The 72,089-nt window shown below is 34.3% G+C and overlaps 2 protein-coding genes across 2 annotated transcripts; both read right to left on the bottom strand.

The window, feature by feature from the left end:
- Positions 1 to 19,888: 19,888 nt before the first annotated feature.
- LOC128988394 (CLIP domain-containing serine protease B4-like) lies at positions 19,889 to 21,266 on the bottom strand. The gene is made up of 2 exons (XM_054409645.1): positions 21,083 to 21,266; positions 19,889 to 20,299 (listed from the first exon to the last, which is right to left on the bottom strand). The coding sequence occupies exons 1-2, from the start codon at positions 21,229 to 21,231 to the stop codon at positions 20,179 to 20,181; spliced, it is 270 nt and encodes an 89-aa protein (XP_054265620.1). The 5' UTR covers positions 21,232 to 21,266; the 3' UTR covers positions 19,889 to 20,178.
- Positions 21,267 to 23,688: 2,422 nt separating this feature from the next.
- LOC128989113 (phenoloxidase-activating factor 3-like) lies at positions 23,689 to 29,573 on the bottom strand. Its single transcript, XM_054410978.1, has 4 exons — positions 29,493 to 29,573; positions 27,099 to 27,227; positions 25,293 to 25,398; positions 23,689 to 23,746 (listed from the first exon to the last, which is right to left on the bottom strand). The coding sequence occupies exons 1-4, from the start codon at positions 29,560 to 29,562 to the stop codon at positions 23,689 to 23,691; spliced, it is 363 nt and encodes a 120-aa protein (XP_054266953.1). The 5' UTR covers positions 29,563 to 29,573.
- Between the last annotated feature and the right edge of the window lie 42,516 nt (positions 29,574 to 72,089).

Genomic DNA, 72,089 nt, shown 5'->3' with positions numbered 1-72,089 from the left:
TATACATGCAATCCCTAAATAACACGCTGCAAAGTGAAGGTTCTAATAAGCTGTCCCTAGACCTGCTTAATATCAGATTATAGTTCAATATAATTGCGAAGCAATAGTAGTCAGAAAAATAAGAATTTACAAAAATAAAAGTATTTGTTTGAAACATAGCCACCATAACTATTGTGCAATTGTACACAGTCGTCCTGATGGAATAACCAACAGAATAAATACTACTACAGAGATATAAAACTATTTAAACAGCAATTACGGAGGTGATTTTAATAATGTTTTGATTTTCCCTAGTCACTAGAACTATTTAATGTTAATTAATTGCATTTCAATAAAGTTTGAAAATAACGTAGTAAAATAAACCTTCTATAAGTCTAACTATGCATTCAGTATGAAAACATAGTCACCATCCACTATATGGCATTGTACCAAGTAATGTGATCGAGTAACCACTAGCATTATAAATACTACTACGCAGATATCAGATAATTTCATTCCCCCGTTAAACCAGCAATTACAGAAATGATTAGCATTATGTTTCCATTTCGGAAGATATATTATGGCATAGTTTTGCATGGAAATCATTTGTTTCTAATTGGATATTCGTTTGGTAATAAATGTAGGATTATCTACCCCTAATAAATTAAATATTCATTTAACAATAATGCAAATGAAACTTAAGTAGGGTAATTAGCTTAATCAAAGCTACTTTAATATTGCTGCCATAGTCGGTTAGGTATTAAATAATATAAATAATATTCTAAAGCTTCCAACAAAATAATATAATTTATACACACAAAATACCCATGTTGAATTTATAAAATACTTTGAAAGCTTTACGAAGTAATAAAATGTATTTAAATTTTTCTAGGTCGACAAAGACAGTGTCGAAAACCTCAATTGAAGATTGATTCGTAATAAAGAAATTGGCTAAATTCCATAAATACATAATATTATAAATGTTACAATGCTATTATTATTATAATCTTGAAGTTTTTAAATTGACACGGAAAAACGATAATGACTAATTAAAACCATAGCATTGAACATATAAACAAGTTTAAACTTTATATTATGATTAAATACTCTTTCTTTAAATAACTCTTTGATAAAGAACTTCTCTAAAAATATAAAATAATCCAAGTTAACTAACAATGTTGTATAGCTTAATGATTCAACATTATATTTAAACCAACCTGTTTAAAAATAATAATATTGTTATAATATTTGAACAGTAAAAAAAATAAATCTATTTAATATAGCCTTAAAAGATAATTGATATCATAAGCACGGCAACTAAAAATTAATCAGACTACCAAATTAATGATCAATGTTGAAAATGTAGTAATTCAAAGTACCATGCATACAAATAAATGGTGTAAATGAATTATAATTAAACCTCAACTAATTTATTATAGGGATGAAACAATAGAATGCACATCCCTCAGTTGCCTTTATAAAAAAAAACTTCCTTAGAAAATATTTACTTACGTTTAAAATAATGATCAATATGAAAAGATAACAAAACATGAAGTATACTTATTTAATAAATGAAAATGAAACAGTGTTTAAAAGTTGCATCTTTACTAATAAGTAAGTTCGTATTCAACCCGTTCTCTTAATGCTCAAGAAGTACAAGGAATTTCACACCTCCTTTGTTTCAGAGAAAATGTTTGAACTTTATCAGACAATTAAGTTTCTAATTGAAAATTTAATTTACATAGGCAGTGGTATTTTCCCCATTGTTTTGTTTTAACCGTATCGTATACACAAACCAATAGATCATTTTCAAATCCACTATAAATAATACATTTCTACTATGAATGTTAAAACATTATTAAAGTTCCTGTAGATCACTTAAAATTGGAAACGTTTTTTGCATTTGTGTCTCCAGATTTATCAAGTAAACGGGGAAGGCTACCATGACCTCTATCCCCTAACTGACAGGCTAGAAATTTGGATTTTCAAAGCAAGTAAATGTCAATCAAAATGTTCATTATTATATTAGTAAAACTGTGTACATCTGTGCTTAAGAATATATATACAAACTATTTTTACTCTGGTTAGTACCATTACACGGTTTCACTGACTTAGTTTTTTAATAACAAAGTACCTGGGGACCGAGCTATGGCTCGGTGTAGTTTATTTCGATGGTAAAAGCAAATAAAGGAAACTCACGTTTCATTAACAACTAATTTTGGCTAATTTTATTATTTAAGTTTCAGTGGAATTTCAATTTATTATAATGGAAATTTTAACCTGGCAATCCTCAAGACATTAAAACAGACATTAAATTAAAACGGCTGATTACTTTGGGGATTAAGTTTTGGTAGGAGAGAGCCAAGTTAAATAAACAGTATTGGATTAAACCTGGGAACTATTTTCACCTATATCGAGTTATCTTCAGTGTAATCTTTACTCAATACAACAGATATTTTTCCTTTTGTACTGTATTTTGTAATTATGTGGGTGGATGGCTTATTATGAACACATGTTACAACTTACATGTCTTTTGTTTACCTTTTCCATGTTACTGTATTTTGTTCAACCAAAATGGTTACTTAGCAACCCATAAGGCCAATGTTAAAAAGTTTTGACTTTCAATTTAATTTTTTTACGTAATTAGATTTTCGTAGGCAGTTTTAACTGCATTAAACACGTTTTTAGGCCAGAAATTAATTATTTACAACATTTGAAGGAAATCGTCGTAACCGTTTTCAAGATCTTTGTGCAAGCAAGCATACGTACAAGCAATCATTGCTCATATAAGAGTAAAGGATGTAAATAAAAATCCTTACAAAATAAGAAATTCTTAAAAAAAAATGTTTTGAAAAACACAAACTAGTTGCATAACCTGGTAAGTTTTGATGTTGCAGATTTTAAATTTTTGGAAACACAGAAAATACAGTTATAAGGAACCCTAATGGGCAAATTGTTTATTATACTCTTTTAGAGGAAATAAAAGAATATTTTATTTGTTTTACTATAAGGCACGCTTGAAAAATTTACAGAGAAGTTGGTCTTCTTAATTTAGGTTTTACCATAAAAATTTTAAAAACTATACAACAGAGCGACAAAGTAACTGTTCTAGCTACGTAATAAATATAAAACTTGTATTACTTTATAATATAAAAAATACTTGTTTATCTAAACTAAGAGATACTTCAAAGAAGTAAAATGAGAACTCAATATGAGAATGTTGTCAATAAGTATGGAAAGAAGATATTTTATGGACGAGGGTATCCAAAATAAACGGGGTTGTCGGAGTGTGTAGAGTTTGTAAATTTCTTATCTTCTCCTGCAGCTCAACCTTTCAGGTCTATGTCGATACCCATTCGTGTATATAACATTCTAAAAGTGTGGCTCGTGTTATTATACCTTGTATTCAATGAAACGTGTCACTGTTTGCAGAAGATTTTACCAAAGGAAAGTTCAGTAAGAAGTAATTTAAAAAAATATTCTCTTATGTCAATCGAGTTTTATTTATCTATGCACAGTTTTCATATTGTAGATTTTGGCCTTACACTATGAATGTTTAGTTTGGTAAAACTGATATGTTATATTTTACTTAGTTTGAAGCTGAAATATAGCGTAATAAAGAAACTACCACAGCTAAAAATGTTTTATTTTACTCAAAAATAAAATGTGATTAACTCTACCACAAATGACAGGGGCTGTACGAAATAAAATAGGACAGTGCGTTCTCAATACTGTTGTCCTAGCTTATCGATATGCTTAACGTATGATAATGGTGAATAGGGTTAATCTTCCAGTCGCGCATGTGCTCTAAAGTTTAAACAAAAAGTGAAAAACTTATATTTTATAATAGATTTTAAAAATTTTAGATTTTTAATATGTAATAGTTGAAAATTTTATCTAGAAGACACTAAGCAATTGCTATTTAAATCTTTTATAAGCCCATAAAAGTTGCAGGAATATAATTGAGGCTTTTAAGCGTTATTCCAGAACTCTTACTTAATGGATACGTAAAGCTATATATCGTCTGGTTTTATGACGTCATAAATCAAAGACGTGATGTTTTGGTCTCACATGATTCCTTAGACCAAACACAACTTAAGTCTGTGCTTGTATTTTAAAATAATTCTGTGTTGCACACAGAAAATAAATAACGGAAATCCTATACGATCAATACACTTTTTATTTGTTCATAGAAATTAAAAATACTCAGCAAAAGCTAAATAACTTAAATCAATAAATGTGTTTCATGAGTTTCGCTATTCTTGGAGATCGTGCTTTCCTTTTTGAGCAATTTGATCCTTTTATTATTGAAGGCTACTTAATCTAATTCCATTGCGTCTACTTACATTTGAATTTAGTTACACATTTTGTTAGAGCCATTCAAATTGTTTATTAAAAAAAGGTTAAAATATGATTGTGTCTTACTACAGACTATTATTACTTCTGCTCGCAAGTTTGTGTTATATCTCCATCAATCTATTACAAACATGGGTAGCAAAAGCTGTAAAAACTAATTATACCTATAGAAGTGGATAAAAACGAAAACTTTTGCTAAACATACAATTGTACTAAATGAATTTTCTTTAAGTTCCTCGAAATCCATAAGGAACAGTAAGATATTTACAAACTTCTTAGATAAAGGTCCGTGTACTTCTACAAAGGACCCAAAGGATCGATTTACCCAAACTGTAAAAGTTTTTACAGCTTGCTAACACAAGTCGTTTTAAAACATTCGCTGAAGAATATAGCAATACAATTTCATTCATTTTATGTTTAAAAAAAATGATAAAATATTATACAACGCAATATATTTTTATTGATGCCTCTTTTTCCTAATATCACCTTAAAAAATAATAATTATAAAGCAAAATATACGATTTATAACTGTAGTTTGCAATGCAAACATTATATCCCAGTAAATTGGATACTAAGTCGTTCAAGATGATTTGAAATATCTTTTACAAAGTGGAACATTAGTGTAGTATATTTCAAATTATATTTTGTTTCTACCTCAAATATTTAAGATGTTTGTTAAATTTAGTTGTTACTACGTACTCCTTTATCATGAAAATAAACATGTACTTAATAAAAGCTGGTAACACAAAATATTTAGGTACTGAAGAATATAGAAGAACATTTTACTTTTAAGATTCAATAAATTAGTATATAGCTTCTTTATTAGAACCATGCGTGTTGACTGTTGATACTTCTATACGTTTATCAACACATAGAAGTATCAACAAATTGTTCAATAAACAATAGACCCCTATCTATAAATGAATTAGGCCTGTGAAGTAATCCGGAGGGCAATGCACAAAATGAACTGAGACTTGACCTTAATTCAGTAATTTTACATATAGCTACACCTTTATATCCTAGGATGTTAGTTCTATCCATTGGCGATTGGCGGTATTTGAACCCAGGACCTCGGGCACTGAAGCCCACCGCTCTGCCACTATACCAGCTCGCAGTACAATCGTTGACAGTACGATCAATATCATATATTTTACGGATTCATTCTTTAAAGCTAAAAGCTTTTAAGCTTTAAAGTTCTCAAAATGCTTTACTATAGAGTGTTTTAAACATAGATGCATTGCACGACGTTGAAGTGCCACGACGTCCAATAATAAAAGTCAGTGCAACGACGTCCAAAATATAAATTTTGAGCTGTTTCACGACGTCCAATATAAAATATTTGACTGTTGTATGACGTCCAAATCTAACAATGTCCAAAAGTACAGTAACTACAATAAACATAGTCTTTCTACAAGCTTTGGACGTCATGGGATTGGTCGTCGTGAAACAGCGCACTTTACAATCTTAAAAAAGTAGCAGTTGCACCACGTCCAAAGCCGCTTCAAGTTGCACGACGTACAATAGCTCAGCGCTGTTGCACGAAATTCAGAGCGCATGCTCACTGTGAGTAATGTTATTTATACAATGGTTAACATCAAACGATTACTTGAAATTGAGACGAAAAAAAATAATAAGCTTGTTTAAAAGTTAAACTGGGTGTTTCTAGACTCTTAACTACCAGACAAGTTACGATACACGAGTGCTTGAGTTTGTTGCTGGTTTAGACGAAGTGATCTACATAATTGCCAGAGACAAGAAACGTGAAGTGTCCGTAAGTGCTGTAGATTAGTTATAATGTCATTAAAACCGTATTAGGGTAATTTGGTTGGATAATTTCGTCAACGCAGTTTTTCAGTTTTCCTTTCATTATATTTACGGCTACTTAACACACCCATAGAGAAATTATAAGTCTACTTAATTTTTAACTTAGACTCCAAAGCGGTTTAGACCTTTTGTTCATATATCAATCACGACCACGAATAAAGGAAAAATGTAACTAAAATTAAACAATTTTTATCAACACACACTTGGTTAAGTATTGCGCAACCCACAGAATAAATTCTTTCTCTATAAACTCATAAGAAAACTAGTTGTTCAATACACAACAACTCTGTTAGTTTAATGATAATAAGTTAACTTATCCTTATATTAACACAAATACTTGTTTATACATGAAAAAATATTTTATTTGAAATTAAGATAATATGATGCTTAATGAACTTCTTATGACATAAGGATTCTTCAATGTAAAAACTAAATCGGAGTATATATTTTGTAGGAGAAAATACAAAATTAAATTATGGTAGCAATAAAAAGTACAACATCTAAAACTAGCATTGATATTCCATTAGGACGACGACATTGGAAAACGATTAGGCAAATAAAATTCGTTTTTATTTCGGCGAAATCTGATATTGACAGCAGGCAAAAATATTTGATGGTGCAGGATTCTTTTGTATTTCACTGATGACAGAACTGATTAAATTTCAATCCAAGATTATTATTAGAAGAGTATAAATCAGTATATGGCAGTAAAGTCACAAACAAGAAATCCTCAATATTATTATCATTTATCAACATATTACCAATAAATGATAATTTTAGAAATATCAAATTACAATAAACAATATGAACACTTGGATCTTTTACAATACCCCCTAGTTCGTGTGTGACATGGAAGATTTTCAGTATGCGCATATTTAACGAAGGCCTATAGCTCGCATATGCTGCAGTGTTCTTGTGTTTCTATTGAATATATGACACAAGCTGGCTTTGTTTTGTATTTCTGTCTTCTAACCATTCTAACTTTAACGAAAATTAGCAAATGTAGTATACATATCTTAGTTCCTATAATTCATATATTTATATAATCATTCATGTAATTATTTTTTTTATCAACGTGATAATAACCAGACAGTCATGCATATAGATGCTTTTGCTTTTAATTTGATTATTTCCCCAGCAAAAGCATTTTTTGTTCTAAAATGAATTTCTTAGTTTACTACATTTTAAAATTTTTACTTGTAAAAGATTTTAGTATTAAATCTTTTGGCCATATATTTTACCGTAAAATAATACAAAAAGTATTTGCATTTATAACTTGAAAATATATTTAAATACATGAGTCTGCATAGTTTATGTTTAGATGGCAACAACAACTTTAAATATCAAATGGTAAAGCCACATTTATACGGAGAGAAAAGCGAGGTTACTTTTAAAATTGTAGCAATTCAACAATAAGCATTATACTATTGAAAATGTAATATTTAAAATTTAGTTTCCTTTTCTGTACTTAATGACACACAACAGTTTGCAGTACGTTCTGAGATAACTGATTATGGAAAAAGCTAGAATTAATATTTTGAGTATGATGAAACATATCAAATATAGAATTAATATAGGTTAGAAGAAAATTTACACACAAAATTACATTAACGTAACATTAGACCAATACATTTATTCAACAGTAATACTATGATAATACTGTCCACGATGGTTCAAACACTTGTATTATGGATGATTTAATAAACCTATTTAATATTGAACGTATTTTAGAGTAAAAAAGTGTTTGCACTAATTTATGAAACGCTGAGTTAAGAGGTAATTTAAGTAAATCGCTGGCGTAATTGTCTGACCTTTGTTTTAAGAAATATTTCTTATTATAGCACACTGTATACATAAAGTAACACAAGATTTATCGTTGGTTTGCTGAATTAAAAAGTTGTCAATAATATGTCATATCTTCTAATAGCCAATTTAATCCAGGTTTTGATTTGGGTTTTGAGCTAATGACTGTATAAAAAATATGAAGGGAACTTTCAAGTTTTTATAACTCAGAATGTAGCTGTTCGTATCACTTAAAGATGTGAAACTACGACTTGACTCACAATTTGTTTATAAGCAATTGATATAGCAAATAACATGTAATCTCAGTGGAATGAATTATTACTGTACTACTTTTACAGTTTAGCCACTTTATTGAAATTGTAAGTATGACATGATACTTTACTATACCCTAAAAAAATGAAGGGTATTCTAAAGTCTTTGAAACAATACAATACAATTCGTATCAAAGGCTTTATGTAGTTTATACCTTGTAACACACAAACCTAGATAACAATTATTTACTACTAGCAGAGTACCCGTCCTTCGTACGGGGTTGGAATATAAGTATAAAATGCTTATTGCAGTTATACTCAAGCTTTGCGTTTGCAATAAGGGAGGACACAGTTTGATAAAATTAGTTTTTTAAAATTTACAGTATTCTATAGGATTACACATCTACCATAGCCATAATGTTCTACCACTTCACCTAAACAATAGAGAAAAAAATATCAACAATTCGCAAAATATCACAAATTATTCATGAAATGAAAAACATAAACATAACTGTAAACAATCCTAATTTGACAGTTCTCATTGCGAATCACAGTTTTTTGTTGCTGCTTGGTTCAAATTAGCTGTTTTCATAAATACAAAAAAATATAGTGCTGTACCCTGTTGGTAAATCTTATAACTTTTTAATGCTTTTCCATATCATAGAACCAACTTTTTAGTTGAAACAGCTGACTAAATTCTTTAATTCCCTTTAAATATGAATACTCATAAGGTTAACATGGGGAATTACAGAGCCACTGGGGCGGAGCCCGAAAGGATTTTTGAGATAAGAATATGCCTATATGTTAATCGGGAATGTAAGCTATTATCATGCCAAATTTCAGCCCAATCCCTCCAGTAGTTTATGCGTGATTGAACTTCAAACACACAAACAAACAAACAAACAAACTCACAAACTTTCACATTTATAATATTAGTAAGATAAGATTAAGGAAAACACCCTTTAATAACGTATATTTGATTTAAAAACAGAATAGATTAATCTATTTATTAATGGAAATGTACTCTTATATAAATAATTATAATGTATTACTTTCATGTACTACAATTTACAGTACGCAAATTGCAGTTAATTACCAATTAATCTTCGCCCTCACTTTTGGTGTTGGGGAAAACCGAAAATAATATTAGAATTCAATCTTATGGACTACGGGAATTAAGGGAATGTAGTTTATAGATAATCTATTAGTGGAATACTATAAAGTTAATTACCAATATGTCCACTCTCACAATTAGTGTAGGGACTGTAGGGAAATGACATTAGGATTGAGTAGTCTCATGGACTATGGGAATTTACAGGCATATAGATCATGTAGTAGGGGAGAACTATAGAGTTGATTACCAATTAATGTCCACTCCCACTACTGGTATAGGGGGGAAACGGAAATGAGATTTGGACTGAGTAATATTATAGAATATGGGAATTTACTAGAATATATATAATGTATAAATGGCTGACCCTAGAATTGATAACGAATTGTTGTATATCCTTACTTTTAGTGTAGGGAAAATAGAAATTTATTTGAATAAAGTAACCTTTTGGGACGCGGGAAAGTAAGCCAATAAATTTAAAACAAATTAATAAGAATATAGCATTACATTTGCAATTATATGAAATTTCAGTATTTATTTATATAGATTTGGATATTCAATAAACTGAAACTATCTTTAATTTTTCTGTCAAAGCAAATAGTATTTGCTCGTTATGAGGAAGAAGTTGTTACCATTTTAGAAACATAAATCGTGTTTGTAAAAACGGCAACTGAAAGCTCCAAATATTTTTCTCATTAGTTTTCAATTATACCTAATTTTGGGGTCCCAAGCACAATTATCATACTGATAAAAAAGTTGTTTTTACTTTCTTGTTACAATAATAATGAGTTTAGTTCCCCTGGTACAACACATAAAAACGCTAATAGGGGATATTGGTGTCTATTTTTACATGGGTTCTCTCAAGCTGATGAAAAATACAAAATGGCCGTCATTCTGTAATGGGTTTAGATAGAGACCTCAGATTTTTGACGATATTTTTTATAACTAATGATTTTTTAAAATGATGTGCTACTGGATAGGGGTTGTTTTTAAAAAGTTTGAGTTACCCTCAGCAACCCCTATTTGTGGGGGTGAGGGTGAATTTAAAATTCCCCCAAAATGTACTTTACATTACCCTAGTAACGTGTATCGAAGCTCGTTTGAATAGATGTAGCCGTTTAAAAATTAACCAGGGGGGAACTATTATGGCACTCCCGGTATATTCTTCAGCTTAAAGGATCTTAAGTACACTAAAGTATACTGATCAATAAGATATTCATGGTGGTTTCTTTCGTTTTTTATACTTTCTAACTCGACTAGTACAATATTCAGCTTCTTTGATGTAGCCGTAAACATAGAAAATAAACCAACAGAGAGAAAATTGAAGCTCTTATGTTCTCTCTGTAGTTGAACTTAACGTTTTATAGAACCAACTGAATTCTGATTCAACGTTGGCTTATGTAAGACACACTATTGGATATACTACGATGAAGCTCCAAATGCTTTGATATGATACGTTATGGAAACAAGGTATTTTTATATACATAAATTTAAATAATATATAGTTAATATCTTATATTTTAACAAGAATTGTTTATGTTAATATTTACTTAAATATATATATATATATAAAAAATTAATGCTATTGCTGAACACTTGCTAAATATGTATTTAAATATTTGGTTAACGTACGAAAACGTTAGTTTTATACCACATAGCTTGCTTGTACAGCTTGGTTGGAAAGCTTTCTAATAATTGACGGTGCGGGAAAGGAAGTATCGTTAAGAATAAGGTTAAAACACTTCCTATGTTCCTGTCTCTAGACTTGACGTAGGGCCTATCCACACTTGGTTCTTCACTAGGATATTCTTTCCATGATCTTCAAAGGCCTCTGTAACATATGGAGAAATTTAGTCAGTATGGATATTAATGTATATAATGGGAAAGATTAGAACAGCTGGTTGTTTAGAAAATAATAAATGCGTTTCGCTATGCAAACTATAACTCATCTATTAATTTAAATTTATGGGTTACTAGCAGAGTACCCGTCCTTCGAACGGGGTTGGAAAATAAGTATAAATGCAGTTATACTCGATCTTTGCGTTTGCAATGTGAGAAGACACGGTTTAAGAAAAATTGCTTCCTCAAATTTACGGTATCCTATAGTATTACACATCTACCATAGCCATAATGTTCTACCATTTCACCTACACAATAGAGAAAGATGGATTATAAAAAATCGCAAAATATCACAAATTATTAATGAAATTAAAAATATAAACATAACTGTAATAAAAATCCTACTTTGACAGTTCTCATTGCGTATCACAGTTTTTTGTTGTTGAAAAAAATTATAGTGCTGCACCCTGTCGGTAAATCTTATAAATTTTTTATGCTTTTGCATTTCATAGAAATAACTCTTTTAGTTGACACAGCTGGCTAAATTTGGTTAATTCCCTTTAAAAATGTGAATACTCATAAGGTTAACATGGGGGACTACAGAGCCACTGGGGCGGAGCCTGAAAGGATTTTTGAGATAAGAATATGCCTATATGTTGTGAGCTATCATCATGCCAAATTTCAGCCCAATCTGACCAGTATTTTCCGCGTTATTTTTCTCAAACATACATACATCCAAACTTTCTCATTTATAATATTAGCAGGATAATACTATAAGTGGTTGTAAATAAAACACTAACTCTACACAATAGCAAAAAACTATTACCGAACAAATGGACCTAATATTGACGACACTACAAAAATTAGTATTTAATTTGGTCGTATTTAAACCACAGACTTTCAGTTTAACTGAAAATTAACGAAATAACAGCAGACTGACAAATTGCTCTTAGCCTCCCTTAAGCCTACTCCACGTGATCCCACCCTGCCAGGGGCTGGAAACAAATTATAAACTTTTTGGTGGATAGCTTGTTAAACCGGTCCTATACCAAATTTGTATTTTACTTCGTTTCCATTTTACTTTATTTAAAAATTATATTTATAAACACAACCTGCTATTTCCAATTTTTTTTATGATGAAATATTAGTTTACTATAAAATGGTTAGACCATTGCAAAGTAAATGGCATGTAAGGTTGTTCATATTATAACCCTATTCTTAGATACTGAGTTATTATTGAATAAACAAAATATATCTAATATAATTTAAAATATATTATCGTTCTCAGAACCAAGGAAGATTGAATACCTGGTACTGTGAAAGAGTATTGAAGAAAAGTCAAATTACGTTAAAAATATCCATGTTATTATAAAACTCAACAACAGCTTAGAAAGGTTTTGCTTTAGAATGACACTTAACTAAACACGTCAATTATAAATAAGCAGCAAAATGTATAAGGTACACGAAAGTCTCTAACACAAAGGGTTGTTGAGAAACGTACTCTCTTTCCCGCCAAAAGTGTTTACGCGGCAACACACGCGTTCTCCCTCTATCAGCTGACAGCGAGCACGTCTCACAGGTAACACGCAGCGGCCATCTTGGAATACTGATTACACCAAACCTAGAAGGTGGTTTGGGAAGCGAGCTGGTCTAGTGGTAGAGTGCAGGATTTCGGTCCCCAACATCCAGGGTTAAACTACCGAAAACACACCATTGGATTTTATATCAATGATATTGTCACAAACCTATCTTCTAAGACTGAGGTAATGTAAAAAAAAAAAAAAAAAAAACTACAATCCCTTACAAAAGCTTAGGTGGGCTTTGGCTTTAAATTTTACTGCCACAGATTGTGGTACTTGTATCACATACAGTACTTTTCCTACAGTGAATTGATGTTAAGGTTGCATAAACCAATTTGGTGGTCTGACTCTCCAATCTAACTCAACTAAATCGCACAATTTGTGGATTGGCCTTAGAGGAGGCTATTGACCTATGAGCCTATTGACTTAACAGCATTGCTAATTTCTACAGGATTCACCATTAACAAACAATGACATATGAGAAAAAATCCGTTTTAGCGAATTTCCCATATAGGGAATAAGCTATTACCGTAGTACTCATGGTAAGACCTGGACGCGGGACCGATTTTTTTTTTCGTTTTGAGGTCCCTAGAGGCCAAAAACACCATCCGTTCAAATTCATATATATATATATATATATATGTGTGTGTGTGTGTCCGTCAGCACGATAATTCGAGCAAAAATGATCCGATTTTGATGAAATTTGGTACAAACGTGTAAACGTACGTTTATTCGAACGAGTTCGCGATCCAGCATGATCGGACCATGGGAACGGGGGTTTACGGGGGGTTTTCCATTTTTGACCCAAAAAACATAAAATTTAGCAATTTCTTTTCAAACCATTTTGTAGAGCTTAAAAAACAAATAATTTAGTATAATGAAGCGTTATTATGCGCCTCATGGTTACGGAGAAAATTCCAAAAAATTGTAAATTTAAAATTCCCATGTTATTCTTATGGAGAATAAGTAAACTGTTGTAGTTTGCTTGTTTGTGAACATATTTTGATCAAATTTAGAAAATGTTTTTATTTCTTACTAACTATTCACATAAAAAAAAAACAAACAGTTTTACCCTCCCTGATGCAGCAAACCTAAGTACTTGTTAAACTAATTCTATTTAAATCAAGAATAAATGTTATACTTTTAAGTAGACATTTCAGTGTAAATCCAATCAGTCAAACGGAAATTCGCTTAGTCTGCAGGTTTGCTGCGGCGGGGGTATTTTTTTTCTTCAAGGGTGTTATGTAATTATTAGCTTCACTTTTAATTCATATGATGTGAAAAACCAGGTTGCTATTATTCCTATACACACCTGTTAGTTTTAATATGGCTAACATATAAACAGAAAAGTTTACTTAATACGTCTATATTGAACATTACAGTTATGTATCAGTGAAATAATGAATCCGTGTGTATTTCATTACCGGAAAGTAAATTGAACAAGATAAAACATGGAAACACTAATTGAACACATACAGCACAGCTGTAGGCCTCATGTTTAAAGATAATTACCTGCCTGTCGATGAGATTTTTTCATTGAAATCAAAATAACACTGTGTTATAATGGTAACGTAATAATTAAATTAATATTTGCACCAATTAACATTTATTTTCAGAAAATATGCTTTAGGCGTGGAGTTTTACAGAAAGTATGTAGTAAATTATTATTAAAATACCGATTTCTTTTTGGTCGTTTAGAATTAAAAAGTTAGTGTATAAACCTTTTAATTATAAAGTAAACATTCGAAGCTTTTTAGCTCCTGTATTTCAAAATTGTTAGTGAAAAGGAAAGTCTTACTTTAAGTAGCTTTTTTACCGTTAATACCAACCAAGTCGAAATGAAATACAAATAAATTTACTTCATATAGATATTTAACTGGCCTATCAGATCAGTTGTAATTTCATTAGCTTGCTCTCATCATTGGTTTAGGTCTTGGTAACCTGGTTTTAACGTCTGATTGAGATGGAAAGAAAACCAGGTTTAGGAAGAATTGTCGGTAATTTAGTTCCAGCTGATCGAACATCACTGATAAACCATCATTAGTCCGAGAGAAATAACATTACCTGAGATAGTCGCAGTAACAACAATATTACCCTGTACAATGTTTTACATTCAATTGACAAACGTTTACTTTCTTAGTTTTTAGAATTAACTATTCGATCAAAATATAAATTACATAACAATGCTCAATGGTTATTTGGTGTTAGAAATAGTACATATCATTAATCACAATAATTGATAGTTAAATTATACAAAAGAGGGGTTTTGAGGAAGTTTCCCCCACCAATTGTTGTATGTTGTTTAATCAGCTGTTGAGCTATTATTTTAAAGGTAAGTAGAGGGGATATATTACCTCCCCTAAAACCTCCTAAATATTGTGAACGTAGTATATACTTAACAAGTATTCCTGAATAAAACGACTATGGATATTTATTTTGAGTGAATCTTAACTCAACAATATTCGTTTACCTTTGTTTAAGCATACTTTTGTTCTTTGCTGACTCCAAACTTATATTTTCTAGGGATATTTGGTAAATAATAAGCTTTAACTGTTAATTAGCCATTATTTGATTTGTGGTGGCGACCCTATTTTGTAGTGCGATGAAAACGTTAGTCTTTATTTAACCAATATTATTTAACAAATATTTAACTATTTAAACATTTTGTCGAATTTTTGTGTTAGATTCCGAAGTTCCAAGAAACTGATTAGCTTACGTCTTATTGCCAGCTCTAAAATATTTTATGCTGGGTTAAAACATCATCTTTGGGATAAAACCTACATCTTCTTGATTAAGAGGAATAGTATTCAACATGTATTGGGGTATACATTGTTCTAAAATATTACTAGTCTTTCAGTACTACAGGAAATTTTTGGTACGGACTTGTACTCTTGCAACATTATTTTTGTCATAGCCACGGCAAAATAAAACCAACTTTGTCTCTAAGGCCGGCTACACACAGAACCGGGCGGGGCGGGGCGCGACAGGGCATTTTGCCCCGGGGCGTCTTGTGCGACGGGAATTGCACGGGCGCTTATGGAGCTCCACACACAGGACCGGGCGAGGCAGGGCACGTCGAAAAGACGCCCCCGGGCGCCCTCAGGGCAAAATGTGAAGCTCTCCAAAACTATGCCCCGAGGCAAGTCGCTGCCGGGCAGAACTTTCTGCGCATGCGCGGTCATGTGATTTATTCCTTTTCGGGCAAATTTGATAAGGATTATTTTACAACCGATAAAATTTACATATAAGACTGTACAGTAACAATTTATACACACCCTTTGATACGACTATACAAGTCGTAGTGAAGTAGTGATATTACTACAGTGGTTGAATAAATAATAATTTATCTTGGTATTGATAACTGAGGAAATAGAGGGAAAACGTTCATATCTAAAGGGTTTCAAAAAACACTCTTCTGGAGGTATGGCTGTTTGAATTTTGTTTTCTATTCTGCTCCAAGTATAAAGTCCAATTTAAAAGTTTGCTAAATCGGCTCAAGGCTCAGAAATCAAAAATCCTATATTAATTTTCAGGTTTATGGGGGCTAAACTTTTTACTTGACGTGTCACGCCTCATTCTGTGTGTGACAGCAGCAGGACAGGGCAAATCAGGCGTCTCGTCGTGCCCTGTCGCGCCCCGCCCTGCCTGGTTCTGTGTGTGGCCGGCCTGAACAAAAATTCTTAACCATAGTTGACCCCTCTAAATGTTAAGTAGGTAAATACAATGTTTTCAAGTCTTGAGTTGAACACATTTGAATTGCAAATATTAGTGTACAGTTTTTTTTTTTTTTTAATTTTGACACAAACTAGCATAATATAAGGTGAAACCCAACACATTTGCCATTCTTATTTCAACGACAAAAAACGAAACAAGTTGAATGGAATTAATTGAACCAAAGTGTGCTGTGAGGGTTGGAAGTTGTTGATTATAAGGGTGTGTAACTAACACTCTAACTTTATCAGTGAATGTAAATAGGCATCTAATTTGAAACCCTGAACTTAGCAGTATGTTTTGTTAGTTCAAACATTTGATTTTATTTAAAATATTCATTTTTGACACAAGAGTAGGTCAAAAATAAAAACAAAATGTAAACAATACAAAATGGCGGATGCGGATGTCTGAAAGCAGTTATAGAAAAAAATTTCATTCTTGATTTTATTTTTGTTTATCCATAGAACCATTTACCGAGTTCTTTGTCTGTTTACTGACAGGGCACTCTGTATAACAGTCCTTTGATAGTTCTTTAAAGTTCTTGTAATATCCACAAGTATAGAAGATAGATATTTTGTACACGTTACCAGGTACAGTAAAATAAGTCAACCTAGCATATATGTTAGTAAACATACAACTGGCATAATTTTATAAGTGTATTTATTACTTTGAAAATCATACTCTGCGAATTATGCAACAAACACAATACTTGTTTAAATACACAAAAGTTTGAAACCAAGGGGAAATTTAGGTGAACGGAAACTGTTGGAGCGGAAGGAAGAACAAGAACAACTTAGTTAACAGCTGGTGTCCTCTCTCATGGGATCAATAAATGGAGGTTAGTTTATAAACAAAATTCTTTAAGTTGATAAATACATAAAAAAAACCTTAGTTTTAATGTGAACTAGTGATTAAAATGATTAAAGTATTTAAAATACCTTTTTACTTAATTACCTCAGATTTAGATAATATTGTGTAAGTCTTTTGCAAGCAATTGGATTGATTTTTCAACCAACAAAGTATGACCTTAAAGTGTATACTTATGATTGATAACCACACCAAATCAACTCATTAAAAATTGATTTAATTTACTTTAAAATTATAAGAAAGGAAAACAATAAGATTGTATTTAATTAATTTGTAGATAATACTTTTTCTAATTACATAGCAAGAGTCTATTGACAAGGTTTTGAATTAGGTTCCTTATTTTAGGAAGAGGTAATTACATTTTTGGAAATGATTTAGTTTTTATAATACAGTCAGATTAAACATATAAATCCTTAACATCATGCTATTAATTTACTTATCTCTGTTATAAAAAGTGCAAGTTTCTTTTCAATCAATTGGATTAATTGATTAATTGCTAAATTAAAAAGGTATTTCCTTGAAGTATACACGCTTATTATTGTTATATTTTAACCGTCCTAAATCAACTTATTAACATTTTACTTCCTTCACTTGAACATTTAACGATAAGATTTCTTTAATTAAATTAGTTATAATATTTTCCAAATTACAATGCAATAGTATGTTGACAAAAGTATTGAGTTAGGTTTCACATTTAAAAAGAGGTACAGTAATTATACATTTTTAAATTATTCAGTTTTGGTACAATAATATCGTCAGATAAAATAATATAAAACCTTAACCTCATGCTATTAATTAGCAATCGATTTTTGTAAACAATGTTAAAGTATCCACAATCGTAGAGTATTGAAGTTGATTTCTATTAATTGTTCTACTGGTGTTCTCATGAATTAGAGGTATACTTAGCCGATGATACCCATCCTGGTGTGGATTTGAAATAAAAGTCGTTTTGACTCAAAATTCAACTAAACTATTTCGGTTAAAAACCGGTAGAAAGAATAACCAAGAATTTAAACATAATATTATTAAATGTTTGTACTTTTCACCCACTTATTATGAAGGCTGTAGAACTGGCCATAACCTGGAGTTGGTAAACTGTTATAACTCCTGTAAACACCAACTGTAGTTAATAATTTATCACAGAAACAGACAGTTGGTATAAACAACTCCACATCTCGCAGACGCTGAGTGATTTGGACATTTGTAGTGAAGTTTCCAGTCTTCAACCATTCTCATATTTCTTTACAAACCCAATTTTCATTTTACAGGTTTTGAGAACATAACATCACACATAGGAATATGACCTTATTTTATTGACTTGTATTGTAATTATAAGTAAAACAGCTAAATATGTCAAAGATATTTTAACTTGTAAATAAGCTGTGTTTTAGATTTGTGTTGTTGGGGAAGCTGAACTATTCTCTAAAATAGATTTAAGTTTAGTAAATTGTTTGAACCAACAACGTATTATGGTAAACCTATGTTACTGCAAACATTAATTTTTTATATCTACAGAAACTAGAGAATCAATAAAATGTATATTAAATGTATATTTTATGAAAATATTTACTTTCACAAATTAAATTTAACGTAAACCAAAATATATTTGCAGTTTGCTACAATATTAATTTCCCAACAGCTGTATGATTGTACGACCTCCCCAGTGACCAACACGGCTGTTAATTGGCTCACTACAATCTCCCACCTGGGACTGTATTGATTAAACATATTATCTCGTAGATTTATAAATGGTTAGTGACCATTATACTTCCAAGTACAATTACAACAATAAGAATAGCAGGTATAAACTACACAAAGTAACAATAAGCACAACATTACATATACTAAACTAAGTAAAATAACACAATACAGGGTGTGGCATTAGGGTGAGAAGAACTACAACATTCATATAACACTTAACAGATTCAAAAGCTCACTTTAGTTTTCCTTTCGTTAGTAATTGTCATGGAAAATGGATGGGTGTCAAGGAAGATTAGAAATACCAAAATTTAAAACACATTCTTCCTTGAAATCTAAAAGTATTTCAAGAAGGTTATATCTCATTTACACCATTTAACTATACGAATCCTTAGTTTATTCATTTATACATTAAAACTTGAGGGAGTTTAATTGATCAACTTCAGTAAAAAATATGCAAAATCCACTGATATACTGCCTAATTATTCAAAATTTAATACATACAAACAGTTACAAGTTTTGGGTAGTTTTACAGTGTTTAATTCAATTGTTTTAATACAAGACACAAGCTATGGCATATGAGTTTATTGTTATATATTTGTTATATGTTAAAATCAAATAGATTCAAATGTGTTTAAATAAATAACAAAGGACAACGTTACTGGACGATAAGATATTATTAATAGAATTATATTATATATAATATAATAATAATATAATAAATATAATATAATAATATAAAATATAATAATATAATATAATATTATTAATAAGATAATATTAACAAAACATCTACATAATCATAACATAAAATAGTTTCCACTAGATCCATAAGATATAAGTCTTATTTATTTTAAATTAAATCTGTATTTGTGCGCTTGACTGGTTAGCATTTCAATTAGTAATTATGATAGAAAAGGATTTTATGGATAATTGAAATGAGATTGAAATTGACCATGTTCATTTGTCCTTTTATGTTTTGTACGATTATGTATATGTGTAGTGTCATGTACGTCTATGTGTTACGTTGCTTGTATAAGGGGTTTGGTATATTGTATTATTGAAGTTGTAATGGTTTGTTTAATCTTTTGTATGATTGTGCTTGTGTCAGTGGTTATGTGGTAGTTATTCTTCATCCTATACAATTTGTTATGTAAAATCAATAAATGCTATCTAGTATCCACTCAAGGTACATGGAGACATCAGTGTAGACAGTCGTTGGTCTCTTTGAATACGCGCAGATCTGGTATCCGTATGACAACACCCCGATGAGGTAATATCTGCGAAGAATACAGGATAATTCATTTTGAAGGCTGAATTAATAAAAATCTGATATATTTAAACCATGACCAATTGTTTTGTATAAACAACAGTATGATTTTTTAATTTCTTAGATAATTGCAACATAGTTATGTAAAGTAAAAAGTCTAGTTTACGATAATGCTCTGTCAGTTGCAGAATAAAGATTCAAGCATGAGAAACCGATGTTTTGATGTGAACATTAAACATATAATAGAAAATCATTTAACCTCCATTCTATTATAATTTAAAATTGGTCATAGCTCGTACAAAGGCAATTTCATATATATTTCGACTTATTATTGGGTACTATTTTTTCATGAGTAAACCTTGTAGTATACATAAAATGCCCTTCTGGAACAAATGTAATTTTATGTATACTACAAGGTAATGTAGGCCCATTCACGTAAACATTTAGGGCCCAATTTTTTATTTATTTATAGATTTACTTAACATTTTATATGAACAGCTTTAGGTGGGGAACATTGAGGAAATAAATAAGGGAATATGTAAAAAAACCGCGAACTTATCAACCTCGTTTATCGATAATTAGGTTTTTAATTCAGTTTACATTTTCCAAACCCCCCTCCCTTTAAGAATGTGTGTACAGTTACATACATGACAACACAAGTTGAGTTCATTTATACCCAACTAATACCTTACAAAACGTCACAACAACCTAAATAAAAAAATCACAGATCCATTAAAAAAGATTTCTTGAACCAAGTCATTTCTACCACTTTTCAATATCAAGGTTGTCTTACCTAGGAATATACTGTAGATGGTCAGGTAAAATCATCATGAGAGGACCACCAGAGTCTCCATTACACGTGTCCTTCGAGCGACTAGCTTCAGTACACAACTGTCCTTCGTATATCTTCATGAGACAGTCTTTAGCTGGCACCAGCTTCATTAGTAAACGTTGCAGGACTGTAGTGGTTCTTATTTTACCATCTGCACTAGAAGATCTTGTATTAGTCAGTTATTTTGATGTTATCCATTGTGACCCTTGGTTGGAATACATTATCGATAAAATAAAAGGATTACCTTATACATAAACAGCTGCTGGTATGACAATTAGTTTTGTTCCCTAGATATGAATTTTGTCAGGCCATTGTATGCAACTACATCATCAATGTATAAATACATTGTGGTATGTCAAAAGATTCATCAAAATACTGAAATACTGCCAAAATCACAATAGTCAAAACTAGTCATGTTGATCAAATGATTAAAATGGAATAAAAAGTTATAAAACTGTAAAGGCTGGCCAGCATAAGTCAGTGACAGTGATAAGACAGTGCTGACCAGTCTTTACAGTTTTAAACAGTTTTATCACTTTTCATCCCATTTATCATTTGATCAACATTACTAGTTTTGACTATTGTGATTTTGACGGTATTTTAATGACTCTTTTGACATACCACAATGTGTGTATGTGCCTGTGGTTGAATACAGTGACCTGACGAAGTTCTAAGGAACGAAACTAGTTGTCATACCAGCAACTTTGGTTCGATAAGGTAATTCTTTTATTTTATCAATAGTTATTTTGATTGTTTTTTTATACCTATGTGTGATGATTAATATTCTTTGTCACGGATGTTCTAAAGCCAACTGGTTTTAAAATTATTTATAGTCACACAACCGAAAATTAATAATTTTATAATCAGGTTGAGATAAACTACCCCACACCATTACACGTTAAATAATTTCTGATGATAAAGTTGGTTAGTTTAAAGTGGAAATTAGATCTTAGCTCAGTTTTCCTTGTTAATTAAGGTTTGATATTTAGTCGAGTAACGTAATATTCTGTATGGCATACACTCATATGAATATTTATTTGAGATGTGAACACGACCTATTTTAACCCTAATATGAGTGAAGGATGAGTGTAGAATGTGACGCCGATGCCTTGTGTAGCCTTGTTACTGACTAAGAAGACCAGCTTTTTCATTAGTCAGGACCGTTTATAGAAAGCCCGATGATCAGGACAGCTGGGTCCAGTTTTGAACCATCAAAAAGCCACATATTTTTCTCAGTATCGAACCGGCGACCTTTTGATTACCAGGTGAACATTGTATTTAAAATAGAACTATATTTCAAAGAATAAAAACTAGTAGGAATTAATAACGTTGTTCTAATCTGTTAGTAATGATTGATTATATTGATAAGATTTTACTCAATAACAAAGATTAAATTCAAGTGATGGTTTAATTAATATAATTGGGAAAGAACTGATAGAAAAGTAAACAAAGAAATGTAAATAGATTAGCCTATTAACAATAAATACAACATATGATTGTATGTACAAATGGCAGGCAGTTGATAGTAGACATACTACTGTACTTCTAACATAGTCTTAAATTCGAGACTCATGAATTGTACACATGTAATACCATACTGTGAAATGTAGTAAAATCTAATAATCACAAACATAAGTCAAATAATATAAAGTCTTACATTTAGTGTTACTGCCCCATCCAGCTACCTCCACCGTATTAGGTCTAATGTTTGATTGATGAAAAGGTAAACAAATCGGCTGAACAAAATCTGGAAAACGTAAAATTTGATTGAAGTGTTTGTTTTCCCATTTGATTTGCATATGAATTCAAAACACCTGTAAACATATGTTCCTAAACCCTGTCGCTACAAATTGGACTTTCAATGTTATATTTTATACTATACGACCAAAAGGTAATTATATTTTTGTGGTAAATATCTTTTGTCACTTGGAATCGTATATTTTTTGTGGTATATTCTTTATGCATTGTTTGACATTTCTTCAATTACCTAAAATAAAACATTATTGCTTGTATTTTACTTTATTTGGAATTACTACTAGTTACATAATAGTATGTTAAGTCTACTGTACCATTAAAATTAATGTCTGCAGCAGTTCGAACTAGAGCAATATCGTGTGGTGACGTCATGTTGGCGTACCTGAAGTCCTGATGACGTAGAACCTCTTGTACTCTCATCCTCTGTACAGGAGGGGCACACATGTCACCATCACAGTCAGGATCCTCATCTAGCTTGTATTCTCCTATGAGAACCATGAGACTGCAACATAACATATACAGTAATATGTAGGTGTATCGTCGTGTAGTGACGTCACAATGACGCACTGGAACTCCTGGTGACTCAGGGACTCTTGGTTACACATCCCCTGTATAGGAGTATACACACCTAATACTCTCCTTTTATACATACATCTAACTTGTACTCTCCTAGGATAACCATGAGACTGCAACATAACATATACTGTAATATGTAGGTGTATCGTCGTGTAGTGACGTCACAATGACGCACTGGAACTCCTGGTGACTCAGGGACTCTTGTATACACGTCCCCTGTATAGGAGTATACACACCTAATACTCTCCTTTTATACATACATCTAACTTGTACTCTCCTAGGAGAACCATGAGACTGCGACATAACATATACTGTAGTATGTGTTGTAATGCTGTAATGATACATCATTACAGCATTACATGTAAATATATTGTACCGACACTTTAGGTGACGGTACAATGACCCACCGCATGTCCTGGTGACGTAGTACCTTTTTATCCTCATCCACGCGTCACCATCACGGTAAGGGTTCTCATCTAGCTTGTACTAGAATCCTAGAATAACCATGACATATTAACTTCAAGTATACTGTGGTATATTCTGAGATGTCTAAATAAGATATTTTTTATATTTAAATGAGATAAAGGAACTAAATAACATAAACTGGTATTTCAGCAAGGTAAAATACCCCCGCTGCAGCAAACCTGCTGACTAAGCGAATTTCCATTTGCCTGGATTGATTTTCAATTAATCTATTTAATTAACATTTATGTTTAACGAGTACCTAGGTTAGCTGCTACAGGGAAACTAATTAAGTGTGTTTTCAATTAAAATATCAATAGCTTAGCATGAAATAAATAAATAAGTTTGGTCAAAATATATCCATAAACAAGCTAAGTACAGTATTTTACAATATTCTCCATAAGAATAACATGGGAATTTTAAATTAACAATTTTTGAATTTTCTCCGTAACCAATCACCGTACAAAAACACTTTGATATACTAAGTTATTTGTTTTTTCTTAGCTCTTTAAAAAGGTATGGAGAAAAATTGATAAATTTTGTGTCTTAAGGGGGAAAAATGAGAAAACCCCATTTTTAACCCTAGAACCCCCCGTAAAACCCCGTTTCCATGGTCTGATCGTGCTGGTTCGCGAACTCATTCAAGTTTATCCCGCCTTACAAATTTGAACGAATGGTGTTTTTGGCCTCTGGGGACATCAACATCAAAAAGTAAATCGGTCCCGGTCCTAGGTCTTACCATGCCACATACGGTAATAGCTACTTCCCTATAGGGAAATTCGCTAAAATCCTCTCAAAACAGCCGAGCAATTTTCAAACCGTTCTAAGTCAATATGTTCTTAAGGTGATCATGTATGCCTACTTGAGAGGCTATGCGCAAAGACAGGACAGTAAGATTCTTAATTTGCTTCAACCAAGAAGAAATTTCATCATTTGGGACGAAGGCTCAAGTAAGGTGATCTCCCTGTCATTATCTTCTCATCTATACACAAGGCGGACTTAAATAGTATTCCGAACTATTTCTAGAGTGTACACCTAATCATTAATTTTAAAACTACCATGTCTAATTCAGAAATTCCGAAGCCGTTGTGGGAAAAATAGGAAAAATGTATATTAAGTAAAGCTCTAACAAAAACCGACAATAATATCCTTTTGAAATCTAGACTGATTTCCCTTTGCGAACAGAAGTATATCAAGTGAAGGCTGTGGAGCTATGAATACTCGACAAAACCCAGTAATAATAGTTCTAATCGACAATCTAACAGTGATCAATATCCTAATACAAATGTGAAATTCATATCGAGCTTAGATTCATATGTTTCTACAAATATATGACAACAAATTTGCAAATATCATTAGGCACACATTCTCTACTCACGACTTTATACGATGATAGTGTACGCAGTGAGCTGCAGTTATGATGTACCTTCTACTTATAACAGCTCCACCACAGTAGTATACAGTCTCCCCTTTTTTAACATTTACTGTAAAATTATAATTACCATTAGGGCTGAGAAAATAATTATCTATTTTTGAATGTGTATAGATCGTTGAGCACTTAGTATATTGCGAGGCTAACATCATAGCTCCTTGATAAATTGGACTTAAACATCTAAATAAATATGTTATGATAGTATATTTCATCAATTGGACGTAAAGTGACTCGAGGCGGATACATCTGATTGCTTACAATCGAAGTTTACAACTGAGGTTACAAAACATCTTACTTTTATCCTTGACTATTAACAAAACTATAACTTCAGTATACAATAGTAGCTCAGTATACAATATGAGCTTTTACTCACTATGGAGTAAAAGAACAACTTAGACCCGCAACCCATGTAATGAAAACGGCTATTTTTGCTGCAGTTTGGCGAAAAAACTCTTTTACCTACAACTGTGTTTAAACTAGCCGTTTCAGTTCAGTTTTTAGAATTGAAAAGGTTCCCATAACAGCAATGTTTACTTTCATAACACTAACAGCTTAGTTTTACCTAACAACATGGGTAACGGACCAATGAGGTTCAAGGATGGGGAGAGAATAAGTTAAGTTGTAATATTTCGAACTTCAACTAATCAGCTGTTAAAGCCAATTTAATTGTTGAGTGGTGCAATTATTCTTTAGTACAATGTTTCGTTGCATCACTGTCAGTGTCAATGAGAGGTTATACCGGTATACGAAAACATAACCTCTCTTAGAAGTTAAGAGTAGTGGTGTTTAGTAATTAAAACACTGTCGTGGGTAAAGTAGTGTATGCAACTCGCGTAAATAGTGTTAACGACACTCGTGGAAGTTTTTTTAGGGAATCGCCAAGGCTTGTCTATACCTTTTTTACTCGTGTTGTTAACGCTATCTTTACGCAATCGTTGCACAAACTACTATAATATCATTTAACCCTACTACTATGATTAGTTTTATTAGCTCTAAAATTTTTTAGATGCCTTGGTTGCGGCCACTCCTTCTAAACACTGAGTTTTCTGCCATGTTATTCTCAAAGGGTATATTTCGTCATTTACATTTGATGGATGTCCATAACTTTAAGAATTTCTTAGAAATTGAGATCAACAAGAAATTGCTCAGATTTTTAAAGGGGTGTTTTACGACGAATTGTGTTAAACTTATTGTGTGAAGAGAAGTCACAATTACTTTCATGCTACAGTTATATTTCGCCAAGCACTTCTGTTGAAACCACGATGCCCAGCTCCAAAATTTTTATTTTCATCTTCATTTACAATATTTAGGTGGTTTTAAAAGAAGAAATTTATCCCCTCCACTTGACCTTATTTTAAAAATTATAGTTCAAAAGATGATTCAGCAACAAGCATAAATAAAAATAATTGGTGGGGGAACTTCCCCTCAAACCCCCTAAATATGGTGAACGAAGTATATAAAAACTTTACCACATTATTCGAAAGGTAAATAAACAAACAAAAATTGCAACATCTACTACAATTTTAACGTATGTCTTGTCAGTATGACTGTGTTTTATACAAAAACATTCATAACTCCTTAATAGTTTAAGCTACAGCTTTGAAGTTCTGTAATATGTTTCCGCTATCTTTGTGCAAACTACGATTAAAAACCTTTAAAGCATTTAAAATGGTGATTTTTTAAATATCTGGTTCGAAATTTTACGAAACCCGTCTGAATTCTTATTGCAAAAGCTGTAAATGAATATATTACCATATGCAAGCAGCGCCATCCAGGGATACTGTCCCATCTCTGCATCCTCACCTCCTATGATTCTACTGCTTTCGCTGAATCCACAATGTCTATTGTGCAGCAGGTCGTAGTTGTGGTGTCTTGTTAAGTCTGGAAATTAATCAAACATATTGAAAGTTTGTCTTTATCCAAAAAGACCCATGGAGTATATGTGCACGATTTTCAAATTGCATGTAAGACACTCTTCTCGTTAAACCTTTTTACAAGTAAATACAAATCCACAAATAAATAGACTCTGAGTAGAGAAAGATACAGTGTTGTAAGGCAAGTCAAACACTTACATTTAACTTACAAAATAATCTACAATAGAGATATATTTTCAAAATACGTAGTATCTACCCAAGAAGTTATTTTCAATGCGTAGACCCATGTGGGCTATATTTTAAAGTTGTATTCAAAGTTCTACTCTATAAGTTTTAATAAAGTAGGAAACTTTATAAATTCAATCCTTACTCTGTTTAAGTCTTGGATTTACCTTCTAAGAATCTGTTTATGAATATGCAGAATAACATCAGGCCACGAAAACTTGAGCTGAGACTTGGGTTTATATTCAACTTTTGTACATAAATTGCATTTGTATGTTTGTCTTTAAATTAAGTACTCTTTGAATTTAATTCTAATTTGGGTAAAACTCAATAATTAAACTTTTGTGAGAAGTAGCTATGTTCCTACAAAATTCATAAGTAAAGAAACACAATCGTAAATTCTTAGTCATATGCCAACCATTAAAAATATACTACTTTCTTGTAGGTACCTAAATACACGGTGTTTATAAAAAACTGCAAACAACTATAAAACTTGTATTTTTCCACTTAAAGCTATGAAATAATGATCAAAGTCTTGAATATCATTTCAAGTTTAAGTGCATAGTAAGGAAACTATGCACTTCAATGAGAAAGAACTTCAATGAGTTTTTTTTTTTTTTTACTGTTCACAAATTGTGTGTTGAACATGCCTCATATCTAAACGCCCCAATTTGTGGTTTCTCTCATAATTTGAAAACGGTACGTCCTATCTTACATTATTATATGATAAAAGTTAAATCTTATTAAATTTTCAACAACTTTGGTTCAGTACATTATCAGTGAAAACGCATAGTTCCAGAGATATACGCGCTCAAAAAGATATATCGTTATAAGGATATTTAGCGTTCGGAAAGAATTATTTACCTAATTTTTTTTGTTAAAACCTTATTGTTTTCTCTTTACTTAATATATTCTCAGATATATTTACTTACAGAATGTTGTAGATAGTTAAATTTATTTCAATAATCTATACACAAATGTAAATATACCGGGTGTTTCAAAAGGAATTACCCGGTTTTAACGCTTTTCTAACTTTTATACTATTAAAGTTACCGCTATAAAATACACATCAAACAAAAAACACACATTATTTAACAAAATCGATCCAGCAGAACTGTAGATTTAATTGTACAAATTTGAAAAATAATCTCCAACTTTTTTTACCACTATAAATTTGGAGGCTGCTTGACGTTTTTGCAAATAACTTTTAAATGGTGAGGAAATTGACCAAAGTGGAAGGTAATATTCCGAAAGAGAATAAAATTAATTTCCAACAATCTACTATTATGCATTTCTTGAAAATAATCCAAAGAGGTACCAAAATTGCCTCAAAATGAAAAAAAATTGAAAATACCTGTCTTCAATGTAGACAATAGACATAGCAAACATAGAATTTCACACTTTTTTATTTTAAGGCGAATTTAGGCTACATTTATTGAGTATTTCAAGAAATTCATGAAAGTAGATTGTAGGAAATTTTATTCATTTCGAAATATTACCTTGCACTTTGGTCAATTTTCTCACCATTTTAAAGTTATTTGCAAAAACGCCAAGCAACCTCCAAATTTATAGTGGTAAAAAATGTTGGAGATTACTTTTACAAATTTGTACAATTAAATCTACAGTTCTGCTGGATCGATTTTGTTAAATAATGTGTCTTTGGAAGACATAAACTCTTTGAGTTGCTTTTTCGTTTGATGTGTATTTTATAGCGGTAAGTTTAATAGTATCAAAGTTATAAAGCGTTAAAACTGGGTCATTCATTTTGAAACACCCGGCATATTTACATTTGTGTATGGATATAGATAGACGTAAATTTAACCATCTACAAGTATCGGAAGCTTGAGACTGTGTGGCTTGAAAGACACTGACTTGAATGAATGATGTTGGAGGGCCTTCCCTTTGTAAAAGAGTAACCGAATAAATACTCTTTCCAAAAAGCACCATATGGTTCTCTAGCAAGGGTTAGTTAAGAGAGGTAGAACCAACCACACCTTGGGATGATGCATTGTTTTGGGTATTGATTAATGTAATTGGTAAAATATTTTACCTGAATAAATCTGAAGAGTATTCAGAAGGACCAACAAGAAGTTGAAGAATATCCTGTTCGTAGACTCCATCGTAAAGTTAACTTTTTCGCACCACACTGTCAAAGTACTGTGTGCTGCTAAAAACAAATACCAAAGTGCCTACACTTTTCATGTCAACTCATCTTGTGGTTTTCCTAGTAAGTCGAATCAGATATTAGTGATTATTAAAACTAAACTGTGGAGCTTATTCTCAAACTAATTAAAGAATTAAATGATTGTCTTTTACTGTTGATTTAAAACTCAATAAAATTGAAATAAACTGTGAGTATCATTGTAATCAGGCAGTGAAGCCTATTGATAAGAAAATTCGGTGACTGCAATAGATTGCTGTAATGAGTCTTTCGAAGTGAAACTCTCTTACCTTATGTATAGTTATAATATTTATCCCAAAATTTAGTTGTTATATGGTTCATAAATCTTTATTAACAAGTCAACCTAAATAGGTGCTTCAATTAAATTTATAAATCCACTTTTTTGGGGGAAATCACTGTTAATTTGGTTGTTAGGGTGAGTTGATTTAGCTTAAGAATTCGCGGCTCAAATATCGTTAAAACTTTCTTCTTACCTATCGCGATTAAAAATAACCCCAGTACTGTTCATATACGTATTTTACAAAATAAATAGGGATTCTGATTTATTTTAAATTATCTTTTAATTTGATAAAGTATATATCCTTTTTATAAATTAGGTCCGTATGCCATGTAATTTTTACACATATTGAAGAAGTCTAGTTTTTAAAGCCTCATAGATAGCAAATATTCAAACAAATACAAATACATTACCAGTCAACAATAAAACCGTTTATATTTTAACTGAAAATTTATATAAATAATATGTCATGAGCTATTCATTTGTGGGTTTAGCAATGTATTTAGTTCCAAAACAATGTGAAAACTTCAATGAATTAATGCATTTTCTTATTAAGACAATTGATCAACTATACTGTACTAACGATTTAAATAATTATAACATGATAATACAAAATAATATGGTATTAAATAAATTACAACAAACACAATTCACACGTAATATATTACTAACTCATATTTAAATCACATCCATACATTGATCAATAACATTGCAAACAATTAACACGCGTTTGTAAACGTTCAAAAGACTTCTTAAGAGATTTGAAGATAGAATCAAAATTAAATTCAAGCTCTTTTGAAACTCTCGACGTTTTCATTGAAACAAAGTAGGTGTGACTTTTCTTGTTCAGTTTTCAAACGAGAAACCTAGACACAAACTGAATAGGAACGTTCTCATTAGAGTCTAAATGATTTTAAATACTTTTTCAACCTTTAAAAAAGAATTCTTTTCTTAAACCATTCATTCAACTGCGTAACCTAAAATAAGAAGCTGTAATGAATGGTGATGGACGTGTTACAATTAAAAACACTCACATGAGTCCAAACTGATTTATATAATTATTTTGTTTGCCTATTTCAGATAGTGAGAAATGTATGAAATAGTTTCTCATTTAATTTAATTTAACAGGAAGAGTCTAATATAAAGTAGGTATAATCCTTAGAAGTATGTTTTATCTAATAGTGTTCAGTTATGAAAATTACTATACCATGAAATCCTAGGCACGACTATTTTTTTAAACATTACTTATTATAAAATGTTAAAATTTAACAAGTTATTTTTGTCAAGTCCCTCCTGCATAGTGACAAATACGGGTAACATTATAATGGGGTATTGTTAGGGACCTGAGGCAGTACAAGACAATTGAATGGTCTCAGTTTACCGAGTGTAGTCATAGAAACACTAAGGTCAACTTGACTCTGTTTAAACAGCCAGATGAATACAACTTGCAATCTCAATCTGAAATGTTCATGCGACAAATTGCACAACTTTGTTAAGTACCAGTTATATCGTAAGGTTTTCCTAAACAATATTTTACTTTGTAAACTCGTTATCTAGATAAGTAAGTATATATCTTAAAAATATCAGGAACAATGTGGGTGTTTTTTATTATACCATTGTGGTCGTAGATAAAATATTAAGTACGTAAATCCTATACTCTAATACGAGCAATGTTTGCTTGTATGCTTGCTTGCTTGCAGAAAGATCTCGAAAACGGCTCCGACGATTTTCTTCAAATTTTGTAAATAGTTTATTTTTGGCCTAAAAACGAGATAACTGCAGTTAGAACTGCCAACAAAAATCTAATTACGTAGAAAAATGAAACTGAAAGTCACATTTTTTTAACATTAGTCTAATGGGTTGCTAAGTAACCATGTTGGTTGAATGAAATAACAAGGAAAAAGTAAACAAAAGACTTGTAAGTTGTAACATATGTGTTCATAAAGGCCCACAGTGTAGTAGAAATGATAAAATACAGTACGAAAGCAAAAACATCACTTGTTACTATTAAGCAATGATTATACTGAAGCTTACTCGATACATTGTAGCAAAGGCTAACTTAGCAGTGCGGAGTGTGGGATCTATTATTACCATTAGATTAAGGTAGATTTCCCATCCTTATGGAACAGCTGAATCCAATTTAATTGTTAGTTCTGTCCGTCTTCTGTAGATGTCGTGCTTTGTTTACAATTTGTTTCTTGTTATTTCAGTAATTTAAAACCTCGTTTAACCAAATAAAACTATTTAATCATAAACGATAACTTGTTCACTATCTTACCGTACTGTATTACTATTTTACTATCTGTGGCTATATAACCAAACAGTGAGACACAAATAATGAGAAACTAACCAAAAAATAATATAAACAAATTGTAAACAAAACACGACATCTACAGAAAACCAAACAGAACTAACAATAAAAGTGGTTTCAGCTGTTCCATAAGGATGGTAAGGTATCTGCAATCCTAAAATGCTATGGGAAGGTAAGGAAACAGGTCCGCGACATAGGAAGTGGTGAAGGAAGTAGTCAATGCGAGCTATCCTGAGTGCGGGAACTGTTTATGACGATTAGATTAAAGCGTTAAAGTATCTGCAATTATAAAATGCTATGGGAAGGTAAGGAAACGGGTCCGTGACGTAGGAAGTGGTAAAGGAAATAGTAAAGGTGAGCGGGTCGGAGTGTGGGAACTGTTTATGACGATTAGATTAAGGTATACCCAATCCTAAAATGCTATGGAAAGGGAGGGAAACAGGTCCGCGACGAAGGAAGTGGTGAAGGAAGTGGTGAAGGAAGTAGTAAAGGTGAGTAGTTCGGAGTGTGGGAACTGTTTATGACGATTATATTAAGGTATCTACAATCCTAAAATGCTATGGAAAGGGAGGGAAACAGGTCCGCGACGTAGAAAGTGGTGAAGGAAGTGGTGAAGGAAGTAGTAAAGGTGAGTAGTTCGGAGTGTGGGAACTGTTTATGACGATTAGATTAAGGTATCTACAATCCTAAAATGCTATGGAAAGGGAGGGAAACAGGTCCGCGACGTAGAAAGTGGTGAAGGAAGTGGTGAAGGAAGTAGTAAAGGTGAGTAGTTCGGAGTGTGGGAACTGTTTATGACGATTATATTAAGGTATCTACAATCCTAAAATGCTATGAGATGGGAGGGAAACAGGTCCACGACGTAGGAAGTGGTGAAGGAAGTAGTAAAGGCGAGCAGTCCGGAGTGTGGGAACTGTTAATGACAATTAGATTAAGGTATCTACAATCTTAAAATGCTATGGGAAGGGAGGAAAACAGGTCTGAGACGTAGGAAGTGGTGAAGGAAGTAGTCAAGGCGAGCAGTCCGGAGTGTGGGAACTGGAAACCAATTGTAACAGTTAGATTTATGTATCGGAAATTGAAATACTGAAATGCTATGAAAAGGGATGGAAACATGTCCAAGACATAGGAAATGGTGAAAGAAGTAGTAAATGCTAGCTGTGCGGAGCGTGGGAAATGTTTGTGGCAATCAGATTAATGTATTTAAAATACTAAAATGCTATGGAAAGAGATGAAAATAGTTCCACGGCGTAGGAAGTAGTAAAGTTTAGCATCGCAGATTGTGGGAACTGGGAACCGTTTGTGGCAGATGAATTGATGTATCTGTAATACTTAAATGCTATGATAAGGGAAGGAAACAGGTCCATGACGTAGGAAATGGTGAAGGAATGTAAATGCTAGCATCGCAGAGTGGTCCCCAGGTACTGTTAGTAAAAGTAGTAAACATCATGTAAATTATTCAAACTAAACAAATGTAAATCGCTTAATAACTCGCATTTTTACTAACATACTTTTGAGAAACAACGATTTATTAATGTTATGTAAAAAAAAATAAATTATCCGAGTTTTTTCAACAGTTTTTTCTGAACTTTTTTCTGTGTTAGGGTAGTCATTAATGTACATAATCTTACAAAATCAAGCTACTATAACTCGTTGTTGTAGGTATATTCACTATAACTTTTAAAGGAATCCAGAAATCCTTTGTCTGCATATTTTAATAACTGTAGTTCTTTGTCTATTTGAGTTTAGAAGAGAATTATCACCCTACAACATGGGATAAATAACTTGATTATAGATAGCCGTGTTATTATTAAACATATCAAATAAAATTCGTTCTCCAACTTGCTAAATATATCTGCATACATCATAACTGAACACAGAAACATAGAATATCGCTGCAACACGTAATCCTTTTTAAGTGGATCTGGGTTTAGTGTTCAAAACTTGCTATAGATCAAGTGATTTGCAGTGAAATACAACAGCGAAATATTAGGTAATGCGTTCAATATAGTTATTTAATGGAATGGTTTATCTGGGTTAATGATGCATTTGGGCTTAGTTCACGATAATGATAAGGACTATTGGGTTTCAACCAGAATATCTATTGTGTTTTGAATTTAGTCTTGTATTACACTGATATCGATTCGATTAACTAATGGCACACTTATGCAATATACATTGGTGGCCACATGTCAGATGTATTGCATCAAGTATCATATTGTCGTTTGATATTTGGCGAGGATTCGCAGTGCAGTCAATTATTGTAATCAATTAGTAAGGGGATACAGTCAATTAGTTTAATGGGTACAATTAATACAAGTCATGTTTATTATACACATAGTTAATTCTTATTACAATTAATTATTATGTTACCTACAATGTAGGTAGCAAGCTAGTATAAGGGTAGAACGTTGTTCTTCGTTTCTTGACCTTTCAGGTTCAAATCCCGCAAATCACCAATGGATCTTTTCAAATTGATAATGCTATAACCCTGTAGTAATAGCGTAAAGTAATGAGTAAAACAGTTGTATGCTAGAGCCTAGCGTCCTAGTATGAGAAGGAGGGGTCCAGTAAACGGATTTTTATAATTTTAATTATCAATAGCGATTAAAACTTATTTCATTAAGGTAGGAATTGATTCAATACAGTTGCTTTAGCGGTGTGCAATAGTGACCAATATGTTTTCGCAACTATATATTTAAGTCGGACATTAAAAATTATTTTATTATACCATATCACTTCGTGTGGATTTCAGATTAGAATATGTGAAAAAACTACATTTTCTAAAGTTTTAAAACACAATTGCCCAAAGATGATTATAACTAAATACACTTTTCTTATCCTCGTACCTTAAGAAAGAAGTCTCCTACCATTTGATGATCACCCCAATGCCTCTCACCATAACCATTTGTATGGGGTGATTCGGAATCTCCCCTAGCTAGAGATGGGACATTGAACTAATCTCTTGGCTGCCTCAAAATATTTCGAAGATTTATGACAACCATAACCAATGTACGTTTTTATCAACACGCATTTCGTTGTGGAAATGTGTCCCAAATAAACGACCGTTTTTCTAAGAGTTCGTATTTATAAATTTGATGTGTAAGTGATAACATAGCATCTTCAAGACCAAATATTGTTTTAGCTTTTGATGCAAAATTAAGAATAAGACTAATGAAATGAAAGAGGTGTTAAGTATACCTAGGACTTGGTTAAGTTTGTTGTTGTTATTTTTAAGCTGTAAATTGATTATGTTAATTTCATTCTGTAACTATTATTAATTTTAAAGTAACTTAAAATAATACGGATAGATTATTTTTGGTAACTATGTTTTATTATATTTGGTTTGATTTAATTTTAGCTGTTTTACTCTGTAAAAAGTAGATAAACATTTCCTTCATAATAAGACCTAGGTGCAGGACTTATAAGTTTGCGTTTCAGGTTATTATCATAACGCTAAAACATTATGTTTAGTTTTACAATAAACAAAAACAATATCCCAACTAATCAGCCACAAGTGAAATATTAAATGGAATTAATTTGCATCGTATTTTCTGCATATTCAAATATGCTACAACATGACTTAATCGCGTATCTAAATCCTTGGAGGTTGAAATGTTATGAAACACCATATCTTTACTACTAACATTTATTGCAGCACTTTTTTTTTAACTTGATTCAACGTAGTGAAGTGTTGATAAAAACAATACTTTTTTAAACTTATAAACCGATTCTGCAGCTAAGTTTATAAAAATCCGATGGAAAATATCGTATATGCATACCTTATATTTATATTAGGAAGAAAATTACAGTCAAAGCAAAATAAAACTCAATAATTTTAAATCATTTTTAATAATACTCTGTGCTATATAATATTAAATAAATTGCACTTGGTGTCCATAGAGATAATATTTTTTTTTTAAGTTGTCAAATTATCAACGCAAAAACTGTTTCCTCTCAATAAATCCCCTTTTTGAGAAGTAGGCCTAGACTAGAACAGCTAGCATGAGTGTAATTCGTCCGGTGTTGGTAGGTGTTGGTCTAGGGATCGCTATAGGCTGGGTATTGGGTCAAGTATTCAAGGGACCATCTCCACCACCTCTTGGAGGTGTCGGGGTGTTGGTTCCGCGAGTACTTGAGCCAATACCTTACCACAGTATACCTCCTCATGCACGCCTGGCTTCCGGATGGTGGGACTTGTGCTGGGGGTGAAGGACGGTACAGCACCGGAAGGATAAGGGGGCTTGGACATCATAGATGTGCAGCAACAAAAAATGGAAAGCCCCGGAGAAGAGCCTTCGAGAAAAATCCTAAAAACTCGCAGATGTCAACCCTTCGGATTGTCTTCAATCAACCAAGACCTTAGGAAGGGTAAAAAAACAACATTAGTATCAAGGAAAGCCACAAGCAAAGGAAGAAACACATGAGGGATAGCTAACTGCGTGAGGATGTGGAACAGCATTTAAAGAGATCTTGAATCGAGGATTCAACCTAGATGTGGCCGATCTTTCAAACTGGATTAGAAGGGCAATCACAAGACAGTATGCCTGTACTTCAGCACTGGGATTTTTATTGCAAGCCTTTAACATGATCGAATGACGCTAAAACGGTCATAAAGCAAACAATTAAATGGGATGAGTGTGTATACCAGACTGATTGAACGAGAACAATATACAGGCTTTTAGAAGGAAAGGAAACCAGAGCAGTGGCGCGCTAGCAGAAGAAACTTGAGATTGTTTGAATTTAAAAACACAGAGGAATTCCAGATGTGGGAGGAATTGTAATTTCGTAATAGAGTAAAAATAAAAACTCTTTCCAGTTGTCTACTAATGTTTTTATTTTTTTATTTCATAAGTACAACGTATGGATAATTTTAGTAAGGTTGATATAACAAGTTGGTTCAATTTAATTGAGCGAGGTTTGTAATGGTCAATAAAAATAAGGGAGGAAAAATTTATTGTGGAATTCCTGAGCAACATTTCCAATGTGGATTGCACAGGTAGACATATTATAGAAACTACAATCATGAATAAATCATAACCATAACGCAACTGTTTTTAATAAATATCCTCACAATAATTTATAGAACAAAACATATCGTGTAAATCATCACTATGATATTATGGTATTAAATAAATGAATAAACCATTTTTGAAGTAAAATAAAACTGAATTAATCAGCTCAACTAAGCGTTGTTAATGTAATTAGTAATTTAAATAGAATAATTTCCCGGATTACATAATGTATTTATGTTGGGTTTAATGACATACACTAGTGGTTTTACACCAGATTATCAGTTATTCTTTGCATTTAGGCTCGTATTACTGCGCTATCTGTCAATATAACAGCCTTGCGTCAAATACGTTGGGTCCCACAGGGATTCATCTCATAAAGTAGACCTATCGCTCGTTTGATTTATAAAATATCATCGTATCTGGGTTTAGCATCAATCGTTTCATTAGTATAGTTAGTTGATGGTGTACACTTAGTGAATATGTTTTTGGTAATAAATGTAGTTTCCGAAGAAATTTTAGCATCGATAGTTGGTGATTAATAATAAAAACAATCGTAATATATGTATTTAATAAACCCTGAGGTTTTCTGTAATTATTTTTATCTGCCATTGTCATTCATAACGAAGAGATACAAACAAATGCAACAAAATGTGGTTTGAGTGCATTTATTAAAATTTAGTTTAAAAATGATGATATTATTAAGTAAATATGTAACATTTTGAGAACCTTATATTAGCGGATAAATTGGTACCTCTGCTACAAAGACACCATATATAACTTAGTTCGTGTTCGTGATGTTCTACTTTCTTGAACATCATTGAAAATGGAAACTGGTGTTACAGAAACATCTTTAAATACATAAAACCACAGTAAATTTCGTGATATTTCTTTTTGGACCGAGCATCCCAAACTGTAGCGGCGTTGGCAGCGCAAGTTAAAGAATGACTAATGGGGGTTCGATGCCAGCAGTTTTTATTCCATCACTTTTTTTATTTGCTTCTATCTAAATTTCGCGCTTAATAAGATACTCAGCTACAACGCTGAATTTTTAGAATCAAATGCAATTGTGGCTTAGTCGCTGTTCCAATTCGTGGGTTTTGATTTATGATGTTTTATAACGACACGTCACATTTGGCTAGTAAAAAGACCAGTGTTTGGATCACCTCATCAAAAACCTCAGGCGTTGAATTGATACATAATAAATTACCGTATCTCAAAATTGAAATTTCAAATCGATGGATTATTTGAAAATGCAAATGCAGCAAATAAAGAAAAAAAAATCGCTACTTAGTGTTTTCACACAACTGATTCGTTGAATTAAATAGTTATAAATTAATTCCATCTCCCAGATCTTCCCTAGAATACTTTCAAGTGTTGTGCTTCTTAATCTGTTGAATAAAATATCAGTTTAAGTCTTACATCCGAGTCAACTAATTGATAAGCATGATGCAAGTTTTATAATGCATAAAACATCGTGGACTTGTCAAATCCTTGATCTTCGTTGAGTTAGTAAAATGTTTTCTTGTTATATTAAAATCAGTTATCCTGTTTTTAAGTTGAGGTGGACTTATAAACAGGGTGGAAGTAACTGTCCTGATAAAATAGTAAAGAGACAGAGTGACTTTTTATTAACAGGTTGGAAGTAACTGTCCTGATAAAAAAGTAAAAAGACAGAGTGATTTTTTACAAACAGGGTGGAAGTAACTGTCCTGATAAAATAGTAAAGAGACAAAGTGATTTTTTACAAACAGGGTGGAAGTAACTGTCCTGATAAAATAGTAAAGAGACAAAGTAATTTTTTACAAACAGGGTGGAAGTAACTGTCCTGATAAAATAGTAAAGAGACAAAGTAATTTTTTACAAACAGGGTGGAAGTAACTGTCCTGATAAAATAGTAAAGAGACAAAGTGATTGTTGTATACGAGGCACTTTTATAAAATAAATACCTTAAGGTAAGTTAATACTTTGGATATAAAGACAAGCTGCAGAATGTGTTAAAGACATCAAGCTCAATATTCTTGATGTTCCCTATAAAGCTGGCTTAAAGGGTTATAAACTCTGAGTATGAGTTCGTTTCATATGGAGCTTTTATGATGATATCGTAATACAAGGTTTATATATTTATCGATGGCTAGGAAATGACGGATGGTGAAAATCATAAACATTTTCAGTCAAAACACAATTTTAACGCACACAAAAATAGAAAAAATATTTTCTGTACATTAGGATTTTTTTATATCATAGGTAAATATTTACATGACATATACAGAAAATACTGTTTAATTTTAAAGTATAACTTTGTACAACTAATCTTTGATTGAGTGACAAGTAAAAATCAGAATGTTTTACAGTATACAAAATTAACAATGCTTCAAGGAAATAAAAAATACACCAAATCATAAACGTTTATAGTTGTATTCTAATCTAAATAATGAAGGCTTCAGATAAATAAATCGTGTTCTACACACAATATAGCGGCATGAAGATTTCGTAGTTTATTTAACACAAATTCGTATGTCTTTTATACTAGCTATTTAAATATTTGGGATTATATTTGCCAAAGTCCTTTTTAGAATTGGTGTAAATTGCCTGATAAAACATTTGGGTCAAATTAAAGTAATGATGTGTGGCTATTCATTTTAATATATTATGTAGTACCTCCCTATATGATTAGTTACTTTGTATATAGACAGTTATGACAGAGAAAGATATTTAAATTTAGTGTAAAAAGTTAATCATCTGATTAACTAATAATATGGAAATAATATAACCATAAAATAAAACACCGAACAATACAATTACATTTAAATGATGTAGGTAACATGTTAGAAGGCCTTTTTCAAAGAAAACACTGTTTGTCAATTTAGCCTCTAGTAATCCTGCCGTAGCAGCAAGATATGATCCTGATTTAAGACAGGATAATGTAAAGGATCACAGAACCAATCTCGTCTCCAGATAATAACGTTTTAATGGCTTCTCGATGAAGAAAGCCTTTAATACGATGAAAAACTGCTACCTTAGTTACACTTAGTCATATTTACGGGCTATAATAAAGAAAATTTATTAAATAAATAACATCCTTTTTGCTCTTTCACAAGCAAGCTGCTAAACACAAAGGATAACAAATAAAAATTTAGGCTAAACCAAAGAAAGAAATCAAATAAATAAACTTCATGTTTCCCCAAAATTCTCATTATTTTCGATGTCTTAGATCGCCTTGCTGCAAGTTGCTGCATCTCGGGAAGTGCCCGTTCGGTGGAACACCAAAAAACTGGACGTGGCTAAATTCACCGAGGCCATCCTGCGGGGAGTGCCAGCGGTGCCTGCCGCACCTGGCATGCCTCATGCAGAGGCTATAGTTACATCGATGATGGGGCTGATTGCCTCGGCTTGTGATGAGTCAATGCCCCGCATGAGACTCCGTTGCGATAGGAGACCCGTATACTGGTGGACTGCAGAGATCGCGGATTTGCGCCGAGCTGCTTTGAGAGCTAGACGACTCACTACCAGGGCCAGGGCACCCTTGGATAGACGCCGTAAGCTGGAGAGCTATAAGGTGGCGAGGAAGTCTCTCCGCCGGGCCATCAACCGGAGCAAACACAATTGCTGGAAAACACTAAGGGATGATGTCGATTCCGACCCGTGGGGCCTGGGTTACAAACTAGTAACCCAAAAACTCACCACTCGCTCTCCACCTTCCGTCATGGATGGGGCCGCTATGGAGAGGGTCGTCAAATCCCTTTTTCCGGATCATATTCTGCGCCCACTGCGTGAGTTTGAGATGATGGACGATGTCCCACTCTTCACTCATGAGGAGCTGGAGACTGCCGTTTTATCCCTAAAAAACAACAAGGCTCCTGGACCTGATGGGGTACCTGGCGAGGCTCTTAAGAAGGTTTTTTCAATCAATCCCCTGATTCTTCTGAGCTTGTACAACGCCTGCCTGGCAGAGGGGGTATTTCCGTTGTGCTGGAAAAAAGCTAGGCTCGTGCTCGAAGGGAAGGGGAAAGGAGACCCAGAATTGCCGTCTTCTTACAGACCCCTTTGCATGTTGGATACGGCTGGGAAAGTCCTAGAGAAGTTGATCCGTTCCCGACTGAATTCAGCTGTAGTTGCTGCGGGGGATCTGCGCCCTCGCCAATACGGCTTCAGGAAGGGGCGATCAACGGTCGACGCTATTGAGGAGGTGAAGCAAGCCGTGATGAGAGCTGAGGATTTTAATCACTACTCTCGTAGGGTTGTGCTGCTCGTTACACTCGATGTGCGAAACGCATTTAATTCTGCAAGATGGTGCGATATGCTGGACGCTCTGGAGAACAACTTCCACGTCCCGGCATACCTCATGCGCATTGTAGAGGATTACCTCCGGTTCCTCATGTATGATACTACAGAAGGCCCGCGGACGATGAGTGTCACTTCTGGTGCTGCCCAAGGTTCCATACTAGGCCCGGACCTCTGGAACGTTGCCTACGACAGCCTCCTTAGGTCTGAAATGCCTGAAGAAACCGTTTTAGTTGGGTACGCAGATGATATTGCAGCTTTAATAGCTGCTCGTAGTGTTGAGCTGGCCCAGCTAAAATTAAACCGAGTCATGCGAACTATAAACGCATGGATGGCAGATCACGGTCTCTCACTCGCGCTGAACAAAACTGAGATCGTGATTCTGACCAAAAAGCGGATTGACACCATTGTGCCGTTGAGGGTGGGGGACGTCGAAGTCCAGTCCGTTCATGCCGCCAAGTATCTTGGTGTCATGGTGGACTCTAAGCTTAGCTGGCGGGACCAGATATTCCAAACGGTGGACAAGGCCGCTAAGGTGATCTCTTCTCTTAGCCGGTTAATGGCCAATGTCGGAGGTCCTCGTTCCAGTCGCAGAAGGCTGTTGATGTCTACAGTTCAGTCTGTGCTCCTGTATGGTGCGGAGGTGTGGGCAGACGCTCTCAATAAGGAGGTGTATAGGATGCGCTTGCCAGAGTGCAGCGTCAGGCAGCACTCAGGGTAGCATCCGCCTACCGAACAATGTCTGAACCTGCCATCTTGGTGGTTGCTGGAGTAATCCCCGTCAAACTTTTGGCGGTGGAGAGGAAAGCGATTTATCAGCGGCGTGGAGAGGACCATGCAAAAATGGAGGAGCGCAACCGCACCTACCAGCTCTGACAGGAGAGCTTGGAACAGGAGTTGCGGGGACGCTGGACCAGGAGACTGATTCAGCAAGTCCAACCATGGGTTGACCGACGGTATGGTGAGGTGGACTATTACCTTACCCAGTTTCTGACAGGTCACGGGTTTTTTTCGGTCGTACCTGTTCAGGATGGGCAAAGCCGTGTCACCCGATTGCATCTACTGCCCAGGCACTCCCGACGACGTGGAGCACACCTTCTTCCGCTGCCAGCGTTGGGAAGGTTCCCGCCTGGAGGCTGAACAACATGTAGGGCAGTTGTTGGTGGATACGGTCATTCCGATGATGACGGAGGGTGAGGACAATTGGACCTGTCTGTCACATTTCGTCCAGGATATTTTCCGCACAAAGAAGCTAGAGCTTGACCGAGATGCAGTCTAGGTCATAAAGAAATTGAATGCCAGAAACGGCGCGAGCCCTGAGGGCTTAGGTCACACGTTGACCTGACCTGAAGTAATGGCTGCCTACCTGTGTGCGTAAAATTATTTTTACCTCCTCTCCCTAAAAAAAAAAAAAAAAAAAAAAAAAAAAACTATTAAAGCTGGTACGTAACGCTATGGGACGATTATTCTGGTATTGAAAATCGTGTGAAGGAATATAGACGCTTTCACCTCCACCAAGTATGAGTCGTGCTTTGTGGTTAGGTTTTTGCAAGAATGGGGGCAATTCCTGGTGATTACTGTTGCAAGTTGACAGATGTCTATGCATGAAAGTGGTTCAACATTGGAAATATGCACTAGGCTCGGGGAGTGCGCAAAAGAACGAAATATTATCAAAACTTGATATCAATACTGTCTATCGAGAAGAAAATTTAAATTACAATTCAATTATTTTCGCTACGTGTTTGGTCGTAAATATACGGTAAGTATTTTAATTGATATTTTGATATATTTTGATGGCTAATATTGGATATGAAAATGATTTTTAATTTAAATTAATAAATGTGCCATATTTTGAATTATATTTATCAGATAGAAGTGAAATATCTTCTCCTTGGCCAGTAATAAATGCAAATTGGTCCATCTGAAGTCTCAATTATTCAAGCTGCAACCACAGCTTTGGAGATGTTTAAATCAGTACACTTTAAAATGATTAGAGTATTCTTTGTTTAGCAAGAATCTCAAAATGATACTAATTGTTTAAGCTTAAAACCAAGAATCTGTTTGATTTTTTCGTCATACTATATAAACCACGTACTGTTGTAAAATTTAACCCAATAAAATCAAAGGCGTTATTCAAATTACGATTCTTGTTTTACCCCTCCAAATTCATCTTGTTTCGAATTGGCAATATCCAGTAACAACATTACTTTGATAAAGCCAATCTTCTGTGAAATTACTATGATGTGTTTCTCTCGGTGTTACAAATTAACTAAGTTAACGTGCTGTTCGCAAAGAGAACTCGACGGGAACTTAATACGATCACTGACAAAGTTTGAATTTTTGGATTTAATATAGATTTAAATGTTAATAAGGATACAAATTAACATGAAGTCTGAGGAATGTAAGTTAAAATTTTATCTTAATTCCATTTGAAGACTTGTAAGTGCATATTTTGCTTGAAATCAGTACAAAAACTAAGCAAAATTGCATGATTTTAGTTAATGGTTTTCATGCATACTTTCCCAATATAAATGTAGGGAAAATAATATTTTTACAGTTAGTAGGATTTGTTTTTGCCTATTATTTAAAATGATTGAGGCGTTTCTGTTTAATACAAACTTTAAAATGTAGAAAATTGAAAGATTAACGAGTATTAGATTCTTAACAAAGTGAATGTCATCACAATTTTGACAAAATAAAACAAAAAAAAATCGTAGTTTCTCTGTATTTGATAAAGTAGATATCCTTTTTATAAATTAGGTCCGTATGCCATGTCATTTTTACGCATATTGAAGAAGTCTAGTTTTTAAAGCCTCATAGATAGCAAATATTCAAACAAATACAAATACATTACCAGTCAACAATAAAACCGTTTATATTTTAACTGAAAATGTATATAAAAAATATGTCATGAGCTATTCATTTTAGGCTTAGCAATGTATTTAGTTCCAAAATAATGTGAAAACTTCAATGAATTAACGCATTTTCTTATTAAGACAATTGATCAACTATACTGTACTAACGATTTAAATAATTATAATATGATAATACAAAATAATATGGTATTAAATAAATTACAACAAACACAATTCAGACGTAATATATTACTAACTCATATTTAAATCACATCCATACATTGATCAATAACATTGGAAACAATTAACGCGCGTTTGTAAACGTTCAAAAGAGTTCTTAAGAGATTTGAAGATAGAATCAAAATTAAATTCAAGCTATTTTGAAACTCTCGACGTTTTCATTGAAACAAAGTAGGTGTGACTTTTCTTGTTCAGTTTTCAAACGAGAAACCTAGACACAAACTGAATAGGAACGCTCTCATTAGAGCCTAAATGATTTTAAATACTTTATTCAACCTTTAAAAAAGAATTCTTTTCTTAAACCATTTAAAAATAAGAAGCTGTAGTGGATGGTGATAGCCATGTTGCAATTGAAAACACTCACATGAGTCCAAACTGATTTATGTAATTCTTTTGTTTGCCAATTTCAGATAGTGAGGAATGTATGAAATAGTTTTAATTTAAAAGGAAGAGCCTAATATAAAGTAGGTATAATCCTTAGAAGTATGTTTTATCTAATAGTGTTCAGTTATGAAAATTACTATACCATGAAATCCTAGGCACGACTATTTTTTTAAACATAGCTTATTATAAAATATTAAAATTTAACAAGTTATTTTTGTTAAGTCCCTCCTGCATAGTGACAAATACGGGTAACATTATAATTCTTGGGTATTGTTAGGGACCTGAGGCAGTACAACACAATTGAATGGTCTCAGTTTACCGAGTGTAGTCATAGAAACACTAAGGTCAACTTGACTCTGTTCAAACAGCCAGATGAATACAACTTGCAATCTCAATCTGAATTGTTCATGCGAGAAATTGTACAACTTTGTTAAGTACCAGTTATATCGTAAGGTTTTCCTAAACAATATTTTACTTTGTAAACTCGTTATCTAGATAAGTAAGTATATATCTTAAAAATATCAGGAACAATGTGGGTGTTTTTTATTATACCATTGTGGTCGTAGATAAAATATTAAGTACGTAAATGTTAGTAAAAGTAGTGTAAAATCTTGTAAATATTTCAAACTAAACAAATGTAAATCGCTTAATGAATCGCATTTTTACTAACATACTTTTGAGAAACAACGTTGTAATATTAACAACGTATTAATGTTATGCAAAAAAAATTAATTTACCCGAGTTTTTTCATCAGTTTTCTCTGAGCTTTTTTAAGTGTTAGGTACTCATTAATGTACATAATCTTACAAAATCAAACTACTATAACCTGTTGTCGGTTTATTCCTAACTTTTAAAGGGATCCAAAAATCTTTGTCTGCATATTTTAATAACTGTAGTATTTTTGTCAATTTGAGTTTAGAAGAGAAATATCACCCTACAACATGGGATAAATAACTTGATTATAAATAGCCGTGTTATTATTAAACATATCAAATAAAATTCATTCTCCAACTTGCTAAATATATCTGCATACATCACAACTGAACACAGAAACATAGAATATCGCTGCAATACGTAATCCTTTTTAAGTGGATCTGGGTTTAGGGTTCAACACTTGCTATAGATCAAGTGATTTGCAGTGAAATACGACAGCGAAATATTAGGTAATATAGTTATTTAATGGAATGGTTAATCTGGGTTAATGATACATTTGGGCTTAGTTTACGATAATGATAAAACTATAGTCTATTGGGTTTCAACTAGAATATCTATTGGGTTTTGAATTTAGTCTTGTATTACACTGATATCGATTCGATTAACTAATGGCACACTTATACAATACTAGCTGTAACCCGCGGGCTTTGCCCCGTTTAACTTCTTAATTTTCAAGATTATCTCGTTCGCATGGCTCAATCACGTCCTGGTTGAAGTTTGTTCGCTACGCTCACTCACCTTTGGGTTGGAGCTCGTTCGCTACGCTCACTCACCTTTAGGTTGGAGCTCGTTCGCTACGCTCACTCACCTTTAGGTTGGAGCTCGTTCGCTGCGCTCACTTGCCTTCAGGTTAGCTCGTTCGCTACGCTAACTCGCCTCCAGGTTAGCTGTTGTCATAAATGTAAAAGAAATAATAGTGCTGCACCCTGTTGGTAATTTTTGTAACTTTAATGCTATTGAACATCACAGAACAGAACCAACTTGTTTAATTGAAACAGCTGTTAAGATTCAATAATTTCATTTCTCATAAGGTTAACATGGGAAACTCCAGAGCCACTGGGGCGGAGCCCGAAAGGATTTTTGAAATAAGAATATGCCTATATGTTAATCGGCAATGTGAGCTATAATCATGCCAAATTTCAGCCCAATCCGACCAGTATTTTTCGCGTTCACTTGTCACAAACATACATCCATACATCCATACATCCAAACTTTCTCATTTATAATATTAGTAGGATAAAATGTTGGCCACATGGCAGATGTATTGCATCAAGTATCATATTGTCGTTTGATATTTGGTGAGGATTTGCAGTGCAGTCAATTATTGAAATCAATTAGTTAGGGGATACAGTCAATTAGTTTAATAGGTAAATTTAATACAAGTAATGTTTATTATACACTTAGTTAATTCTTAATACAATTATTATTGGTCTAAGAGTAGAACGTTGTTCTTCGTTTCTTGAGGTTTCAGGTTCAAATCCCGCAAATCACCAATGGATCTTATCAAATCGATAATGGCATAACCCTTTAGTCTAGCGTAAAGTAATGTGTAAAACAGTTGTATGCTAGAGCCTAGCGTCCTAGTATGAGAAGAAGGGGTCTAGTAAACGGATTTTTATAATTTTAATTATCAATAGCGATTTAAACTTATTTCATTAAGGTAGGAATTTATTCGATACAGTTGCTTTAGCGGTGTGGAATAGTGACCAAAATGTTTTCGCAACCATATATTTAAGTCGGACATTAAAAATTATTTTATTATACCATATCACTTTGTGTGGATTTCAGATTAGAATATATGCAAAAACCACATTTTCTAAAGATTCAAAACACAATTGCCCAAAGATGGTTATAACTAAATACATTTTTCTTATCCTCGTACCTTAAGAAAGAAGTCTCCTACCATTTGGCAATCACCCCAATGCCCCTCACCATAACCATTTGTATGGGGTGATTCGGATTCTCCCCTAGCTAGAGATGGGACATTGAACTAATCTCTTGGCTGACTCAATATATTTCAAAGATTTATGACAATCATATACCAATGTACGTTTTTATCAACACCCATTTCGTTGTGGAAATTTGTCCCAAATAAACGACCGTTTTTCTAAGAGTTCGTATTTATAAATTTGATGTGTAAGTGATAACATAGCATCTTCAAGACCAAATATTGTTTTAGCTTTTGATGCAAAATTAAGAATAAGACTAATGAAATGAAAGAGGTGTTAAGTATACCTAGGACTTGGTTAAGTTTGTTGTTGTTATTTTTAAGCGGTAAATTGATTACATAATTTTATTTTCTGTAACTATTATTAATTTTAAAGTAACTTAAAATAATACGGATAGTTTATTTTTGGTAACCATATTTTTATATATATTTTGTTAGATTTAATTTGTTTTACTCTGTAAAAAGTGGATAAACATTTTCTTCATAATAATGCCTAGGTGCAGGACTTATAAGTTTGCTTTTCAGGTTATCATCATAACGCTAAAACATTATGTTTAGTTTTACAATAAATAAAAACAATATCCCAACTAATCAGTCACAAGTGAAATATTAAATGGAATTAATTTGCATCGTATTTTCTGCATATTCAAATATGCTACAACATGACTTAATCGCGTATCTAAATCCTCGGAGGTTAAGATGTTATCAAACAACATTTCTTTACTACTAACATTTATTGCAGCACATTTGTTTAAAATTTGATTCAACGCAGAGAAGTGTTGATAAAAACAATACTTTTGCAAACTTATAAACCGATTCTGCAGCTAAGTTTCTAAAAATACAATGAAAAAAATATAGTAGGTGCATACCTTATATTTAAATTAGGAAGGAAATTACAGTCAAAGCAAAATAAATAACAATAATTTTAAATCATTTTTAATAATACTCTGTACTAATATAATCTTCCTAATATTTTCTTAAATAAAATGTACATGGTACACATAGAGACAGTTAATTTTTTTGAAAGTTGTAAAATTGTCAACGCAAAACGGTTTCCTCTCAATAACCCTTTTTGAGAAGTAGGCCTAAACTAGAACAGCTCATTCGTCCGGTGTAGGTGTAGGGATCGCTGTAGGCTGGGTATTGGGTCAAGTATTCAAGGGACCATCTCCACCACCTCTTGGAGGTGTCGGGGTGTTAGTTCCGCGATTACCTGAGCCAATACCTTTCCACAGTATACTTCCTCCTGCACGCCTGGCTTCCGGATGGTGGGACTTGTGCTGGGGGTGAAGGACGGTACAGCACCGGAAGGATAAGGGGGCTTGGACATCATAGACGTGCAGCACTAGAACATTGAAATCCCGGAGAAAAGCCTTAGAAAAAAGCCCTAAAAACTCGCAGATGTCGCAGATGTGGATTGTCTTCAATCTACCAGGAAGTTTAGGAAGGGTATGAAAACCACATTAGTATCAAGGAAAGCCACAAGCAAAGGAAGAAAAACACGAGGGATAGCTAACTGCGTGAGGATGTGGAACAGCATATAAAGAGATCTTGAATCGAGGATTTGACCTAGATGTGGCCGATCTTTCAAACTGGACTAGAAGGGCAATCACAAGACAGTAAGCCTGTACTTCAGCACTGGGATTTTCATTGCAAGCCTTTAACATGATCGAATGACGCTAAAACTGTCATAAAACAAACAATTAATGGGATGAGTGTGTATGCCTGACTGATTGAACGAGAACAATATCCATGCTTTTGAAAGGAAACCAGAACAGTGGCGCACTAGCAGAAGAAACTTGAGATTGTTTGAATTTAAAAACACGGAGGAATTCCAGGTGTGGGAGTAATAGTAATTTCGTAATAGAGTAAAAATAAAAACTCTTCCCAGTTAACTACTAATGTTTTTATTTTTCTTATTTCATAAGTACAACGTATGGATAATTTTAGTAAGGTTGATATAATAAGTTGGTTTAATTTAATTGAGCGAGGTTTGTAATGGTCAATAAAAATAAGGGAGGAAAAATTTATTGTGGAATTCCTGAGCAACATTTTCAATGTGGATTGCACAGGTAGACATATTATAGAAACTACAATCATGAATAAATCATAACCATAACGCAACTGTTTTTAATAAATATCCTCACAATAATTTATAGAACAAAACGTATCGTGTAAATCATCACTATGATATTATGGTATTAAATAAATGAATAAACCATTTTTGAAGTAAAATAAAACTGAATTAATCAGCTCAACTAAGCGTTGTTAATGTAATTAGTAATTTAAATAGAATAATTTCCCGGATTGCATCATGTACTTATGTTAGGTTTAATGACATACACTAGTGGTTTTACACCAGATTATCAGTTATTTTTTGCATTAAGGCTTGTATTACTGCGCTATCTGTCAATATAACAGCCTTGCGTCAAATACGTTGGGTCCCACAGGACGTATTCATCTCATAATGTAAGTCTATCGCTGATTTGATATATCAAATATTATCGTATCTGGGTTTAGCATCAATCGTTTCATTAGTATAGTTAGTTGATGGTGCACACTTAGTGAATACATTTTTGGTAATAAATGTAGCATTGAATAGTTGGCGATGAATAATAATAATAATCGTAATATATGTATTTAATAAATCCTGAGGTTTTTTGTAATTATTTTTATCTGCCATTGTCATTCATAACGGAACGATACAAACAGATGCAGCAAAATGCGATTTGAGTTTTTTTTTATATTATGATATTATTCAGTAAATACATAACATTGATATTAGCGGATAAGTTGGTACCTTTGCTGCAAAGGCACCATTTTATATAACTTAGTTCGTGTTCGTGATGTTCTACTTTCTTGAACTCATTGAAAATGGAAACTGGTGTTACAAAAAAATTTGTTAATACATAAAACCACATAGTAGAAAAGAGAGCAATAGTATATTTCGTACATAGGGCTGAAAATGAGGTTTTGCCGGCTCGAGATAGTTTTTAAGTGTTAAGACTTCGTCTCAAACTTAAAACGATCGACAGCGGCAAAACCATTTCGGTCTGTGGTACGAACGCTATTTTTCACCACACTATACCATATTACCACTATTCACCACAATAATAATGCACACTGATATTCAACACAACTACAACTTTAAAGTTAAGTGAGGAAATAATTTGAGGAATCACTAACAATTTGAGGATACTGATTGTGTATTTAATATGCATTCATGTTTTAAGAAAGTAAGCGGGCAGCTGATTTTGCGGCCCTAGGGATGTAAAAACCTGCTCGGTCCCCAAATGACGATGACAGCTGGCATGGCCAGCCAAACGTAACTCTCAGCCACCAATTAACGTATGTAAAACAGCCAAAAACATAATAGTGTGGTGAAAAAGTACGTTGCGTGATAATTCTTTTTGGACCGAGCGTCCCAAACTGTAGCGGTGTTGGCAGCGCGAGTTAAAGAATGACTAATGGGGGTTCGATGCCAGCAGTTTTTATTCCATCACTTTTTTATTTGCTTCTATCTAAATTTCGCGCTTAATAAGATACGCAGCTACAACGCTGAATTTTTAGAATCAAATGCAATATATTTGGCTTAGTCGCTGTTCCAATTCGTGGGTTTTGATTTTGATGTTTTACAACGACACGTCTTATATGGCTAGTAAAAAGACCAGTGTTTAGATAACCTGATCAAAAAACTCGGGCGTTGAATTGATACCTAATAGATTACCGTATCTCAAAATTGAAATTTCAAATTGATAGATTATTTGAAAATGCGAATGCAGCAAAGAAAGCAAACAAATAGTAACTTAGTAGTTTCACACAACTGATTCGTTGAATTAAATAGTTATAAATTAATTCCATTTCCTAGATCCTCCCTAGAATACTTTCAAGTGTTGTGCTTCTTAATCTGTTGAATAAAATATCAGTTTAAGTCTTACATTCGAGTCAACTAATTGATAAGCATGATGCAAGTTTTATAATGCATAAAACATCGTGGACTTGTCAAATCCTTGATCTTCATTGAGTTAGTAAAATGTTTCCTTGTTGTATTACAATCAGTTATCCTGTTTGTAAGTTGAGGTGGACTTATAAACAGGGTGGAAGTAACTGCCCTGACAAAATAGTAAAGGGACAGAGTGACTTTTGTATACGAGGCACTTTTATAAAATAAATACCTTAAGGTAAGTTAATACTTTGGATATAAAGACAAGCTGCAGAATGTGTTAAAGACATCAAGCTCAATATTCTTGAGGTTCCCTATAAAGCTGGCTTAAAGGGTTATAAACTCTGAATATGAGTTCATTTCATATGGAGCTTTTATGATGATATCGTAATACAAGGTTTATATATTTATCGAAGGCTAGGAAATGATGGGTGGCGAAAATCATAAACATTTTCAGTCAAAACACAATTTTAACGCACAAAAAATAGGAAAAAATATTTTCTGTGCATAATGATTTTTTTATATCATAGATAAATATTTACATGACATATACAGAAAATACTGTTTAATTTTAAAGTATAGATATTTACAACTAATCTTTGGTTTGAGTGACAAGTAAAAATCAGGATGTTTAAAAGTATACAAAATTAACAATGCTGAAGCATTGTTGACAAGCATTTTTTATTTCCTTGAAAGGAAATAAAAAATACACCAAATCATAAACGTTTATAGTTGTATTCTAATCTAAATAATGAAGGCTTCAGATAAATAAATCGTGTTCTACACACAATATAGCGGCATGAAGATTTCGTAGTTTATTTAACACAAATTCGTATGTCTTTTATACTAGCTATTTAAATATTTGGGATTATATTTGCCAAAGTCCTTTTTGGAATTGGTGTAAATTGCCTGATAAAACATTTTGGTAAAATTAAAGTTATGATGTGTGGCTATTCGTTTTAATATATTATGTAGTACCTCCCTATATGATTAGTTACTTTGTATATAGAAAGTTATGACAGAGAAAGATTTTTAAATTTAGTGTAAGAAGTTATCATCTCATTAATTAATAATATGGAAATAATATAACCATAAAATAAAACACCGAACAATACAATTACATTTAAATGATGTAGGTAACATGTTAGAAGGCCTTTTTTTCAAAGAAAACACTGTTTGTCAATTTAGGCTCTAGTAATCCTGCCGTAGCAGCAAGATATGATTCTGATTTAAGACAGGATAATGTAAAGGATCACAGAACCAATCTCGTCTCCAGATAATAACGTTTTAATGGCTTCTCGATGAAGTAAGCCTTTAATACGACGAAAAATTGCTACCTTAGTTACACTAAGTCGTATTTATGTACTATAATAAAGATAATTTATTAAATAAATTACATCCTTCTTGCTCTTTCACAAGCAAGCTGCTAAACACAAAGGATAACAAATAACAAATTTAGGCTAAACCGAAGAAAAAAGTTAATAAACTTCATGTTTCCCCAAAATTCTTATACATGTTTTGTAAGTTCATCAAAAGTTGTAAATAGTTTTAATATGGATTTGTTTAGAGTTTTGGAGCGTATTATCCCCAGATTGAAAACATTCAGGTAAAAAAATATAGTCTTACATGATAAGAATTATTAAAGCAAATAGAACCATAGAAAGTTTTTCATAAAATATTTTGGTGCAATATTTTCTTAACTGTGTCTAGATTATCACAAGATAATCCTGTGAAGTAGGGATGATTTATGTTCCCTCAGGGGTGGTTTGGGACCAACTGACTTGAAGGATCCATACAATTGTTATAACATTTAAATGCAAAGTACGTAGGTAGATAGTGTTATTAAAACCATTCATACTTTTGTACTTTTCAAGTATTTTTTTTTATGAAAAGCTAACATGTTTATTGTAATAATTACAATTCGTAAATAATTTATCAATTAGTTTTCTAGTTGCAGTGGAGACAAATTAACTGGAATGTTCGCATATACGAGGGCTGTCTGTAAATTTAGGTCTTCTTAAAGCTTTCCGCAACTAAGGAAGCAAACTACTTTCACTACTAGTAAATCTGGTACGTAACGCTATGGGACGATTATTTTGGTATTGAAAATCGTGTGAAGGAATATAGACGCTTTCACCTCCACCAAGTATGAGTCGTGCTTTGTGGTTAGGTTTTTGCAAGAATGGGGGCGATCCTTGGTGATAATTGTTGACAGATGTCTAGGCAGGAAAGTGGTTCAACATTGGAAATATGTACTAGGCTCGGGGCACAGACAATATAATACTTTAAAGTTTTTTTTTTTTTTTTTTTTTTTTTTTTTTTTTTTTTTTTTTTTTTTTTAGGGTGAGGAGGGAAAATGCTTTTACGCACACAGGTAGCCAGCCTGTAGTGTGAGACTCCTGAGTTTAAAAACCCCCTCTACTCTGTCGGACACAGACCTGGAATTGTTTGTCACATTACTTCAAGTCAGGCCAACATGTGACCTAAGCCCACAGGGCTCGCACCGTTTCTGGCATTATTTATTTTTTGACCTACACCGCATCCCGGTCGAGGTCAAGCTTCTTGGCGCGGAGAACACCCTGGATGTAAAGTGACACACAGGTCCAATTGTCCTCACCCTCCATCATCATCGGTATGACTGTGTCCACCGACAGCAGTCCTACGAACTGTTGGGCCTCTAGGCGGGGCCTTTCCCAATGCTGGCAGTGGAAGAAAGTGTGTTCCACGTCATCGGGAATGCCTGGGCAGTATATGCAATCGGGTGACACGGCTTTGCCCATCCTGAACAAGTACGACCGGAAAAAGCCGTGACCCGTCAGGAATTGGGTGAGGTAGAAGTTCACCTCTCCGCACCGCCGATTAACCCAAGGTTGGACCTGTTGTATCAGTCGCCTGGTCCAGAGCCCCCTTGTCTCCTGTTCCCAGCTCTCCTGCCACAGCTGGAAGGTCCGGGTGCGTTCCTCAATTCTTGCCTGGTCCTCCCCACGGCGCTGATAAATTGCCTTCCTCTCCGCCGCCAAAAGTTTGACGGGGATGACTCCAGCAACCACCAGGACGGCGGGTTCGGACACTGTTCGATAGGCAGATGCTACCCTTAGTGCTGCCTGACGCTGCACTCGGGCGAGCCGCATCCTATATATCTCCTTATTGAGAGCGTCTGCCCAGACTTCCGCACCGTACAGGAGCACGGACTGGACCGCAGACATCAACAGCCTTCTGCGGCTGGACCATTTCCATTTCCATTTCGTTTTGTCATGAGAGCCGAAGCCCCCTGACTGCATACCCGGTACCTATCCTTTAGGACATACCCGGGCCCCATGATGTAGGCCGAAGCATACGCATCAACCTTTAGCACATCATGGGCGGATGACTTAAGGTCATCAGGCTCGCCAGCTGCCGAAGCAGACCCTTCGGAAGGAGGGTTGCCCCTCAATCCTAACCAGGGATTCCGGCTGCTTGTTTAAGCGTCACTCCACCTGGGTTCCACTAGGTCGAGACCTAGAGGTCCATGGTAGAGCGCCCCGACGCATTTAGTGCAAGCAACACTCGGGACCTATCTAATCCCTGACAGGCAGAACCCGCCATCAATAGCCAGGAGGAAGGGGACCGTCAGCACGCTGACGGGGGGAACCCCAACCTCCCATTTACACCGCTGCCCGATCGAGGCCTTACCCATTGCTGGGAAACCAGAGATAACCAGAGCGATAGATCCCCAGATACCCCTGGCGGGCTCGGACCCAGCACCCGATCTACTTCGTTTGCCCGTCAGACCCAACATCACTGCCAGGCCATCAGGGTTTCCCAAAAGGAGGCAGGTATAGAAGTGGGACCCACCCGGATGAACCTATCCACCAGAGGTGGCGACACCCTTGACTCAATTGAGGTTCCGGGAAGAACCCCCCACACTCAAGATAACCATACCGTCCGTGCTCAGAGACAGGGATTGGTTTGCATAAGTACCTACAAACCGTTGCCCTCACACTGCGGAAAGTTACGTTGCCCTTGAGTGTCCCCGTGAGCTGCGGGTACTTACCCGTTTTCACCTCCAGGAAAGGTTACTTCCAAAGTCGAGGATTTGCCCACTGAATGCTGGTCGCACACAACAAGCAGGCCGAAGCCCAAAGAACCACAGACACAGGTAGGTTAGAGATTATGATGTACTTCCATCTCTCCTAGAGCTAAACACCCCTCCATCCTGGATAAAGGAATGTCACTGGGACCCAATGCCCAGTCGTCCATGTCTGTGGCCAACTTGAAAATGCCGATACCAACACGGACATTTACCTCCCCTCTGGGGGCTAGGTATTTCACCTCCCAGGACGAGGCTACTTCCAAAGTCGAGGATATGCCTCACAAAATGTCAGTCGTACACGACAGGTAGGACACAGTCACAACCACAAGCTACAGGCAGGTGAAATATCTGTGAACTTAATCAACACTAGCAGAGCTGAACACCCCACCACCCTGAATGGAGGGAATGTCACTGGGTACTCTCACTTTGGGTAAACCCAAAGAGGCTGGCTTGTCCAGTCGTCCATAGCTTGTGGTCTACCTGAAGTGCCGGTTCCAACACCGGGCAATTACCTCCCCTCTGGGAGAGCTAGGGTCCGCGTGGTCGCCCAGGCCACGAACCCACGCAAGCGTGAGCCCCCTGCGGTCTGCGGCTGGACCGCGGACCTCCGACATTGGCCATTAACCGACTAAGGGAAGAAACCATTTTAGCGGCCTTGTCCGCCGTACGGGTGATCTGGTCTCGCCAGCTGAGCTTGCTGTCCACCATGACCCCAAGGTACTTTGCGGCACGAGTGGTTTGGACTTCAACGTTCCCCACCATCAAAGGCACGATGGTGTCTATCCTCTTTTTAGTCAGAATCACAATCTCAGTTTTGCTCAGAGCGAGCGAGAGACCATGTTCTGCCATCCATGCGTTAATGGTTCGCATGACTCGATTTAGTTTCAGCTGGGCAAGCTCAATGCTACGTGCAGCTATTAAAGCTGCAACGTCATCTGCATACCCAACTAGGACAGTTTCCTCAGGCATCTCGGATCTCAAGAGGCTGTCGTAGGCGACGTTCCAGAGGTCCGGGCCCAGTATGGATCCTTGAGCAGCACCAGAAGTTACATCCATCGTCCTGGAGCCTTCTCTAGTGTCGTAAATGATGAGGCGGTACCGGAGGTAGTCCTCTATCATGCGCATGAGGTATGCCGGGACGTGGAAAGTGTTCTCCAGTGCGTCCAGCATATCGCACCACCTCGCGGAATTAAATGCGTTTCGCACATCAAGTGTTACAAGCAGCACAACCCGACGAGAATAGTTGTTAAACTCCTCAGCTCTCATTACGGCTCGCTTTACCTCCTCAATAGCGTCAACCGTTGACCGTCCCTTCCTGAAGCCGTACTGACGAGGGGATAGATTTCCTGCAGCAACCACGGCTGAATTCAGTCGGAAACGGATCAACTTTTCCAAGACTTTCCCAGCAGTGTCCAACATACAGAGAGGTCTGTAAGAGGAGGGTAGGTCTGGGTTTCCTTTTCCCTTCCCCACGAGCACAAGCCTAGCTGTTTTCCAGCAGAAGGGAAACTTCCCCTCGGCCAGACAGGCATTGTACGTGCTCAAAAGGATTTGTGGATTTATTGAAAAGACTTTCTTCAGGGCCTCACCAGGTACCCCATCCGGTCCAGGAGCCTTGTTGTTCTTCAGGGATAGAACGGCCGCCTCCAACTCCTCGAGACTGAAAAGCGGTACGTCGTCCACCCTTCCGAACTCCCGCAATGGGCGCAGTGTGTGAGTCGGGAAAAGGGACTTTACAATCCTCTCCATAGAGGCCCCGTCCATAACGGAAGGTGGAGAGCGGGTGCCAAGCTTCTTGGTTACTATCTTGTAACCCAGGCCCCACGGATCGGAATCGACATCGTCCCTTAATTTCTCCCAGCAACTGCGTTTGCTCCGGTTAATGGCCCGGCGAAGAGACTTCCTAGCCACCTTGTAAGCGTCAGACTTAAGACGTCTATCTTCAGGTTCTCTGGCCCTGGTAGCAAGACGTCTGGCTCTCAATGCTGCCCGTCGCAGTTCTGCGATCTCGGTTGTCCACCAGTACACAGGTCGCTTATCGCACCGGGATCTCCTGCAAGGCATTGACTCTTCGCAGGCCGAGACTATCAGCCTCATCAATGATGTAACTGATGTCTCTGCGTGAGCTACGCCTGATGCAGCAGGTACCACTGGCTCTCCCCGTAGTATGACTTCGGTGAATTTGGCCACGTCCAGCTTTTTGGTGTTCCACCGAACGGGCACCTGCCGAGACACGGTAGCTTGTCTCTGATGACTATCCATGACATCAAAAATGATGTACTGGTGGTCACTGGCCGTATAATCCTCTAGGACTCTCCAGGCTCGTATCCTCGGCAAGAGGGACTCAGATGCAAGCGTGATGTCTGGGATCGTTCCCCTCATTCCGGGACGCTGGAAAGTTGGCGTGTTGCCCTCGTTTATGACAACAAGTCCAGCCCTGGCAGCAAAGTCCAGGATGTACTTCCCCCGGGAATTAGTGAGAGTCATTCCCCACTCGACAGCCCTAGCATTGAAATCCCCCGCCACGACAACGTGCCCGGCGGTATCGCGCACGCTCTCTTCCAGGCGGTCTATCTTTCCACGAAAGTCACGGATAGCCTCGTTGGGGGTGAGGTATACACTAAAGTAAGTGACATCCCCGCACCGGACCCAAACGAATCCTCGGCCCTTCGCGTGACTCCTCACCTGCACTTTAGCTGTATTACGAACCCAGAACGCAGCAGTACCAAGTGTATCGGGAAACCAAAGAGATGGGTCCCTGTCCCGGTACTGGTACTGTTCGCTGACCAAGAGCGCGTCAACACCGTGTTCGAGGGCAAGCTGACTGAGAAGCGCGTCAGCCGTCCTGGATCGATCTACATTGCACTGGAGGATCCTTATCTTCGTGGTTGGGCTTTCGCTTGTTGTAGTGCGCCTTTAAATGCACTGCACTGCCCAGACCCAGCTATATGTTTAGCATTTTTATCATTGAGGCCTTTCTCCTTACAGAGGAAACAGGTCTCAACTTTACAGTCCCTACGAGTGTGACCCACCTCCCCGCATCGAAGGCAGTTCTTGCCTCGGTCGGGCCCTTCGCAGTTTCGGGAGGAATGGCCGAAATCAAGGCATTTAAAACACCTCATTACTTCCACCCTCCGTCTCAACCTGCAATTAACCCATCCAACCCTCAAATGCTGGAGTGCCAAAACCTTACTGGCGTTTGCGTCTGCCATTTCGGCGACCGCCATCCGCTGTTGACTCCGGTTTGGTTTCGTGAGCCACACCCTCAGACTAGCCGTTTGTCCAGCAAGCTCGGGGACAGCTTTTTTTAGGGCATCAATGACGTCATCCTCCGTTGACACACAATCCATATCCCGAACCTCGACGGACGTCTGACCCCCTGACCCCCTGACCTTCCACAGCTGCCTTTAGTTCGGCAGCAAAGGCGGCTTTATGTTTAGACTTACCCAGTTCGAGGAGGACGTCCCCGTCCCGGGTTTGTCTAATCGACCGTACAACCGTGTCGGTTTGCTCTGGCTTAGCCTTGGCCTTGATAACACCCAAGACTTCGGCGAATGATCTTCCCTCCAAAGGCTTGACCAAAATTGCCTCAGTCCTGGGCTTTTTGGGCCGCGACTTTTTAGCGAGTGCCGAGCCAGGCACAGCTTGGGCCACGCCGGTCGTCTGCGCCCTCACTGCCACATATGTCTTGGAGCCGACTTCCGCGTGCCTCAATTTCCTCTTCTCCTTTTTCGTAAGGCGCTTTTCCCACACAGTCCCAGATGGTGTTTCTACGACTGACCCCTTTCGGGAGCTACCCTCAATGGGTGTCGCAGGTTGCTGTGGCTGTTGAGGTTTCGCTGGAGCGGCAACTACGTCAGAGAAGGACCTAGAAGTCTGGGTCGCCTTGACCTTAACTTTAGGCTTTGCTGTATGAACAACCTCTTCTCTTTTTGGAGGGCTTTCTGATGTAGGCCTCCTGCGTTTCTTGGAAGGTCGCGCATTGTCGTCAGGTAGGGACACCACCTTCTCGGCGATCCTTTCCATGGCCGCCTTGCTCACCAGCCGGCAGGCGAAGACAAAACCAAGGTCGTCCTCGAGCTTAGCCATACCATTTTTAACCACTTGGTTAACTCCTCTCTGCGTCTTAAAGGTTTCAAGCATTGCCTTTATGGTCTGCTCCATGTTTCGAAGCCGGTTTTCAATGTCATTTTCTGCGTCGAGATATTGCTGACGCAGAAGTACCATTCCCGACACTTCCAAATCTAACGCTGATGTTAGGGATTCCTCCGGCATCCCTTCACCAGACTTAGGGGGTGGTCCACCGTTTCCTTCTCCACTTGTCAAGGGAGATCCCAAAGCCAAGTCCTTTGTACACCTGAAAGATGCAGGTGGAGGGGACGTCTTCACGCCTTTCAATGTTGGCGATCTCTGGAACTTGGAGCTTCGTCCAAAAGGGTCTCGCTCTACTTCCGACTTCTTTTCTTGCTCATTCGAGCTACTTATCAAAGATGTGTTCAGGGTATTTGTTATAAAAGCCATCTTGTGTTTACCAGCGCATCGTGCGGCAAGGGGCGGCCCGGAATAGTCAGGAACGGGTATACCCTCGGGGACAGCGCCCCTACCCCAGTTCCCCGAGGCCCAACCTCCGTTTTCCCAGCACCGGATACCTGACGTGCCAGGGGTCACCCGTCACAATGTAGAGCCCGACCTCTACATCCATGCCGCACTCCCTGACCAAGGACCGAAGTGGCTGGCTTCTCACGACTCACTGAGAATACCCATCGGCAGTGCAGAGCACACATCAACCCCTGCAAACACAACAGGGGCACTCCCAAGGACTCCCAGTGAGAGCGTCGGTCACCCTTTTAGTCGCCTCTTACGACAAGCCCGAGAAGGCTGCGGTTCTATTCTAACCCCGAAACCGCAGGGGGAATACTTTAAAGTACAACATAACAATGGTACAACATTACATGGTTTCCATTGTCTGTGCTCGGGGAGTGCGCAAAAGAACGAAATATTATAAAAACTTGATATCAATACTGTCTATCGAGAAGAAAATTGAAATTACAATTCAATTATTTTCGCTACGTGTTTGGTCGTAAATATACGGTAAGTATTTTTATTGATATCTTGATATATTTTGATGGCCAATATTGGATATGCAAATGAGTTTTAATTTATTAAAATGTGCCATATTTTGAATTATGTTTTTCAGATAGAAGTGAAATATCTTCTCCTTGGCCAGTAATAAATGCAAATTGGTCCATCTGAAGGCTCAATTATTTAAGCTGCAACCACAGATTCGGAGATGTTTAAATCAGTACACTTTAAAATTATTAGAATATTCTTTGTTTAGCAAGAATCTCAAAATGATACTAATTGTTTAAGCTTAAAACCCAAGAAACTGTTTGATTTCCTTCGTCATACTATATAAACCACGTACTGTTGTTAAATTTAACCCAATAAAATCAAAGGCGTTATTCAAATTACGATTCTTGTTTTACCCCTCCAAATTCATCTTGTTTCGAATTGGCAATATCCAGTAACAACATTACTTTGATAAAGCCAATCTTCTGTGAAATTACCATGATGTGTTTCTCTCGGTGTTACAAATTAACTAAGTTAACGTGCTGTTCGCAAAGAGAACTCGACGGGAACTTAATACGATCACTAACAAAGTTTGAATTTTTGCATTTAATATAGATTTAAATGTTAATAAGGATACAAATTAACATGGAGTCTGAGGAATGCAAGTTAATTTTTTTCCCTAATTCCATTTGAAGATTTGCAAGTGCGTATTTTATTTAAAATCAGTAAAAACTAAGCAAAATCCCATGATTTTAGTTAATGGTTACCATGAATACTTTCTTAGTTAGAAGGAATTGTATTTGCCTGTTGAGAGGATTGAGGTGTTCCTGTTTAATCCAAACTTTAAAATGTAGAATAATTTAAAGACTAATGAATATTAGAATCGTAACGAAGTGAATGTCATAACAGTTTAGACAAAATAAAACCAAAACAACAACATCGTAGTTTCTCTGTAGCCTATAAGAGAAGAAAGATCCTTAAAACATTTAAAATAATTTGAAATAAAATAATATTATAATGCAAAGTTTTATACATGTACGTTATTAATTAAATTTAAATAATTTTATCAGTATAACACGAATAAATTCGTTCTAAATAGTACATAAAGTAGATATATTAAGTAGATATATTAACTCGCTCCCTTAGCTCAGAGCTAACTTATTTTGCAAATAAAATTCCTAAGATACGAAGCGGGAGCGTTCTTTGTTTCACAATTCTTAAAATACGAGAGACGCTTTTAACCCAGTTTTATTTTAGAGCTGCTAAAAGACTGACTTACAAAATATAACAAAACAATAGGCTATACATACTATTTTGTATGCTATTTTAATAACAAAATTTAAATACCTAATCAAATTTAGAAATTTTCATAACCTAACGTAACAAAGTCAGCTTTATGAGTTCAACACAGAAATTACAATACATAGTATCATAACTTATATTTATCTATTTTTTCGTTTTTATTTCAGGCTTACATTTTACACTGACGGTATACTCGATCTTCTATAGACCTAAATTATCTTTTATTTTAAGCTACTTTGTTTATAGACAAGTTAAAAATTGCTAAGACTTTTCGTCATTAAGATTTTTTGTAAATCTTCAGATATGAATGCACTAATAGATGTTCTTATGAAATATATTCAGCTTTTGTAAAGAAAACATTTTTATTGTCTTTCAGAATACAAGAACGTTTCATTATTTAATGTATAGTCAACGGTTTCCTCAATAATTATTTGAAATAATGTCATTGCGTATAATTAACTTCATAAACTATTACTCGAACATTCGGTTATCGAATGGAAAAGGTGGGAAATGTCCATTCAATTAGGAAGGAAAAGCAGCAGATTCAACAAGGTCCATTGTTAGGACTGTGTTGACCAATTCTACAAACTCTCTTCGAAACTCGACTGAATATTCAGTTTCTCTGCTCTAGATAGTCATGTTCTATTGAATAATGTAATCTAAATTAATTAAACATCACATTAAAGCACACTTCCTAAAACTGTTTTAAAAAACTAAATACAGGTTATGGGGATGCAGATTAGATATTTTCGTGATGAAACTATTTCGTTGTAGCAATATTTTGTAGTGCTATTTTTCGTGTATCAAAACTCTGATTTAGAGTTTATTCATAACCAAGTTGATATCATGGCTAAAGGGTGTTATAAAATTATCAAAGAGGGTTGTCCCTTTATATGAGACCTCACCTGGGTTTGAGACCTTCCTAATATTGTTTAAGACAAATTAAACCATTAGAGAATGTGTAAATGGGTAACGAGACCACCAAAAGTTAACGTACCTACATCGTCTAGTTAAAAATTTACTTACAATTGATATCTTTGATTAAAATTGTAAAATATACCATGACATTTATGGTGATCTAGTTATAAAATTGTACATTGTCTAAAAAAAGTAGTCACAGTCTTGGTAAGGGTGAGAGAGATTTACAGTAGGGGTTGTTGTTCAGTATTTATTGTCTTTCCGAAAAATCGCTTCGCAGTATCCTTCGACTAGAAAAGCAGAAGTTTTAAATCCATCCAATACATACATTCTTCTGATTACTGATACAAATCAAATAGAACATTTTAAAGCATGAGTTCTTTTTTACTTGCAATACTTATTTACAAACGCTTTAATGTATCGATTTGGACCATTCCGAGGCTCGAGTCCAAATTAAACACGTGTCTCTGAATTCTTGCAGCTCCATCACGTCTAAGATATATACCTAAACTCCACTTTCTCATTTATTGAACTCAATGAATTGGACTGACCAACATAGGACCCCTTTTCGCGTTCTTACACATCGGTAGATACAAAATGGTGTATGATAATAGTCTTTTTAATTTACGATCGATAACTATTTGTCTCCTTTAAGTTTCTACAAATACAATTATTCAATCTTAATGGATAATATAAGTTCTGCCAATGAATATACTTTGTGGTACTGTACATAGAATACTTTATTTTAGTGACAACATATTCTGAGATAATATTGCGTTCATCAACTTAATGTAAATTAATTTTTCTTTTTTTCAAAATTTAGGAAATAACTCCCGGATTCTGAAGATGATATCTTATCCGCGCCGAACGTCGGAAAACCACGGAAAAGCGGAAAAACGAAAAAATATGTTTTACGCCGAATTCAGTCATTTGTCATGTTATACTCACATTGGTATTGTTAGTAACCTAAACTAACCCAACGTAACCCAACGTAACCTAACCAACGCTTTTCTGGTCAAAACTTAGTTATTTTTCCGTTTTCCGGAACTTTTCCGTCCGTATCCCCAATAAACTTCTTGAATATTCTTGTTCAGCTTGCTCTCATATTTCGGCGTTAAAACTTTTTTTGTTTTTCCGTTTTTCCATTTTTCGCAAAAACTATAATTTTCAGAATCAGTGCGTTATTTACTATTTTTTTAAATCTAAAATCTAATTTTCTTAGGATGCACTGAGATGGTAAGAATTATCAAAAATTAAAGCATCCCCTATTGGTCGAACAAGTTTAAAACCAGCTGTCAAAAAGTTTGTTATTGCTTGGTCTCGTCAGTGTTACCAACAGTTGGTGTTCCGTGAACAATATTCCCTTTCTGATATAACCTTAGTCACGATAAAATATTGCAATCCAAGTTAGGAAAGATAAAAAACGAGTCTCCTCTACGAAAATGCACAAAATAAACAAACTCATTCCAAAGAGGTTTTAATCTAAAAAAAATATACGAATCCCCTCTTTTTGTTCAAAAACAAAATAAATCTAACGTTAGATGGGCTGGATAAGTGTTTAACAAAGGATAAGAAATATGAGTAATTATTTTATATTTTTTAAATATGCGACAGAAAACATTAAGTTAGACTCTTGTGACCCAAAACGTGCGGTTGTATGCTCGAAAACAATTATATAACGATAACACCCCCGCCACAGCAAACCTGCAGACTAAGCGAATTTCCATTTGTCTGAATTGATTTTCAGTTAAATATATTTTAATAACATTAGGTTCAACGAGTAACTAGGTTTGCTGCTACAAGGAAACTAATAAAGTGTGTTTTTGAGTAAAATATTGATAGCTTAGTAATAAATAAATAAATTTGCCAAGTTTGATCAAAATATATCCATAAACAAGCAAACTACAACATTTGACAATATTCTCCATAAGATTAACATGGGAATTTTAAATAAAAATTTTTTAAATTTTCTTTGTTACTAATAATCGAACAAAAATACTTTTATATACTAAATTATTTGTTTTTTAAGCTCTTCAACAAGGTCTAAAGAGAAATCGGGAAATTTTGTGTTTTGAGGGTCAAAAGTGAGAAAAACCAATTTTTACCCCATAAAACCCCCCGTAAAGCCCCGTTCTCATGGTCCGATCGTGCTGGTTTGCGAACTCATTCAAGTTTATCCCGCTTTACACCTTTAAAACAAATTTCATCAAAATTGGATAAAAATTACTCAAATTATCGTTTTCACTGACGTATATATATATATATATATATATATATATATATATAAGTCTATGTATATACATATATAAAAATTTGAACGAATTGTGTTTTTGGCCTCTGGGGACATCAAAATGAAAAAGTAAATCGGTCCCGGGACTAGGTCTTACCGTGCCACCTACGGTAATAGCTACTTCCCTTTAGGGAAATTCGCTAATAGAGTATATAACAATTGTATTTTACCAAACTAAATAAATAATAACCCTAAATAAGATAGTTATTAGTACTAGTAATGGTAGTTATAGAGCAGAATGAGAGTTAATGTCAGTACATTTCCTGAAAGCAATATGTCGTCAATCTTTGTCTTATCTTGTTTGTATGGAGTAAGTTCACTAGTAATTATTTTTAAATATATTAAAGCACTAAAAAACACGTCAATACGAGTATAAACGATTTTTTTCAATCCAACAGTTTGCTCATACACAAATCAGATTATTGTGAGTCTATTGTACCTATAAATCAAATTTATGTGATAAAAGTTTATTGTAAAAAATGAAATATAAGTGAATAAGACGATTTACAATCTATATAATAAAATATTTTATAACTTGCTATCGAAACCATTTCATTAAAAAGTATTTAAGTATTAGGTAGAAAAAAAATTAAAAAATTTTAATAACTGTATAAGTAAAGTTTGAGAAGCCAATCTAATAAATCATTTTGTAATATATGCGTTCCTTTTTATACATATCAGTTTCACTTAAACCGACAGATCTATTATTTTTGTGGTAATCAGTTTAAACAGTTAAAAAAAGAAAACAACATTACAAGCTTATTCTTACTTTTACACTGCAAATAGATGTGGTTAAATATACTAAATAGTGCAAACACATGCAATATAAATTCATATTACTGTTAATATGCAATAGACAGAAAATATTTTACAGACATGTGCTACATAACAAGGGTATAGTCAGTGTGTATAGATAGAGTAAGTCAACTCCTTATCTTATTTTGCAGCTCCTATTCAAGTATGTAGCACCAATATCTGCTCCATGAACACACTAAACCTTCATATTATGCAAAATGAATATATTTATACTCAACCGACTTTTAGTATACTGTTCCTATAGGAATGAAGTATTACCACAGGTGTAACGGTAAGACGTACAGCCGAGACCGATTGACATTTCCCTTTTAATGTCCCTAAAAGCCCAAACACTAATGTTAAAAAGTGTATAAACATGGATATTGTATATACACATGGATATAAATATGGATATATAAAAATGTATAAAACCAAACTAAAATATTTTAAATATATAAAATAATTTTAATATAAAAATAAAACTGATATATAAACGATAACTTGAGCAATTTATAGACGGATTTTGATTACCCTCGGCATAGACTACAGGGCTGGATACACTTGAAAAGTTTACAATCCAGCAATATCGATTAAAAATATGTACTATTTGTTTTTAATGTCTACTCCTAAAACGTCCAAACTTAACTATTTTCATTGCATCCATCGTCTGGACCCTAAAACACAAATACACTATATTGCTGTATAGAAACACATTTACAAAATTACTGTATTAAATTAAGCCCCGCTATATACTAGTTTAATAAGTATAAAACGATACTTTCTTAAATTAACAACCTTATCAAACACATTGTAAAAATCGATCTGAATGGTTTTGAACGTATCTTAGATTTTTAATACCAGTTAGAAAATAAATTCATAATCTTACAAAGTATGAATGAACATATTAAGTGCATACTAAACATCACCTATTGTAATTGGATGATTAAGCTAATTAATCCAACCCAAATACAAACCATTCTGTCAAATACATGTTATGTATAAAATGACATACGGTACTTGATGTAACTGCACTGTGGCAACCATTGTATACAAGTGTGTAATTCGATGATGAATAGCAGGGTAAATGAAAAATAAATATTCTGGAGCAAGATCAATAATGCATTTCATTATCATAAACACAACTGCACCATAAAACCCAGGGAACCATTTAATTAATAGAATTTTGCATTGAAAATGCATCGTTCAACATCGAATCGCTTCATTTGCTTATTTATGGCGAGTTTTGAATACTCAATCTAAATATTGATTTTACGTATAACGCCCACATCTACTTAAAATTAGTAAAAAATAAGATTTTGGAATTTAAAAAAATATATTTTTTAAGTACAATTTAGTTTACAACTTTTTAGAATATAACATATACGGTAATTATTTATAAGTACAGTAATTAATTGTAGTTATATGTACAATATACATTTTTGATTGTTTTAGAACATCCCGTTTTAATATTTTTGATACTACAATTTGTGTATAGCCCACTTATTTACTAAACAAGCACGTTTAAAGATATATTTTATAAAATCACATTCTAGTGTTCAACCTTACAGCGTTTCATGTAATTTAGTATTAAATGAAAATGTAAATGGTTTATTTCTCATCTAAGTAGTCCTTACCTTGTACCATGTCTTTGTTATAGCAGGTCTGTGTAAAATCTGTGTAAACCTTGAAACTAAACATACATTTTAATAAAATAAGTTTGGTTTTGATAAAATATGACTAGTATTATGTTAAAGAAATTAATTAATCACTCGTTTATCTTTCTTGCCTAAACATAGTATTTAATTTAACATTAATTGTACTACTAATATTATATGTGAGAAAGTTTGGATGTTTGTGACAAGTAAACGCGAAAAATACTGGTCGGATTGGGCTGAAATTTGGTATGATGATAGCTCACATTCCCAATGAACATATAGACGCATTCTTATCTCAAAAGTCCTTCCGGGATCAGCCCCAGTGGCTCTAGAGTTTCTAATGTTATTATGCGTATTCATATTTAAAAGGAATAAAAGCATTATTTCAACTGTTTCACCTACACAAGTTGGTTCTATGATATTAAATGGCATTAAAAAGTTATAAGGCAGCAGGGCAACAGGGTGCAGCACTATTATTTTTTTGCATTTATGACAACATCTAATTTGAACCAAGCAGCGACAAAAAGCGTGAGAACTTTACTGTTTTATACTTTTTTGGTACAGTGGTAGAACATTATAGTTATGGTAGATATGCTATACTATAGCATACCGTAAATTAAAAGAACCAAATTTTCTTAAACCATGTCCTCTCCTTTTGCAATTGCAAAGCATGAGTATAACTGCAATAAGCATTTTATAAAGCCTGCTTATACGCCAATTCCTTGCGAAGGACGGGTACTCTTACGTACTCTTATGTATATATCAAACATTTTTCTATTTCACGTCCTCTTCCCATTGCAAAGCACGGGTACAACAACTAGTATTATATAAAGTAATACCAATGATTTCATTAATATTTTACATTTATATCATTCCTATTATCAATTTTGGTGGTATCATAAACATTTAAAAATATATTATATTAGTTTATGTTAATTTCATATTTTCGAAGTGGTCGCCAGAATCTTCTGGTAATTTGCTTAAGATTCAGTGAGACTTGTAATGTGATAAAGTGATGATACTTGATGTAAATTAGATTAATGATAAGTTTTTCCTAGGAAGTTACATTATAATAACACAGAATAATTAATAAAGCCGTACAATTTCTCGCATGAACAATTCAGATTGAGATTGCAAGTTGTATTCATCTGGCTGTTTGAACAGAGTCAAGTTGACCTTAGTGTTTCTATGACTACACTCGGTAAACTGAGGCCATTCAATTGTGTTGTACTGCCTCAGGTTCTTAACAACACCAAACTGAGGCCAAAAAATGTATTCCACTGCATTAGGTTACTAACAATACAAAACTGAGGCCATTTAATTGTATTGTACTGCCTCAGATTCTTAACAACACCAAGCTAATGCCAAAAAGATGTATTTCACTGCATTAGGTTACTAACAATACAAAACTGAGGCCATTTAATTGTATTGTACTGCCTCAGATTCTTAACAACACCAAGCTAATGCCAAAAAGATGTATTCCACTGCATTAGGTTACTAACAATACAAAAATTAGGCCATTTAATTGTATTGTACTGCCTCAGGTTCTTAACAACACCAAACTGAGGCCAAAAAATGTATTCCACTGCATTAGGTTACTAACAATACAAAAATGAGGCCATTTAATTGTATTGTTCTGCCTAAAGTTCTTAATAACAACAAATTGAGGCCATTAATGTATTTTACTGCATTAAGTAAAAAAATCATACATGAGGCTATTTAACTGTTAACTATTAATAATTTACTGCTTTAGGTTCCTGAGTAAGAGAGCTACTTATTCAAGTGGTATTCGTAACAACTACTGTTGTGTATATTTTCAACATTATATTTACCACGAGCTTTAGTTATGGAGGTAGTTCCTATGTGAGTTGTCATAGGATTTTTAGCAAATAAGGAAAATTATCTTTGGGTTTTGGTCTATACTAGGTTATCCTCTTCATGTACTCTATTTCTCTTTTCCCTAATAATTTCTGCCAAATATTTTTACGTAACATGTCTTTACCATTCTGTCTCCTTTAATCTCCTTTGCGTTTATCTATGTGTTTAAATAAACACCGTGTGAGTATGTCTAAGCATACACACTCTTTGAATTTAGCTCTAATCATGTGCGACAAAATCCTACACTCTATCCTGACCTAATTTACATATTTACAGAATAAATGCAACTGCAATACCAGGCTAATAAGCCAATTAATTACAAAATATTTGACAAACAAATTGATAAGTGAAGGGTGTCAATAATGTTAGTATCCATTAATCTATCTGGTGCACGGAGTAAGATAAACAACATGGAGTAAGATAAACAACATGGAGTAATAACAAACACGATATGTGACATTAAACAATTAATTATTCAAAACTTTGTTTTAGAAGTAAAATGTTGTACTCTCGGAAAATAAAAATGAGTAATAAACGGAGTAAAAACTTATAGCAATAAATAAGAATCTTGGTTACAATATAAATAATATAAAGTAAAACTACTTTTGATATCTTATGACAAAATCAGTACCTTTAATTTAGTAACTAGTGATATACCTAAGGCATTTCTATAACAGCAAAAACAAGTTAATAATGAAATCATTTTAATACTTTTCGTTAGTAAAAACAAGAGAGAATTTGGAGGGATATAGTTTATTTCAGCCAGAGATGTGCAAATCCATCGATGATTTGGACCTGTCAGTGTTTGTTAAATCACTGTTTTGAATCAATTCTTGGAAAAAAGTATTTTATGAATCAAGATATGATGTAAACAATTTTGATCAGTATACACATGTTTTGTTAAAATGTTCGCAACCATCTTAATAACCCTCCCTAAAGTGAAAGATTACCCAGAGTAACGTACAAGGCCATACTACATTTTATCTATATAATTGAAATAATTTATTGCATTTTGTGTGCAGCAAATCGATCCCTAAATATTAATTTGTATAGGCGTATTGGGTGTCAATTTAAAGCTTGTATGAATGAAAGAATGAATCCTTTTTATTTAATTAGAGTACATCATTTACCATGGTAAAACAACAATTACTGAAATGTAATCCCCAAATGGGCTAATGCCTGTGGTTGGGGATTGAGTCCATCATCCGCACAATAAAACAACAAATTTAGGCTACTTTTAAAAAGGGAAAATAATGTCATTGTACACAGAATTTTGTTTACAAGAAAAGATAAATATAAAAAAAACTAGTTTACGAGGTAAATATACAGGGTGAGTTTTAATTGTCCCCCCCAAACTTTTTTCTACATTTTTTCAAATATCAATCCCAAACCACTTCCAAACATTGTTGGGTAGTAAGTACTTCATTTTGACAAGGTGGTCATTTCCGGCCGCCATCTTGGATCCGCCATATTGGATGCAAAATTTTTTTTTCAAATGTAAAGGGGGGATGTGACCCATTATTTCGAACTACATTTTTACCCTGATTACAATGCTGCAAACTGTTTTTAAAAATCTTGATTCATTCTAAAGTTATGAGGGCTTTTTAAAACTTTATTTTTAGCCCATTTTAACATTGAGCATTTACAAACTAAGACCATAATCTCAAAATAGTGCTAGATAAAGATAAGTAGATACTACCAGTAATTGTTGACCTATTTTCACTTGGTTATGATTGATGTATTTTTTTCGGCCGCCATCTTGGATCCACCATTTTGAAATGTGATAAATTATTTTAAATATGAAGGGGGTGTTGTGACCCATCATTTCGAACTACTTTTTTAAGCTGAACTTAATTCCATGATCCGTTTTTCATTTACATTTTTTTGATGTTGAAATATTGACATTTTTAACAAAAAAATTGCAATATTTCATAAACAAAACTTGATAACAAAATATGGATTGCGGCATTGAGTTGAGCTTAAAAAAGTAGTTCAAAATGATGGGTCACAACACCCCTTTCATATTTAAAATAATTTATCACATTTCAAAATGGCGGATCCAAGATGGCGGCCGAAAAAAATACATCAATCATAACCAAGTGAAAATAGGTCGACAATTACTGGTAGTGTATACTTATCTTTATCTAGCACTATTTTGAGATTATGGTCTTAGTTTGTAAATGCACAATGTTAAAATGGGCTAAAAATAAAGTTTTAAAAAGCCCTCATAACTTTAGAATGAATCAAGATTTTTAAAAACGGTTTGCGGCATTGTAATCAGGGTAAAAATGTAGTTCAAAATAATGGGTCTAATCCCCCCCTTTACTTTTGAAAAAAAAAATTTTGCATCCAATATGGCGGATCCAAGATGGCGGCCGGAAATGACCACCTTGTCAAAATGAAGTACTTACTACCCAACAATGTTTGGAAGTGGTTTGGGATTGATATTTGAAAAAATGTAGAAAAAAGTTGGGGGGGGGGACAATTAAAACTCACCCTGTATACAAAACGATACAG

The sequence above is a fragment of the Macrosteles quadrilineatus genome, unplaced genomic scaffold, assembly GCF_028750875.1.
Source record: "Macrosteles quadrilineatus isolate MER2022 unplaced genomic scaffold, UCM_ALF_1.0 Scaffold_3__2_contigs__length_128488019, whole genome shotgun sequence".
Classification (NCBI taxonomy): domain Eukaryota; kingdom Metazoa; phylum Arthropoda; class Insecta; order Hemiptera; family Cicadellidae; genus Macrosteles; species Macrosteles quadrilineatus.
Note: the sequence above shows the minus strand (reverse complement) of the source record. Positions and strands in the feature narration are given on the sequence as shown.

Coding starts and splice junctions, on each gene's coding strand:
- LOC128989113 (XM_054410978.1), bottom strand. CDS start 29,562: ATGGAGTCTACGAACAGGATATTCTTCAACTTCTTGTTGGTCCTTCTG. Junction 27,228..29,492: donor TACTCTTCAGATTTATTCAG/GTAAAATATTTT, acceptor ATTAATTTCCAG/ACTTAACAAGACACCACAAC. Junction 23,747..25,292: donor CACTATCATCGTATAAAGTC/GTGAGTAGAGAA, acceptor GTTATGTCGCAG/TCTCATGGTTCTCCTAGGAG.
- LOC128988394 (XM_054409645.1), bottom strand. CDS start 21,231: ATGAAGCTGGTGCCAGCTAAAGACTGTCTCATGAAGATATACGAAGGA. Junction 20,300..21,082: donor CATCTACAGTATATTCCTAG/GTAAGACAACCT, acceptor TATTCTTCGCAG/ATATTACCTCATCGGGGTGT.